The 72,089-nt window shown below is 33.8% G+C and overlaps 1 protein-coding gene across 1 annotated transcript; it reads right to left on the bottom strand.

Moving 5' to 3' along the window:
• Window positions 1-47,803: 47,803 nt before the first annotated feature.
• Window positions 47,804-62,550, bottom strand: LOC128215855 (prolactin-releasing peptide receptor-like). Its single transcript, XM_052922466.1, has 3 exons — window positions 62,190-62,550; window positions 48,166-48,269; window positions 47,804-47,884 (listed from the first exon to the last, which is right to left on the bottom strand). The coding sequence occupies exons 1-3, from the start codon at window positions 62,548-62,550 to the stop codon at window positions 47,804-47,806; spliced, it is 546 nt and encodes a 181-aa protein (XP_052778426.1).
• Between the last annotated feature and the right edge of the window lie 9,539 nt (window positions 62,551-72,089).

Here is a 72,089-nt window from a genome sequence, read left to right as displayed (position 1 = left end):
ATTGGTTTTTTTCTGAATAAGTAGTAATAAGGCAATAGATTGAAGTCACGTGCTCCTTTGACCAAGCCCATTTAAGTGTATATTAAATGACCTGTTTCAGAAAAACATTATGCAGACAAAAGTAGTACATATTTATAATCGAACCATTATTTAACTTTGTGTATATTGTCTCGGTTAAACGCGATCGTGGGATAAATCGCCTTAGGTGTACATCTTGTGCAGATGAAAACGTAAGTAGTGCTACGCGATTAATCACAATATCTAAGTTGATCATTAGATGAACCAACCCAATCACAGAGTAATGCCTGTGTTGAATGCAAAATAGATTTCTTGTGCAGACTTTATCTTAATGCAGTATCAAGTAGTCAATAATGATGAAACTATTTGACATTATGGTTCGTAGAGGTTACAGTATCAATCACAGATATTTGTGTATATAATTATGTTGATAATAAGGTATCAAAGACTGTTTTGATCCTTTGCCTAATACAACTGAAGTAATCAAGGTATAAGACAAAGTCATGGGGCACATACCTGGAAGCTACACGAAGAGCTCGCAAGCACAGTCACGTGTTTTATAAAGCAAGCCAAACTACGCAAAAAAGTATGACATCAGGCATAGGAATGACCGCATTGACGCAGGTGAAGATCTTTGGATTGAAGGGGAAATGCCAGATTGGATGGGGTCAGAATGTTTCTATTGTAGGATTGCAACATAACATTGATTTCCCGTTGTTGTTATTTAAGGTGAGTGAAGCCGGAGAATTTCGAAGGACACTACGTGTTAAATAAGTGTTGTTGTAAGTACCCATGACTTCTTCGGCGTTAGAATTTATAATAGAGTATTTAGAAACTGTGCTTCGTTCAATGTATCATACACAGTCACTTTTGATGATTTTTAGCCAATGTTAGGTGACCGGATAGCAATCCACTAATACCAGGTGATCAATCCCGCAACGACCGAAAACGACAGAAACCAAAATTGAAGACATTAGCAATAAGTTATGACTATATTGTCACTGCAGAAAGTTATTTTTACTTCCGTGTTCCATTTACTCACACAGTTTGTAAACATTTTGATTTTATTACATGTACCTGTATTTTTGAATATTTTGTCAGCAACATAAAATAAGAAAAAAAACAACACAGAACTACTTTGAATCTAAAAATATAAGTTCCGTAATGCATTACTTAATACTGTTTAAACATTTGTGTTGGCTTATTTCGATGTTTTGGGATGAAATGACTATTTTTAAAAATCTTCGTTTGTGTATTGGCTGATCAATTCGACTATGACCTGTCAACCGATTTCATATATCATAGAAACACCGACTCTCGCCGTCAGTATTTTTGCGTATTGTTTTAAGTATTCGTGGAACTTACTTCGGCAGGGTTATTTAATTACGTCGCAAATACATGTACAGCTTATTTTCTTATTTTTTCAGCAAAATTTCACTTCAACGTGCCAACTCTTTAGCAAATGTTCGCAAGAACCAAGCGGTGACAAAACTGATGACTATATTTACTTCGTCGGTGCAAATTGGCATAGCGATCTTGTTTCTAATAACTGAATGATGCGCACGTTTTGCCTGCTTTGCAATATTATTTGCGAACATAAGTAAGACGTGTATGATTATACCTGTTCTTATTTTAGATTGGTGGAAATGTCGGGAAAACGTTGTAACCCTGGAGAGTGGGTATGTCACAGATTAGAATGTTACATGTACGTGCATTAGTTATTCTAAGTGGTACTGTTTTGTATTGCTCTGTTCGTGAGGGTGATCGTAATTGTAAACATTGACTGGGCGTGAGTTTGCCGTTGTTCTTCGTTCATATTAGATACAAAGAACCCTATGCTTTGTGTTGCCTCTATTACCATTAGTCGCTACATTGGTGGCCAAGTGTCTGTTGTTTAGTAAGGGCTTGCACAATGTACATCCCGACGATATGGCTGTTTAAGAAACGTCCCTATATCACGAACTAATTCTTTTCAGTATGACTTCACAACACAGAGAAACGGAAAACGATGAAAATCCATCTGTGGTAGCAATATTGAGTTCCGCATGCAATTTGTCTTGGTTTACATTTTATTTGGATTTTTTGAATAGTTTGATTAACTTTTCATTAGTGTAAATCACTGGATAAAGTATCATCTAGGCTCAGTACATTAAACGTTCAAAATACTCCATTTCTTTAAATTGCCAACTGCACTGGTTATTTGACGTGACTACATTTGGATTGGGCAGCTTTAAGGAAGGTTTCATCATTGAAATTTGTTTGCGGTATCATGAAATTCGCTTACATCGCATTTTTTATTAAAAGCAAAAAAAGAAAGAAAAGAGGAAATTGAGTCACTATAGTTGGTATGTATCGCTTTACGGCAATGTAGTTTGAACATGTAGCTTGCCAGTTATCAGTCACTACTGTAGCATGTAGTAATTGTAGAAATGTTGACATTATTTGGATATGACTTGCTTGTCGTCTTGGCCTGCATATAGTAGACCATACGGTATGTACTTTATGTGTTTGGCCGAAAAACTCGTGTAATGTTTGAATATTTATATGAAAAACTACAGAAACAAGTACAGTAGACAAAAATTGAAACATAAATCCCGTTTAAATGCTCAAAGTCAACACCAAAGACATAGAACACAAAAACAAACAATCACATATCAGATACATGGAACAACAGCACAAAACTCCACAAACAACAAACAGCATATATTATATATGAACAACTAGGGATGTTCATCAAGGATTTTTAGGTACCGCCTTGGAACGGTCAGTCAAGGGTGAATTTACGGGGGATTTAAACTAGTTGGTGTGCACAACTTTACTCTTATCCCAACACTCCCGATTGAAGTGAAAACGTAAATGGTAAATCTTATCAAAGTAACTCATTAACTTGAGGAAACTTAATAATAAAACAAATAATAATAAAACGAATAGGTAAACCCCAAGTACTTCTATGATTAGGGATCCCGACTCTTTCTTCAGACGAAGGAATACAATTCAGAGTACCTAATGCAAAAAAAATAAAATAAAAATAAATGATGCATTTATTGTTGAAACTATAGAAATCCTACACAGTCTGCCTTAGCAAATAAAAGGTTTAAAACTGTGTGATCATAAAGTTTTAAAATAAAAAGAAACATTGTCCTAAATCTGGGAACAAACAAAGAAAATGTTATTAAAAAAAGAATGATATCTATTTGCTAAAATCTTCTTCTCAAGTAAATTTTGGAAAAAGTGACGTCACACGCTGAAACATTCCAGGCGAGCCAAACGAACGAAAAAAAAACGGTTTTAAAGATAACACGAATTTGCATTTTTGTTATTAAATCAAAGGACTGAAAACCTTATTATGGAAGGACACCAATACTGTTAGCAATCAGCGATTCGAGACTACTATTGTTCTTAGATATAAACAGATATAAACTTTAACGGTTCTGTAGTTCTGACAATTTACGCTAAAATGGGGCCATCATATTTAGTAGTCTAGTCAATAAACAGCTAGGAGGTTTTTAAGATGAACTCGGGTGCCTGAAGGCACCCTTAGCATTTGTATATTAAGTATATTTAATGCGCGTGAATGTCATTCTCAAGTATACCTCTGTTTCATGGATGGTCGAAAAGCTTTTGATACGGGCTCGTACGACTGTGAACAAACTGTTCACAGAGTGCAATACAGACCCAACAACACGTCTTGTCTACGTAGAAATGTATAAAAACAAGAACAAGGTGCGTTTATTCCTTGAATAAACTACATGGGAAGCGCTAAGGTTGGCGGAATTCCCCGACTTTATATCGACTATATATCAAAGAGCTAGAAGCCATAAATGTGGTATATATTTTTATCAAATGATTGTCGGCAACATCACTCTAACAGACGGCAAAATTTAAGCTTTTTTAATGTGAACGGTCTGAATGATATGTTTAGGATATGTGACTCTTATTCTAAAACATCGCATTATAAATATAATGCGTCTTAGTGCTCCGTTGTTTTTCAACGAACGTGCACGTGCTAAAATGAATCGGGGCTTAAAACTTGAAAATACTGTAATATCTGAAACAGATAGCTATCAGCACATTGGACTGTTTCACCTCCTGTTAAGTGATGCTTTATTCTCTAGTTCAAAGCTTATTGAAGACACATTTCGAAAACTGCAAGGTACCCTCTAAGAATTTTTTAACAGCGGGCTTAACATATTTTCACTTAATGCGATTACCCTTGAAACTATATACATAAGCATTGGTATACCTAAAGGACTCTTATTTAGTGAGGAATGGACAAATTTATGCTAAAACGATATCGCCGAACTGAAGAGATCACATAAGTCCTTAGTAAAACCTATGTAGTCCTATAAGCAAGCAATTAGCACAGGCTTGTATTGACAAGAGGAAATTAAAATTCCTAACGTACAACTGTTTTCACAAATTTCAATTTGATTCATCGACCCTGATATACATTTTAAGACTTAAGACCTAATGACAAACTATATATGTATGCCATATATGTTTTTACGAAAAGAATAAACAGCAATTTTAGAAATGCATTTACTATATTTGAGTTAGTATCTGGACAGTCAAAAGATCGAATACTTAAATGTAAAAAGAACAAACATGATGAAAATTATATATTTAGATATAACAGAACATGAATTCATTTCAGTTCAATCAACATAATTACATTCAATGAAATAGATCAAAATGATCCATGCTCATTGGAAGGGAATAATACATGTTTATATCATGCATATGATAGATTGTAATGGACACATTAATTTGATTCTAAAGAAAATAAATGCAAATAAGACCTTGACATGTCAATAATTATTACGTTTTCAGAGGACATTCACACAATTGAATACGTCTATAAAGATGCTAAAGCTACAGCGTTAACTGTTTTCTTATTTCAAACGCTTTATATACAAATACAGCGAGGTTATTAACTATTTTAACATTCTTTGACATGAACACTTCAATGGTTTTAAACATGCTTGGGTTTCTACAAATAATATCTGGGCAGGTAACTTTCCATCATGTCGGAATACAAATTACATTAAAAAAAGGAAGTCAAACTCATCTTATAAAATGTTACATGATGGACACGTCCGATCAACAATATCAGTTATTCCATCTCCCAGTTTGATACTAAGCCAATGTGATGATAATCTCAATTTGCTGCAATTTAAACATGCCTTAACATCATACAAATTAATAAAATTACAAATTAAAACAATCACTTATCACAATTCCATTATCAATGAAACTGCTAATCATTAATGTATATTCTTTTTTATATAACCATCCTTTGTATATTCACTCACCCAATGGTCGTGTCTGTAATGCCATTTTTGCAAAACCTTATCTTAAAGGGTGAAGGCAATATATAATTACAACTTTTACGCGAGGCTTAAAAGCCGCTAGAAAAAGTATCTTGAGATTCGTATAATACATTCTCGATTTTGCTTTTCTGGTTTTGTAACCGTCTTTAGTTAAACATATTTGTCAAACCAAATAAACGTTATCTAACTATTGTTTCAAATAATTAACTATCTAACTGTCTGAACAGGGCACATGTTTGTTATTGTTTCGGCCATCATAACCCAAGCGCCATCACGATAACGATCAGTCTAACCCCCTTTAATTAAAATAGCTTTATAAGAATCTTGAAAAACAAGGTCACATACACAAAATTTTAATAATTTAGAACTTCTCCAAAAGCCTGCAAAAGCTACCAATAACGCGCAAATAATACGCTGACTTTTAATGTTTAATGGTTCTTCTGAGTCGATTAGACAAATAATATAGTAATGTTTATTCATGTTTTTTTATGATTTTAGGTTAAGACAGTATGCGTTCACTTCTACTTTTCGGAACTTCATGTAACTATTTTATAGCATAAAGAGCAGCAATTACAGGAATAGGTGTTAAAGCGGTTTAGATAAAAGTTGCTCAATAAAAAGCAACTACAAGACTCTTAGCGGGTAAAGTCTCTTTTCACCCTTACCCATGGCACAATGCCCAGTTACGAAAACACATAAACGCACTTTAGTTTGTGTCCATGGTGAGTGGGCATGATTTGCAAAGCTGGTTTCGTCTCTCCGCCGTTATTTCTTTCTTCATGAGCATAATATTGTATCAACAAAATATAAAATAACATATATTACCTTATATATATAACAGAGCTGGCTTTTACAAACATATAAATGCGAATATGAATGCTTCTGTATGTGTATGCATTGTAAAAATGCCTCTATATATTAATATTTTCCACTAAACATTGATAAGCAATTCACTGCGTCACTCGTGCGAGCCCCTAGTGACAAGAGTAATTATTTCGCCGATACCTTCTCTCAGTAATCAAATCAAATCAAATTTTAAATATTATTTTTAATTTTCATTCGGTATGACATAACAGAAAAAAACATTATTAATTAAAGCAATGGTTAGAACTAGATATGATGGATGCAATAAAGGCTAGGGAAGCACTTAGCATAACTCAACTAAAAATCATGACAAAAGAAACCATGGCAAAAAGAAAAAAAAAGCAATTAGGGCCAAATCAAAATGAGAGATACAGATTTTAAGCTTAACGTCTCCTGACATTTAGTTTTGATTAGCTAACCTTAATATCAATTAGTTAATCTGCTTGACATAACCAAACAGCCTCTCCCTGCCTTAGCATTCACAAGTAATCGATTGTAATCCACGACAGACGGTCCGATTCCTATAGGCCACACATATATTCACTTGTATATCAAATACAGCAAGCCATATAAGTGAAGACCACATAAACAACACGGGTACGACGTACCATACCGCATTGGCGCACAATTTAACGCGGTGGGGTGGCATGCAAATGGTGAAATAGTATTTTCAGATTTTGTTCATATTCCATTCCAGACAGAACAAATTAATATACTATCGACCGTATTTTTGATTGTGAAAATGAAATGGTAACAGGGTCGATGTAAGCAGTATTTGAAGTGATCATTGTTTTGTGTAAATCGTATTAGCCAAAACTGTATTGAATTAAAAAATAATAACTTTCATTCCAATCGCTTTCTATTTCGTCTTTCACTGTTACCAAAGCGTCAGATCTAGAGTCAAATTGTTTTTCACTTGATTGGTGCTTTGACACCGGTCTGATGTTGACTCTTATGCATGCCCACTAATGTCGAAATAGCCGACTTCTCACGGACTGTGTAGACACTGAAGGGAAAACAACTTTTGACAACATAGTAACGTTATCAAAACCAGTCGGTATGCCATCAGCAACAAGGCAAGAGATCAATCATATTCAAAGGTCCCTGTGATGTATAATACATTCGTTGCATATGTATGACCATTGAAGATGCCAGTGTAAATATGCAACGTAATCTGTTATAAAGTCTTCGAAAAATACGACTGGATCTGACAATGATTATTGTAAAAGTATTGCACTATTAACCATTTCTACAAATACGGCGACTTTACTTAATTTTTGAAAATTGTTTCAACATCTCGACTTGGATAATATTATATTGTTAAATCGTCATTCCCATACATTTGTTTCAAATATTGCAATTTTGCAAATCTGCAAAAAATATTTCATTTTTTCTATTAAGCAACAGCAGCCAAACTCCCAGGTGCGGGCGTTTTAACTAAGACTCATGAGGTTACGTTCAGTAAGGTGTATGCCAACTACGCGTTTCGTGATGCTACTTATTGTAAATTTGGAAAACTCAATTAGTTATGTCAAATTTACCTTATTTACTGTGTCGCTTACAATTTATGCACTTATGTTCACAATCGTCTGCCAAGAAATGAGAGAAACATGAAGCATGTTTACAAGTAATGACAAGACAGAAAAATAGCTTTATCTTTCTTCCGTTACCTTATAAATAATAGTTTATGTCGATGGAAGTACTTACTTATATTAAATGCAAATCATGCTGTGAACGGGATTACTGTTTTCGATACAATCTGGCCGCTGGTATTTTGAAAACATAGTTAGATTGGGCACGAGTATATTATAAGCTAAGAACTTGTTCATAATACGTATGTTGCTTGCGAATTTACTATTCATGCATTTAGCACATACAATTTTACATGTTCTGGGACTGTTCTTGCGTTTTTGAAACTTATTTATAAATACTTATGTGGAAAACTACAGAAACAATCTCAGATGCCAAAATTTTAAACATAAACCCCGTTTAATGGCACATGGTAAAGACCAAAGACATTCAACTTCAACCAAATTGTTTATTGACATTACAGTTGCAATAGACACAGCTACGCTATGTTCTTTAATCGATTTTGGATGGTGAATCGAGCCGACATGTTCAAGGATATAATGAAGCTGGTGCGTTTCAATTCCAGAAGAAAACTGTATTTTAAAACATTAATTATTTTAACACACATGCTTTCCACGAAACACGAATTATCAACACTTTTAAATAGGTATCTTTTTGTTGCTATCAATTGTACCATTATGTTCTGAGAGACGAAAAAAATCGTCATTTGTTCTCGTTTAATTAGTCTATATCGAGAGACCATTTGCGACTTCCAAGATTTAACGACACCATTCTTAAAAAATATGTATCGACCAAAAGGTTTAGTTAACGCACGTTCTACGTAAACAAAACTTTTTGTAAAACAAAAAATGGATATTTGTTTAAAATGCCTTCTTCCTATGATAATGTTTGTAAATGCGAACAAATTCACTTCAATTTCATCTACATTGATTATAGAAAATGTGCGTATTGTATTGAATGCTACATTTAGATGCAAATAGTCATGACGTCGCAGCAACGAATTATTTATATTGATATGTACGTTACAAGGGCCATGCCTTTCTCAACATTTGCGAAACAAATTACTTCGTGACGAATTTGAAAACATTATCTTTACACTAACTTAATAACAAAGTCATTAGTACTCATGATTTCTGAAAAGTTGTCTTTTTATCGGCTGGGAAATATCATCTGGACATATTGTTTTACACAGTGTTGGGTATGATTATAAACTACAGCAGAAACATTACACATAAATGTGGGTTGGCGTTTTATTCTTCATGTGGCATTAAACATTAATGAACAGGTGAACATCACCTAAATATGATGCAATTTTACGTCAGCCTGCCACCATAGTTGCTAGAAACAATTCATGGGTGCGCGATGTTTCGGAAATCACAATTGGACTAGCAAGTGCTGAAAGCGATGTCTTCAAATATGCAGGAAATTATTTCAAGAAGATAATTTATGATACATATTTAATGCCAAACTATGGCACTATCATGCAGAATAAGGTACGCATTCGCATTCGAGAATGAGACCGTATTCATTCACAAGATCGTAACATATCTACGATGTCTTCTGCTTGAACGTTCAGGCGTGACGAACCGTGTTTGTCCAACGTGTAATTAATTGTTTTGATTTAAGAATAATTTCGATAAGCACAATTTATTAACAATATAAATATTACAGGCTGCATGTGGAAGAGATTGGTTCAATGTCACTAAAACAACGCGGCTCAGTAAGGAAATAGCGTGCTCCTTTTTATGAAAGCACAAACATGCACTTATTTGTAACAGCTATATTAAGTAAATTTACATCATATACAGCATATCAAATTAATTGAAGTATTTTCTATATCGTTATTGTGTACTAACGATATTTAAAGATGAGTAACATTTTGATTTCGTCTCGCATAAAAACTACCAAACATGTGTTTCCTTTTTTGATAAAAAATATTGACAGCTTTCATATAAATACTTCAAAACTATACACCTTCTTCATTAAAAATTACACTTTAAGCTTCCAGCAAAAAATAATTTAGTTATAATTTTACTGGCCCTCTAATATGTGTGCACAATATACTTTTCTGCATAAATGTAAATAGAAACTGATGAAATGTGTTTTGGTTGAAATATGTCGCAAAACATTTTAAACGTAACCTAAGAGAAACCTTTTTCATACATATTTACGTGAATAATTGTATCTTTTATTTAATTGAAAACCTGTCTTAATAAAATTATAAAAATAATAATATTAAATCCTTATTCAAGCGCAATAAGGGGTCACAATTTGGGAGTATAACGCACATCCAAACCTCTTAAATTCGTGCTTATTTCAAACGGCTCATACTAGTAACAACATGTTTAAATAAGTACGCAATGACATATAGCAACGTCAACATGTGATGCGTTGAACATATTCAGCACAGTAGGTATAATTTAAAACTATAAAAGGACCGAATTTATGAAAAAAGAATACGGCACAAAAATGCATACGCTTATTTGTTAATGCTGTGGTCAGAACTTGACATTTAAGACAGCCGAGTTTATGAACCGTATAGTCATGTTCTAATTGTCACTAGTAACAAACGTATGTTCTCAGACTGAGGCTTATGACATGGGATTCGGTAAATTGTAATCTGTCAATTCTGAGTGTTAAAAGCTTTTCGAGTTCTAGCAAACATCTTTATCAAGACGACGGTTCTACAATGCTATGCTGAGCATTGATAGCGATGGGAAGGACAAACAGGTAAACACTTTAACACAATCTCTAATTTAAACACAGCTATGACTAATTATAATCCTTAAAGTGTGATAAATTGGCATAGCAAGTAAGGCAATATTTAAAATATCACTCGTTTAGCAGATGCTGTTTTTGATTTACCATTGTCTAATAGGATAGTTTAAATGTCATAATGCGCTTATTTCAAGTTAAAACAAAAACGGAATCATTAAATGGATTTGTGAATGTCCACTTTATGTTATGTAATAGTAAGATGGCATGAACTCAATTCTTCATGATAAAGAATGGGTGGAATGAGCGAAGCCATGTCCTCTAAACGGTCTTTTCGCTTAAATTGACTGATAGCAAAATGTTGTTATCTACGTCCACCTCTAAGAATATACTGGTAACTTGCCTTTCAGGATATAAACCATAATGCTCTGCTTCCACTTCTGGTTGCGAAGTCTGTTGTTGCATGCATGCCGTTGACTGTTTCTTTTCTTTCTCCAACTTTTAAAGGCTTGCATGTATGCTTTCAAGTACTGACTTAAAATCTGGGTTAACTTCTTAAACTATTTTCACTCCTTGTGGCGGCATTACATTTGTGTTTTGTTTTTCTTTGGCGTCACTTTCAAGCTTCCTAATCTATGTATTGAGATCAGGCTAGTTTGCAGTTATCAAATTTGAATGAAGACGCTCACCGCTATTCAGTGTTTAGCTCTTCAAAAAACTCTCTTTTTTTCAATAGAATATGTTGCCATTAATAGCAACCAAATTCACATCTTGTGAAAATAATAGTTTTAGCCTAGATGCATATTTGTTCACATCATCACAGTCGTGTTCTTTTTTATTAATTGACTTTCAGAATTTAAAATATTTCAAAATGTGCTTTGAAACATTTTTAATATATCGTCCATGATGTCGTGCTCTCCATGTCTCATGACCATGTCTGCTGCCTCTACCCGAAATGAACGGCGTATGCAAATAAAATATATCTTCTTTGGTGTAACCCTTTTCCCGAATCAAACTATTCACCTTATATCTCCATGTACGGTTAGAAATTATATTTTCATTTTCATTATAAAAGAGGCTGATACGAAGAAATTTCGATGTCTCGTTTACATCCAATTTCTAAGTGGGTTTTTGTTGTTTTGGTTTTGCGGCGACCAATGCTTCCAAAACTGCCAAATCTTTTGCTGTATTGGTTTTCTACTTCACCATAAGGTAAACCATTCGGTTATTTTATCCGTCAAACATTTTCTCAAGTAATAAAAAATCAGAATTAGTTCACTATGTCACGTAATAAATATTTTAATCACAATTAAAAAGCTTTTCTGTCTTAAATGTTCACTATTGCTTCAATTCAGCTCAACTTAGTATTATTAATATAATGAAAATTACAATAAGTATCATGTCACTATGAAACCTTTCACTTCCAATTTCACAAGTGTTCATAAAACGACGCATAAACAGACAGAAACACTGATCAAAACATGATAGTTTTAATTTAGTGATATGACCAAAAAGCTAGTATAATGAAAAGGATAGAAATGACTGTTTAATCAATGATTAAAAGGGAGAAAGTAAAACCCGTTAAACATACATGATTGTATTAACAGAACGTTGACCAATGCATCTAAATTGCGAATATGCCGGGCTTATTCTCTATCCAACTTACATTTCTTTTAAATTAACATACATGCAGTTTATGAAAGTTTTAACGAGATAGTCAGACTATGGAGTATATGGTGCTCAAATGAGGCCAGCGTTACCAAAAACATAACGTTACATGAATTCCTTTTATCAGAATTTGTGCATATTTTCAATGTTGTGTTACTCACCATCTTGACCAAAGGAAAATGAACACTGTGTAACTGTATACTGTCAGTTCTCTGTCAATATGCCTACGTACACAAGGGATTGTTCCATCGTTATATCTAGTAGAAGATGGCGAAATGTCTTTTGAATACCGCTGTGTTACCGCTGACGTCCACAGAAAGAAGGCGTTAATCCACTCAGACACACCGCAGGTGCATGGTAATTGAACGGCATACGAGACGATGGTACCCCTGAATCCGGAGACGCTGCTCGTTGGCAATAACAATCATCACTGGTGGCAGCATTGCTACTTTACGCTCTACTATCATTTAAAATGAATGTAGACATGCAGATCAAGTTGTTCGATTTATTTTGTCATCTGCACAAGCAAAATACGACTGTTAACGTTAGAGGAATTGTGAAACGTCCTGCACTTACATAAATAACATCGTATTTCAATAATGTAGACACTGCTAAATGACCTGTTGAGTGACCAGTTGAGTGACTATTCTTATTTAAATAGCCTATATTCGATACAATAATATATCTAACAAGGTAAACAACATGACTGAAGTATTTCTTATTGTTTTCCTAGTCAACTCTCAAATTAACCCTGTGTCATATACCCCCCCCCCCTCTTCGAAAAAGTCGTTTTGACTTGTCTGAAAGTTAATCTCATAAAATAATAAAAAGTTTCAAACCTAATATAAAACGTTCAAGTATACATTTAATTAGCTAATCGCAACACGTAATACAAATTTGCAATTTTATTGATACCTGAACAGAAATATTAAAAACACAAATATTTTGTGTAATCCTGAATAAATAGTCCTTGACATAAGATTATACAGTCAAGACTAGCATTTAATCTACACACACAGCCTGGGGAAACAATAATTTTATTTATTTTATAATTAAACTAAAAACACATGAAAGTAAAAGTAATCATGCATGTATTGTCCAGAACATCAAAATTATCCTCCTATAAATCATACAAATGCCTTCAGGTGTCTGAAATAAACATAGGAAAAAGATAATGTCTCATAAAAACTGCACATCGTTTATAAAGCAAGTGACAAAGACTTTTACACAACCAAGTGTTGCCACAATTGCAATAAATACAACAACAGAATCTCATTTGAAATAAGATACTTTATTACGGGTTTCAACAAATCTAGTGCATCTTATATTCTCCACATGTCAATGCATGAACTCACTAATAGCCTGCAGTTTTCCTTCGACTGTAATCATACCACGCCGGCTTCTTTTTTATCTTAAAGACTACCTTCATTATGCCGGTTTTTCTTCACTTTCCGGTTTCCTTCCTTCATGTTCACCATGTTCATCATGATAGGTCACCATGATAAATTGCTGGTATCTGTGAAGAAGGAAAGATAAATACTTTGTTACCATTATCAAACTTACAACTAATACAGTTACTTTTTAATCCAAGGCAGGCGGAACTACATCCTGTTGCGATGGATGTTGAATTACTTGAAGATCAACAAGTCAGTAGCAAGAAGTTAATTGTATTAAACAAGGAACAGACAGTTCTTAAGAACAACATGACAGTCATTAAATGTTCTTTACAAACATGATGTTTTTTGATAAGCCGATACAGATATTGGTAAGAGTACACAAAGATAACAAACTATTTAGTTAGAAAAAAAGCAACAATACAATTTAATGAAGGATACAGACGCATATCACCAGAAATGTTTGAAGAGGGTAACAAACACATTGCAGATAATTTAACAAGCCTGGTAATACGCAGATCAAAGTTTCCATGAGCCTCAACCATAGTATTTTAAACAAACGGAAAACGTTGACCGTGTTTTGATGGCAGGAAATTAAATAAAAAACGATCTAAGATTCCCACGCGTACAAAGACCAAAAGAAATAGTTGACTGTAAACATTACGCAAAATTTCTCACAGGCGCAGACATGAACTGTAGATGTCATCAAATCGACGTAATAATGTTATACCATTTTAGTTTCAACAAACTATGAATTTGTACTATGCTCTACATTGGACATTTCAGATGTAATTGAGACACCAGTCAATAATGTAGCGGAGATTGAAATGCGGGAACTGAGAGAAAAATAGCGATGATCGTTCATGTGTTATCCTCTTACATAGTTTATTCAAATAACAGACACAACTAAACTATGTTAATTCATTTTGAACATTTAAGAGTATGAAGGGGGTTACTTTACATGTTACTTTACAGAGAAATGACAAAAGATAGTGAAACGATCCAACAACAAGTAAGCTTAATATATTCTAACTCTCTAAAATTTGTCAGCACATATTACTTGAAAGTAGATGAATTTAGTGGAGGAATTGGCATTTTTTATATATCGTCCATGATGTCGTGCTCTCCATGTCTCATGACCATGTCTGCTGCCTCTACCCGAAATGAACGGCGTATGCAAATAAAATATATCTTCTTTGGTGTAACCCTTTTCCCGAATCAAACTATTCACCTTATATCTCCATGTACGGTTAGAAATTATATTTTCATTTTCATTATAAAAGAGGCTGATACGAAGAAATTTCGATGTCTCGTTTACATCCAATTTCTAAGTGGGTTTTTGTTGTTTTGGTTTTGCGGCGACCAATGCTTCCAAAACTGCCAAATCTTTTGCTGTATTGGTTTTCTACTTCACCATAAGGTAAACCATTCGGTTATTTTATCCGTCAAACATTTTCTCAAGTAATAAAAAATCAGAATTAGTTCACTATGTCACGTAATAAATATTTTAATCACAATTAAAAAGCTTTTCTGTCTTAAATGTTCACTATTGCTTCAATTCAGCTCAACTTAGTATTATTAATATAATGAAAATTACAATAAGTATCATGTCACTATGAAACCTTTCACTTCCAATTTCACAAGTGTTCATAAAACGACGCATAAACAGACAGAAACACTGATCAAAACATGATAGTTTTAATTTAGTGATATGACCAAAAAGCTAGTATAATGAAAAGGATAGAAATGACTGTTTAATCAATGATTAAAAGGGAGAAAGTAAAACCCGTTAAACATACATGATTGTATTAACAGAACGTTGACCAATGCATCTAAATTGCGAATATGCCGGGCTTATTCTCTATCCAACTTACATTTCTTTTAAATTAACATACATGCAGTTTATGAAAGTTTTAACGAGATAGTCAGACTATGGAGTATATGGTGCTCAAATGAGGCCAGCGTTACCAAAAACATAACGTTACATGAATTCCTTTTATCAGAATTTGTGCATATTTTCAATGTTGTGTTACTCACCATCTTGACCAAAGGAAAATGAACACTGTGTAACTGTATACTGTCAGTTCTCTGTCAATATGCCTACGTACACAAGGGATTGTTCCATCGTTATATCTAGTAGAAGATGGCGAAATGTCTTTTGAATACCGCTGTGTTACCGCTGACGTCCACAGAAAGAAGGCGTTAATCCACTCAGACACACCGCAGGTGCATGGTAATTGAACGGCATACGAGACGATGGTACCCCTGAATCCGGAGACGCTGCTCGTTGGCAATAACAATCATCACTGGTGGCAGCATTGCTACTTTACGCTCTACTATCATTTAAAATGAATGTAGACATGCAGATCAAGTTGTTCGATTTATTTTGTCATCTGCACAAGCAAAATACGACTGTTAACGTTAGAGGAATTGTGAAACGTCCTGCACTTACATAAATAACATCGTATTTCAATAATGTAGACACTGCTAAATGACCTGTTGAGTGACCAGTTGAGTGACTATTCTTATTTAAATAGCCTATATTCGATACAATAATATATCTAACAAGGTAAACAACATGACTGAAGTATTTCTTATTGTTTTCCTAGTCAACTCTCAAATTAACCCTGTGTCATATACCCCCCCCCCCCTCTTCGAAAAAGTCGTTTTGACTTGTCTGAAAGTTAATCTCATAAAATAATAAAAAGTTTCAAACCTAATATAAAACGTTCAAGTATACATTTAATTAGCTAATCGCAACACGTAATACAAATTTGCAATTTTATTGATACCTGAACAGAAATATTAAAAACACAAATATTTTGTGTAATCCTGAATAAATAGTCCTTGACATAAGATTATACAGTCAAGACTAGCATTTAATCTACACACACAGCCTGGGGAAACAATAATTTTATTTATTTTATAATTAAACTAAAAACACATGAAAGTAAAAGTAATCATGCATGTATTGTCCAGAACATCAAAATTATCCTCCTATAAATCATACAAATGCCTTCAGGTGTCTGAAATAAACATAGGAAAAAGATAATGTCTCATAAAAACTGCACATCGTTTATAAAGCAAGTGACAAAGACTTTTACACAACCAAGTGTTGCCACAATTGCAATAAATACAACAACAGAATCTCATTTGAAATAAGATACTTTATTACGGGTTTCAACAAATCTAGTGCATCTTATATTCTCCACATGTCAATGCATGAACTCACTAATAGCCTGCAGTTTTCCTTCGACTGTAATCATACCACGCCGGCTTCTTTTTTATCTTAAAGACTACCTTCATTATGCCGGTTTTTCTTCACTTTCCGGTTTCCTTCCTTCATGTTCACCATGTTCATCATGATAGGTCACCATGATAAATTGCTGGTATCTGTGAAGAAGGAAAGATAAATACTTTGTTACCATTATCAAACTTACAACTAATACAGTTACTTTTTAATCCAAGGCAGGCAGAACTACATCCTGTTGCGATAGATGTTGAATTACTTGAAGATCAACAAGTCAGTAGCAAGAAGTTAATTGTATTAAACAAGGAACAGACAGTTCTTAAGAACAACATGACAGTCATTAAATGTTCTTTACAAACATGATGTTTTTTGATAAGCCGATACAGATATTGGTAAGAGTACACAAAGATAACAAACTATTTAGTTAGAAAAAAAGCAACAATACAATTTAATGAAGGATACAGACGCATATCACCAGAAATGTTTGAAGAGGGTAACAAACACATTGCAGATAATTTAACAAGCCTGGTAATACGCAGATCAAAGTTTCCATGAGCCTCAACCATAGTATTTTAAACAAACGGAAAACGTTGACCGTGTTTTGATGGCAGGAAATTAAATAAAAAACGATCTAAGATTCCCACGCGTACAAAGACCAAAAGAAATAGTTGACTGTAAACATTACGCAAAATTTCTCACAGGCGCAGACATGAACTGTAGATGTCATCAAATCGACGTAATAATGTTATACCATTTTAGTTTCAACAAACTATGAATTTGTACTATGCTCTACATTGGACATTTCAGATGTAATTGAGACACCAGTCAATAATGTAGCGGAGATTGAAATGCGGGAACTGAGAGAAAAATAGCGATGATCGTTCATGTGTTATCCTCTTACATAGTTTATTCAAATAACAGACACAACTAAACTATGTTAATTCATTTTGAACATTTAAGAGTATGAAGGGGGTTACTTTACATGTTACTTTACAGAGAAATGACAAAAGATAGTGAAACGATCCAACAACAAGTAAGCTTAATATATTCTAACTCTCTAAAATTTGTCAGCACATATTACTTGAAAGTAGATGAATTTAGTGGAGGAATTGGCATTTTTTATATATCGTCCATGATGTCGTGCTCTCCATGTCTCATGACCATGTCTGCTGCCTCTACCCGAAATGAACGGCGTATGCAAATAAAATATATCTTCTTTGGTGTAACCCTTTTCCCGAATCAAACTATTCACCTTATATCTCCATGTACGGTTAGAAATTATATTTTCATTTTCATTATAAAAGAGGCTGATACGAAGAAATTTCGATGTCTCGTTTACATCCAATTTCTAAGTGGGTTTTTGTTGTTTTGGTTTTGCGGCGACCAATGCTTCCAAAACTGCCAAATCTTTTGCTGTATTGGTTTTCTACTTCACCATAAGGTAAACCATTCGGTTATTTTATCCGTCAAACATTTTCTCAAGTAATAAAAAATCAGAATTAGTTCACTATGTCACGTAATAAATATTTTAATCACAATTAAAAAGCTTTTCTGTCTTAAATGTTCACTATTGCTTCAATTCAGCTCAACTTAGTATTATTAATATAATGAAAATTACAATAAGTATCATGTCACTATGAAACCTTTCACTTCCAATTTCACAAGTGTTCATAAAACGACGCATAAACAGACAGAAACACTGATCAAAACATGATAGTTTTAATTTAGTGATATGACCAAAAAGCTAGTATAATGAAAAGGATAGAAATGACTGTTTAATCAATGATTAAAAGGGAGAAAGTAAAACCCGTTAAACATACATGATTGTATTAACAGAACGTTGACCAATGCATCTAAATTGCGAATATGCCGGGCTTATTCTCTATCCAACTTACATTTCTTTTAAATTAACATACATGCAGTTTATGAAAGTTTTAACGAGATAGTCAGACTATGGAGTATATGGTGCTCAAATGAGGCCAGCGTTACCAAAAACATAACGTTACATGAATTCCTTTTATCAGAATTTGTGCATATTTTCAATGTTGTGTTACTCACCATCTTGACCAAAGGAAAATGAACACTGTGTAACTGTATACTGTCAGTTCTCTGTCAATATGCCTACGTACACAAGGGATTGTTCCATCGTTATATCTAGTAGAAGATGGCGAAATGTCTTTTGAATACCGCTGTGTTACCGCTGACGTCCACAGAAAGAAGGCGTTAATCCACTCAGACACACCGCAGGTGCATGGTAATTGAACGGCATACGAGACGATGGTACCCCTGAATCCGGAGACGCTGCTCGTTGGCAATAACAATCATCACTGGTGGCAGCATTGCTACTTTACGCTCTACTATCATTTAAAATGAATGTAGACATGCAGATCAAGTTGTTCGATTTATTTTGTCATCTGCACAAGCAAAATACGACTGTTAACGTTAGAGGAATTGTGAAACGTCCTGCACTTACATAAATAACATCGTATTTCAATAATGTAGACACTGCTAAATGACCTGTTGAGTGACCAGTTGAGTGACTATTCTTATTTAAATAGCCTATATTCGATACAATAATATATCTAACAAGGTAAACAACATGACTGAAGTATTTCTTATTGTTTTCCTAGTCAACTCTCAAATTAACCCTGTGTCATATACCCCCCCCCCCTCTTCGAAAAAGTCGTTTTGACTTGTCTGAAAGTTAATCTCATAAAATAATAAAAAGTTTCAAACCTAATATAAAACGTTCAAGTATACATTTAATTAGCTAATCGCAACACGTAATACAAATTTGCAATTTTATTGATACCTGAACAGAAATATTAAAAACACAAATATTTTGTGTAATCCTGAATAAATAGTCCTTGACATAAGATTATACAGTCAAGACTAGCATTTAATCTACACACACAGCCTGGGGAAACAATAATTTTATTTATTTTATAATTAAACTAAAAACACATGAAAGTAAAAGTAATCATGCATGTATTGTCCAGAACATCAAAATTATCCTCCTATAAATCATACAAATGCCTTCAGGTGTCTGAAATAAACATAGGAAAAAGATAATGTCTCATAAAAACTGCACATCGTTTATAAAGCAAGTGACAAAGACTTTTACACAACCAAGTGTTGCCACAATTGCAATAAATACAACAACAGAATCTCATTTGAAATAAGATACTTTATTACGGGTTTCAACAAATCTAGTGCATCTTATATTCTCCACATGTCAATGCATGAACTCACTAATAGCCTGCAGTTTTCCTTCGACTGTAATCATACCACGCCGGCTTCTTTTTTATCTTAAAGACTACCTTCATTATGCCGGTTTTTCTTCACTTTCCGGTTTCCTTCCTTCATGTTCACCATGTTCATCATGATAGGTCACCATGATAAATTGCTGGTATCTGTGAAGAAGGAAAGATAAATACTTTGTTACCATTATCAAACTTACAACTAATACAGTTACTTTTTAATCCAAGGCAGGCAGAACTACATCCTGTTGCGATAGATGTTGAATTACTTGAAGATCAACAAGTCAGTAGCAAGAAGTTAATTGTATTAAACAAGGAACAGACAGTTCTTAAGAACAACATGACAGTCATTAAATGTTCTTTACAAACATGATGTTTTTTGATAAGCCGATACAGATATTGGTAAGAGTACACAAAGATAACAAACTATTTAGTTAGAAAAAAAGCAACAATACAATTTAATGAAGGATACAGACGCATATCACCAGAAATGTTTGAAGAGGGTAACAAACACATTGCAGATAATTTAACAAGCCTGGTAATACGCAGATCAAAGTTTCCATGAGCCTCAACCATAGTATTTTAAACAAACGGAAAACGTTGACCGTGTTTTGATGGCAGGAAATTAAATAAAAAACGATCTAAGATTCCCACGCGTACAAAGACCAAAAGAAATAGTTGACTGTAAACATTACGCAAAATTTCTCACAGGCGCAGACATGAACTGTAGATGTCATCAAATCGACGTAATAATGTTATACCATTTTAGTTTCAACAAACTATGAATTTGTACTATGCTCTACATTGGACATTTCAGATGTAATTGAGACACCAGTCAATAATGTAGCGGAGATTGAAATGCGGGAACTGAGAGAAAAATAGCGATGATCGTTCATGTGTTATCCTCTTACATAGTTTATTCAAATAACAGACACAACTAAACTATGTTAATTCATTTTGAACATTTAAGAGTATGAAGGGGGTTACTTTACATGTTACTTTACAGAGAAATGACAAAAGATAGTGAAACGATCCAACAACAAGTAAGCTTAATATATTCTAACTCTCTAAAATTTGTCAGCACATATTACTTGAAAGTAGATGAATTTAGTGGAGGAATTGGCATTTTTTATATATCGTCCATGATGTCGTGCTCTCCATGTCTCATGACCATGTCTGCTGCCTCTACCCGAAATGAACGGCGTATGCAAATAAAATATATCTTCTTTGGTGTAACCCTTTTCCCGAATCAAACTATTCACCTTATATCTCCATGTACGGTTAGAAATTATATTTTCATTTTCATTATAAAAGAGGCTGATACGAAGAAATTTCGATGTCTCGTTTACATCCAATTTCTAAGTGGGTTTTTGTTGTTTTGGTTTTGCGGCGACCAATGCTTCCAAAACTGCCAAATCTTTTGCTGTATTGGTTTTCTACTTCACCATAAGGTAAACCATTCGGTTATTTTATCCGTCAAACATTTTCTCAAGTAATAAAAAATCAGAATTAGTTCACTATGTCACGTAATAAATATTTTAATCACAATTAAAAAGCTTTTCTGTCTTAAATGTTCACTATTGCTTCAATTCAGCTCAACTTAGTATTATTAATATAATGAAAATTACAATAAGTATCATGTCACTATGAAACCTTTCACTTCCAATTTCACAAGTGTTCATAAAACGACGCATAAACAGACAGAAACACTGATCAAAACATGATAGTTTTAATTTAGTGATATGACCAAAAAGCTAGTATAATGAAAAGGATAGAAATGACTGTTTAATCAATGATTAAAAGGGAGAAAGTAAAACCCGTTAAACATACATGATTGTATTAACAGAACGTTGACCAATGCATCTAAATTGCGAATATGCCGGGCTTATTCTCTATCCAACTTACATTTCTTTTAAATTAACATACATGCAGTTTATGAAAGTTTTAACGAGATAGTCAGACTATGGAGTATATGGTGCTCAAATGAGGCCAGCGTTACCAAAAACATAACGTTACATGAATTCCTTTTATCAGAATTTGTGCATATTTTCAATGTTGTGTTACTCACCATCTTGACCAAAGGAAAATGAACACTGTGTAACTGTATACTGTCAGTTCTCTGTCAATATGCCTACGTACACAAGGGATTGTTCCATCGTTATATCTAGTAGAAGATGGCGAAATGTCTTTTGAATACCGCTGTGTTACCGCTGACGTCCACAGAAAGAAGGCGTTAATCCACTCAGACACACCGCAGGTGCATGGTAATTGAACGGCATACGAGACGATGGTACCCCTGAATCCGGAGACGCTGCTCGTTGGCAATAACAATCATCACTGGTGGCAGCATTGCTACTTTACGCTCTACTATCATTTAAAATGAATGTAGACATGCAGATCAAGTTGTTCGATTTATTTTGTCATCTGCACAAGCAAAATACGACTGTTAACGTTAGAGGAATTGTGAAACGTCCTGCACTTACATAAATAACATCGTATTTCAATAATGTAGACACTGCTAAATGACCTGTTGAGTGACCAGTTGAGTGACTATTCTTATTTAAATAGCCTATATTCGATACAATAATATATCTAACAAGGTAAACAACATGACTGAAGTATTTCTTATTGTTTTCCTAGTCAACTCTCAAATTAACCCTGTGTCATATACCCCCCCCCCCTCTTCGAAAAAGTCGTTTTGACTTGTCTGAAAGTTAATCTCATAAAATAATAAAAAGTTTCAAACCTAATATAAAACGTTCAAGTATACATTTAATTAGCTAATCGCAACACGTAATACAAATTTGCAATTTTATTGATACCTGAACAGAAATATTAAAAACACAAATATTTTGTGTAATCCTGAATAAATAGTCCTTGACATAAGATTATACAGTCAAGACTAGCATTTAATCTACACACACAGCCTGGGGAAACAATAATTTTATTTATTTTATAATTAAACTAAAAACACATGAAAGTAAAAGTAATCATGCATGTATTGTCCAGAACATCAAAATTATCCTCCTATAAATCATACAAATGCCTTCAGGTGTCTGAAATAAACATAGGAAAAAGATAATGTCTCATAAAAACTGCACATCGTTTATAAAGCAAGTGACAAAGACTTTTACACAACCAAGTGTTGCCACAATTGCAATAAATACAACAACAGAATCTCATTTGAAATAAGATACTTTATTACGGGTTTCAACAAATCTAGTGCATCTTATATTCTCCACATGTCAATGCATGAACTCACTAATAGCCTGCAGTTTTCCTTCGACTGTAATCATACCACGCCGGCTTCTTTTTTATCTTAAAGACTACCTTCATTATGCCGGTTTTTCTTCACTTTCCGGTTTCCTTCCTTCATGTTCACCATGTTCATCATGATAGGTCACCATGATAAATTGCTGGTATCTGTGAAGAAGGAAAGATAAATACTTTGTTACCATTATCAAACTTACAACTAATACAGTTACTTTTTAATCCAAGGCAGGCAGAACTACATCCTGTTGCGATAGATGTTGAATTACTTGAAGATCAACAAGTCAGTAGCAAGAAGTTAATTGTATTAAACAAGGAACAGACAGTTCTTAAGAACAACATGACAGTCATTAAATGTTCTTTACAAACATGATGTTTTTTGATAAGCCGATACAGATATTGGTAAGAGTACACAAAGATAACAAACTATTTAGTTAGAAAAAAAGCAACAATACAATTTAATGAAGGATACAGACGCATATCACCAGAAATGTTTGAAGAGGGTAACAAACACATTGCAGATAATTTAACAAGCCTGGTAATACGCAGATCAAAGTTTCCATGAGCCTCAACCATAGTATTTTAAACAAACGGAAAACGTTGACCGTGTTTTGATGGCAGGAAATTAAATAAAAAACGATCTAAGATTCCCACGCGTACAAAGACCAAAAGAAATAGTTGACTGTAAACATTACGCAAAATTTCTCACAGGCGCAGACATGAACTGTAGATGTCATCAAATCGACGTAATAATGTTATACCATTTTAGTTTCAACAAACTATGAATTTGTACTATGCTCTACATTGGACATTTCAGATGTAATTGAGACACCAGTCAATAATGTAGCGGAGATTGAAATGCGGGAACTGAGAGAAAAATAGCGATGATCGTTCATGTGTTATCCTCTTACATAGTTTATTCAAATAACAGACACAACTAAACTATGTTAATTCATTTTGAACATTTAAGAGTATGAAGGGGGTTACTTTACATGTTACTTTACAGAGAAATGACAAAAGATAGTGAAACGATCCAACAACAAGTAAGCTTAATATATTCTAACTCTCTAAAATTTGTCAGCACATATTACTTGAAAGTAGATGAATTTAGTGGAGGAATTGGCATTATGTTAATGCAAAGAGTCTATTTTACTAACTCAATTTCGCTTGTACTAGCGACCGCATTAAGCATTGTTAAGCTATACTCATATTGGTTTTGACCTATCTTTAGAAGATGGTTCCGCGTAATCGAACGTATGATGAATCTTTCAGCAATCACAAACAACGAAACCCTCTCATATGTTAACATGTTTGATGGCAAAACGATCAATTAATTGGCAAATGAGCCGTTGGGAAAAAAGGATGCAGATGTGCGGGGAATTGTAAAAGTAATCCAGATTGTGCACCATACTTCTTAGAAGTGTTTACTGAAACAAGTCGAATCGTGGACGCAAATGTGACGAAATAACTTTATCAAGTATTACTTTATTGTTTTATAATCCTTTCAAGATACATTGGTAATGTGGCTACTTAAAAAAACACAAAAAATGGAATTAGCAAAATATAAATTACAATACAGAAAGATCCAAGCCTTTCAAACTCTCTTCAAAGTGAAATAGTTTCAAATTGTGCATTTAAGATGACCAGCGTTAGATTTCTTTTAACACATTGTTTTCCAGTAGACGATAGCAAAAAAGTCCAATCGTTTAAATCGTTTTATTTCTCTCTATAAGTAAAATGCATATTATGATATCCAGTAAGAATAACAACTAGAACACTATAATTGTTTGTTATTTGTTTTGTTTTAAAGTCGTGAGATCGAACCCGGTAGGATGACGTCATAATACGACATAATTTCCTGTTAAAAACATTAAGTACCAAACGTCTTTGTAAATTGTACTACGTCATCATGAATACTTAATGAGACATAATTGCAAAACATGTCAATTGAACAATAATTTTTGCAAATTAATTTATTTACAAAGATGTGGAAATATCTACTAAGCATTAGAAAATACGTTATTGCTGTAATAATCCGGAAACATGAAGAACATGTGATAAATGTGTCTATGTGAATTATGTCAATGTTTTGTTTTGGTGTACTTAATCATTTTCATCGACATTTGGTAAAGTCTTGGTCGAAAATATCTTCGAAGAATTTCTGCGTCATGGATGTTGCAATTCAGGGAAATAAACAAGCACTTTAGCTCGCAATATATCATGAGGTCAGACACGTAAACAGTAAGTTAAACCCCATTTCGAACATTTCAAGCAGTGCCCAACCATATTACTACTGTAATGTAGCAATGCCTCAGGTTGAATTCCATCATTATTCGTATATACTGATTACTTTCAGAAGCATACACATCAAAACAAAAATGACACAGCATCGTGCCAATGATTTCAATGATGCAAATGATGCCAATGATGCAAATGATGCAAATGATGCCAATGATGCCAATGATGCAAATGATGCAAATGATGTCAATGATGCCAATGATGCAAATGATGCAAAATACGACCCGGGTCCTGACTGCTTGTTCTAGGATAAATTTAAACAATGAAATAATAGCCAGGAACCCGGTATGAAATAAACAACAATCTTAAGGTTTTTTCATTGACTTCGATTCAGTTCAATTGAAAAATAGAGAACGTTGATTATTGCACGTTCGTTTATATTGATTTTCATAACTAAATTAGATATACTTCATATTAAGTGAAAAAAAACCTAAATAATTTTATACTCCAGGTACAATTTCTTAGCCACAGAAGTAAGAGCGAGTTAATTTAATCTAGGGAGGGTGTACAAGCCAAGTACGGTTCATTAAGAGGAGAGCAACCAGTTCGTTCCCAATACAGTTATAAAATAAACAAAGCAGAGATGTTGCCTTTGAAGTGTCTTACATTAGATAACCAGACTGCATGAGATTTGTCTTACGAATAATTGATACCGGATTTATTTCAGATAAAATCTTTATATGATAATTGAACTCGTTAATAGTCTGCAATGGCATATGCATGAACAAACAACAAAATACTGTTTATTAAGGACTGCCGTGTACATATGCTTTTGCTTGAATAGGGCCTTTCTCGATATATATAATAATTGATTTATAAATATCGAATTTTAAATAAAAAAAACACCTTAATATTCGTATAACAGCCTTTCCGCATTTTTCACAGGTCAACTTTTCTGAGTTGTTGATTTGTTTCATGTGGTCTACAACATATCTCTTACAGAGGAACTGCTATTCACAATAGCACATTGCTTATGATTTTTTATTCCCAAATGAACGTTTTTTATGAATGTTCTGTACTGCCAGACCGTCTAGTGCATACAAAGCAAATCGTTTCCCTTGTCGCCTCTTACAGTACGTTTTATCATGGAAGGCACATCTTGATTTTGTAGTGTACGTCTTCTCGCAATCTGTACATTCAAGCCACTTTCTGAATCCCTGCAATTGATAAATTTTTGTCTGTAAAAGTAGCATTAAATCGTTACAATAAATATTACGAAGTATGACCAGGTTAACAAAAAATGATCCTTGTGATATTTCTAAAATGGATAGATTGTGTATGAACTTTGTGTATTATTATTGGATAAAAAGGTGTTTGTAAGCAAAAATGTCTTCACCATTATCTTTATATAACACAAAAATACATTATTTTTCATGAATGTACTTTTCTGAGCAGTGTCTAAAATCAGAGTTCGATGATAATGATTGTCAAATCGTATTAACGGATTTTATTCAGCAATCAACAATGGCTAGCGTTTTGTCGCCTCTCCTAATAGCTCCGTTGATGCGCAATATTTATCACGAATTACAGCCCGCCGCTGAACTTTGTAGGGCATACGAAGCAGTCCAAACGTATCAACGGACCCCCGATCAAACGTACAATAAGTATTATTAATTTAATAAAAGAAATCCACTTATGAGCCCCCGTATCTCCAATCACAATCAATGGTTAGCCATTATGACGGTTACCATATGTCGCAAATACCGGGCCCACAGAACTCGTTTATTTTAGATTTGTAAAACACGGAATTGTAAACACGACAAATGATCATTATGTCGATACACTATGAATTGACTTAACAATGGAACAGAGCAACGTGGTGTCTTCTGTTATTGCCTTGGGAAATAATTACGCGGCTCTACAAGACGAAGTTAAAGCTGATAGAGACAAGCTTCAAAGAATAAATGAAGAATTGTACTAGTATTTGGTGAAAAATGAAGATCATGCACTTAAGCAAGAAATGAAAAACCTCACTGCCCAAACGAACAATTCTCTTATTCAACACGAAGAAAAAATTAATACAAATTAATGACGCAAATAAAAAAACATGATAAAAACGTCCGCGTTTTTAATTGATTGCACAATTAAGCAGTACAAGTAAAAAAAAATGAAAACCCAAAGGTGATGCTTCAAACGCTCCATCCACAATTTCATTTGTATGCGGAAGTGGTACGAACTGTTTCTAAAATAGTTGAAAGCAGCTTCACTGGTACAGTGAATAACACATTTAAAACAAAGGTAGCCCATAAAAAGAGACTAACCAACACAACAGAGTTGTGCAACAGGAAATGCAGGAACTTAATTTTCCTTACAGCCATTATAAGACATGGGTGCTAAAACAATAGCAATGGTTCCTTTAGTAATCAACGTTTAAAATGACCTAAGCGATATGAGGCAACACCAAATGACGATTGTTTTAACATTACAAACAGTCCTATGGCAGACGCACGCAAGATAAAGCAAAATAATATGTACATGTACTTAATGAAGAGAAGTCGCGCTGGATTCGACAACAGACAGTTAAGCAAATAAATTCTCAGCGAACAAATATCCAAGACATTGTGCAAAAATACTAGATGATGTAATGTTTAATGCTTCTGATTACTTGCATGTTTATGCAATTGACAATGTTCCAGCCATACGGATAATTAACGAAACTGTAAACCGCCATATAGCGTGGCAAAATACAAATAAGGCAAACATATAAGAGTATCAAGCCAAATTAGGAATAAGTTTACAAATTAGAAACAGAATTCACGATGATGAAATACACGAAGCTGTTCTTAAAGCAATATGAATGTGGTCTAATCAATGTATTAAATAATCTTAATTGAATCGTCATGCGAAACCGTACTGGATTCCTGAAGCAAGATGTGTATGGATCCTAGAAGGACAGCCAAGAGGTTGACATCACGGATCATACACGAAATATAAACAATATTTTGTAGCGGCACAATTGAATTGCTATTGAAAACATTGAAAAATACTTTTATTTATTAATCGGCTTGTGTAAGCAGGAGAATGCGATAGCAGTAAAACAAAAATTCTTGCACACACTATTTTACCATTACATCTCTGACAGAGAACCTGGCAATAGTTTGAGGTATTAACAAACATCCGCGATGTGTACTCGCCTCTACAATGTGAACACTTTGATAAAAAGTTTGTAGAGTAAAACGTTGAACAACTAAAAATAACAATAATAAAAAAACGCGAATAGTATTTTAGAAATAAATCCAACAATATTTATATTAAAACGTTGAAAAAGGGCAAGGCCTCATCATACGATGCTTTTTCAATAAATATTTAAGATATGGAGATGATGCACTGCATAATGCCCTGGCAAAGCGATTCAATACAATAATACCCTCAGGCAAAACTCCAAAAATGTGTAATTATTCCAGCCTATAACAAAAACGGTAAACCAAGAAGTGACCCAGGAAACTATAACGTTATTAACAAATACATAAATTATAAACTATTTGAATCAGTCTTACACGACATAATAACAAAGTGGATCAATAAAACCAATATGGAATTTCCAAACCGACTGCAAAACGCATGAAAAACAATACAGGGGAAATAATTGCGTCATTATATTTACAAGGATCTATTTATCACAAATTTGAGTTCCACAACAAGGTAAACGTTGCTATGCTCGGCACAAAATGGCATTTGATATCGATGGCTAGATGCAGTATTTTACAAAATTGCAGGACTTGGGAATCAAGGCAAAATATGGTGTCTTATAGTCGATGCGCACAGTTATATGTATAGTTGTTTTATGGCAAACGGTTTAACCTCCGAGTTCTTTTCTGTGCTACAATGTATACGCCAAGCGTGAATTATTTTTAATTGGATATATAATATTGTCATACATGGATTCTTGAATTGACTGGAGGGAGGTGGACAGGGTACAAATGTTATTGACGTCATAACAAGTAACACTACATTGGCTGATAACATCGCCTTAGCTGCAATTTCCCTAAATAGTCTTCAAAAAATCTTGAACATTACATACGAATAAATATGTAATTATAGATACATTATATACTCGACAAAAAGTGTAATAGTGTTCGGTGAAACTGGCAAAAATAAAACGAACATTGATTTCTATTTTGGGCCAAACAAAATTAAACGTACAAATCAAATAAGACATTCCTGTATACAACTGAACGACATGCAATGACAAAATGGGAAGAATAATCTTTCTACTCCATACTTTCAATCAACATCGGAATATTCAATTAATTTTCAATTAAGACGACATACTCTATAGGATTTTGGATTGAACCTAGCATATATGAAAATAAGTTTATTATTGTATTTGTCACGCGTGTGGTGTTATTATAAATATTGCTGTAAACATGTTCTGTTCTCATGAAACTTATTGCCTGATATAAGAACTGATTTTAAAGTGCGCTTTCAGAAAACTTGTCTAACGACACATATCATTAATAGCTTTCCTCAGCATATCTACAAAACAATATAATATGAAACATGTTTGCTAGTTTGGGTAATACATTTTTGCTAACTAACCGATTTAAAGGTTTTAAGAACACTCCAAGTTTTTACTGAACTAGTACATTAATGTTATAGCCTGTAGTTATCCTCATTTATACATAGCTAGATTAAGACTTTTTTAGCACATACATAGATTGCCAAATATATCAGAGATGATCTATTGATTGCCTAGTCGTTTTTGTAAACAGTTTGCACGAAAACTATAAGTTTTCCAAATAGGTCGAGTGTTTTTTTCATTATTATTCAGCATATTAGCTCAGGGTTCAGAATTTTTTTGCAAGCACCCTGGCCTTTGGTTAAGCCCAACCCAGTAAAAGATTACAAACATGCTTATTCCGGTAATCTGGTTGTCATATTCCTTTCCGACAAAAAGAAAAGAAATAGATCAACTGGTGTTCTTAGATGTAAGCTTCTTTAGTGAAATTCAGCTTGAAATTGATGAAATGTTCCACTTTCTTTTGTTAACATGCATGTGTTTGATGAAAGCATCGGATTTACAACTTCACCAAAAAGTTCACAAAATAACCGAAACAAGTGTGAAGATTAAACATATATGGTTCTGCATCCCCCGATTTCTCAAATAAGCCCTCATATTCGTGAGATTAGGTAATTTAACGAGTCATGCTTACGTTTAATGATGTTATCCATTATTTTGTTTCAGCTAGGAAGTGCCATTGGTTCTTTTTATATACCGCTCCTCAAAGATCTGGAACCACTGTTTTGCACTCGTGAAATCATTTAGGAACTTTGCTGTTTGATGAAAATAGACTAGAGGTCTGAACCATTGTATTCCATTCACAGTGGAACTGAATCTCCGAAAGATTCAACAAAAACCTACTGAAAAATATTAAAAACATTAGACCCAAACAAAATGAAAAACTGGAAAATATATATTCACTTGTTTTTCTAACAACTCTACAAACTACGAATCTCCAGGACATTTATCATTTGAATTTTTGTTAAGGCGAAAGCCAAAATTGCCTATTAATGTTTGTGTCTCAGAGAGATATGAATGATGAAAAATCGCCAGTTCCAAAGGAGTTGCAGATGAGAGTGCAAACATCGCAAAAACTTGCCAACATTTAAAAATGTCCAAAACAAGTATAAACAACAGTACGATAAAAAACCACAAGCAACTTTTATCACAATAAAGGTTAAGGTACTAGTGAGTTGTAAGAAACTTTTCTTGTTGTTTTTTTTCATTGTAATTCACATCTGCTTGACTGACATCTACAAGGTTACAGTTAGATTATCTAAATTGGGTCGTTTCGTGGATTAATGCACATTTTTGTATGTCGCTTATTTCATTTTGCAGTGTGACATCTTATACTTATTGAATGGTTTGGTCCAATTGTGACTCTTCCCTGTTCCGCACGTCTAGGAAATGCAAGTTGGTTGTGATATCTATGAATTTCTTAATATCTTAATACTATACAATTACATGCTAAAAACAAACAAAAACATTTAAACTAGAATTTTGTTGAAATGTTTCGCCGTTTTATTCTTATCAGTTATTAAGCAATTCTAAGATGTCATTTGTTCCAAGTAGTATTATGTTTACACAAATATGAAAATAATATATCTAGCTGGTTGAGAAGCGATTGAAAATATTTGTGCGCTATTACTAAGTAGTGGGTCATTGACAAAGAGGAAGAGATTATCTCTTCTAGTAATAGTCCCACGTCACTTTTTAAAGAAGCTCAATACCTTTTACATATATCTTACACACACACATTGACATCGCTATGTATACATGTTTAATAATTTGCCATCAATGCCCTGTATTGTAAGCCTGAACAGCAGTGGTTGACGATTTATCAATACTAATGTGAAAAACTACAGAAACAACTTTAGTAGCCAAAAGTTTAAACATAAATCCCGTTTAATGGCACAGGGTAAACGCCAAAGACATACAATTTATAGTAGTTAATATATGCATCGCACACTCTTTAATGTCCATTTAAGTACATTTCAACAATGTTTGTTAGATTAACACAGCATTCGTATTACCGTGACCGGCTTGAACATTAACAGTGAATCTGTCAAACTCTCGTCCTTAAGCATCGACGTTTATTTACTTATTACGTGAATTTTTCATGTGAGTGTGTATATATTGTTGTTGTAAGTAATGCAGATAGGCATAGTGAAGTGCATTTTGATGACAATTTGTTTCATAAGCTAAGTGCATTTTGTTTTCATACATTTCAGACGGATCTGAATTTGATCACTTACGGTCCCTAATAAAATCCACACAGAAATCAACATACGCTCTAGACACACTCAAGATCGTTCAGTCACAGATATTTTGGCCTTTTTTTGCCTGTCTGAAATGACACGATATATACATTTGCACATATTTGAGGAAACCTTTAAAATGAGTACAAATAATTAGGAATTACGTCCGTGGTGTCTGGCTTTAATATGTCTTTGGCGTTTACCCAGTGCCATTAAATCGGGTTTATGTTTAAACTCTTGGTACTAAGCTTGTTTCTGAAGTTTTTCGCATATTAATTTATCATGTACTACATTGATGGATAATTGTCCAGACAATTTTCAATTTTAGTTGACAATGTGAGTGAGTGAGTGAGTGAGTGAGTGAGTGAGTGAGTGAGTGAGTGAGTGAGTGAGTGAGTGAGTGAGTGAGTGAGTGAGTGAGTGAGTGAGTGAGTGAGTGAGTGAGTGAGTGAGTGAGTGAGTGAGTGAGTGAGTGAGTGAGTGAGTGAGTGAGTGAGTGAGTGAGTGAGTGAGTGAGTGAGTGAGTGAGTGAGTGAGTGAGTGAGTGAGTGAGTGAGTGAGTGAGTGAGTGAGTGAGTGAGTGAGTGAGTGAGTGAGTGAGTGAGTGAGTGAGTGAGTGAGTGAGTGAGTGAGTGAGTGAGTGAGTGAGTGAGTGAGTGAGTGAGTGAGTGAGTGAGTGAGTGAGTGAGTGAGTGAGTGAGTGAGTGAGTGAGTGAGTGAGTGAGTGAGTGAGTGAGTGAGTGAGTGAGTGAGTGAGTGAGTGAGTGAGTGAGTGAGTGAGTGAGTGAGTGAGTGAGTGAGTGAGTGAGTGAGTGAGTGAGTGAGTGAGTGAGTGAGTGAGTGAGTGAGTGAGTGAGTGAGTGAGTGAGTGAGTGAGTGAGTGAGTGAGTGAGTGAGTGAGTGAGTGAGTGAGTGAGTGAGTGAGTGAGTTTGTTGGTGTGTGGGCGAGCGAGGGAGTGAGCGAGTCGTCAGTATAGTGAGTGAATTAGTGCATCAGTAAGGTGAGTGAGTAAGTGAGGGAGGGGGAGATAGGGCGTGAGGGAGGGAATGGGTAAGTAAGTGAGCGAAGGGGCGAGCAAGCGAGAAGGGCAGTTCGTATATATCGAGTATACTTGATCGAGTGATTGAGCAATCGAGAAAGAGAGTAAGCAAGCATTTAATATGTATATGTAATATAGGCAAATAAAAAGAAAATGCCTTATATGAATACATTTTTAATGAAAGAAAACAATTCGTGAACATAACGTGAATATTTAATATGTATATATAAATATGTATATATAAAATAGGCAACTAGAAATACAATGCCTTATATGATTTAACATTTTTATAAAAGAATAAAATGCGTCGCATAAGATATGCTGCTTCAATGAATAGATTTGTTATTTTTCTAGGGTGGTGGAGCAGTAAATTTATCGAAAGCATAATATGTGCGGAATTTCGTATGAACAGGGCAATGGATTTCATTTTCAATTTGTCTTCTATTACATTTAACACACAGTCTTTCTTCCGGATGCTCGCCAATTTATCTACGTGTCGCTATACTCAAGGGGAGTATACCACAACGAGTTTGACCGTTCATATCTCTGTAAATTCAAGTTTTTACTTTCAAATTAAGTAATTTTTACATAAATATTAGTTTGAAATGTCCTGTTTGTACTCAGTTAAGTCATTTGATTGCGAAATGTAGTTCATATTATCCTAATAGATGCGAACTAGCCTTCTAGCTGCATCCACAGAGACTTGAATGTATGATGCAGATCTCAAAAGCCGCCCCTGGCTTATTTTTAATAGTTGCCTGTGGCCTCAGCTGGGTAAAATCAGTCTCAAGTTAATGCATACTTTGATAAGATTTACCTTTTGCGTTTTATCTTTATTAAGAATTGTTGGGATAAGAGTGCGGTTTGTGCACATAAACTGGTTTAAACCCCCAGTAAATTTACATTTTACTGACCGTTCCAAGGCGGTACCTATATAAGTATTTATGCACTGTGCTGTTTGTAGAGTTTTGTGCTGTTCTATGTTTCTTGTTTGTGAATTTGTGTTCTATGTCTTTGGCGTTTGCCCATTGCCACTAAACCGGGTATATGATTAAACTTGTTACTACTGAGCATGTTTCTGTAGCTTTTTGCATATATTTTGATCCTGAGAAATGAAAAAAATCAATATTTTATGGGCTGTTATTTGATTAGCATCTCGTTTTTTGTCATTTCATCTATTAGTTCATAAAATAGATGTTGCACGAAGATTGAAAGTTCTGGAATCCCTATTTAAATAGTTTAAACCCGAAGTCCTTCAGTGACCATAGCTTGGCTATGATGCTTGCCAATGCCAGTGGACTGCTATTCACGTCGCAGTTTGTAAAATGTAAATGTTTACGTTGCTCCCTGTTGCTGCGTAACTGTTATTGTATGTTTTCAGTGGGATAAGGCATCGACATATCAAATTTTGCAATTAGGTGTATCAAAGTTAAACTTGAATATTAAGACATTTGAATTTGAAATATATTTCATGTTATCAGATATGTTTTCAATTACTAGACATTTGAATCACGCATATTTGAATATAAATATTTGAATTTCTTTAAGGGAAGAAATAACGATATTTGTTTAGACTGAATTGAGTGAATTGTTTGTATAGGATAATATTTAACAAGATCTCTTGTCGACAGCTCTTGTCAAAAGATGTAATGTAGACCCATTTCCTCCAATATTTGAAATTGATTCCCACCAGAAAACAGTTTTATCTTATTCGCTGAGATTGTATTCGTGTATTATTCCAGACAGAACTAATAAATAATTTATTGACTGACATTTTGATTGCGACAACGGCATGATAACAGTGGTCGTTGTTAACAGTATTTAAAGTATGTTTATTATTTTGTGTAACTCATATTTGTGTAATCCGTATTGAAACACTTTAATGGTACCAATAATAACTTCAACAATCAATTACGTGCGATATACCCGTTCAGTTAGGAAGATCACGAACGATCAGTCAGAGTCAAAATGATGTTCGTTTGATCAGTGCTTTTACTCGTACACCGAAACGATAATGACTCTTATTCAAGTCCACCAATATGGATATAACCGACTTCTCACAGACTCTGTAGGCATCAAAGGAAAAACAACCTTTTCTAGAACACAGCATAACAAAAGGGCATGCATTGGACCTTTATGTAGTCTTATAGAAAACGCGTGGTCATAAGTGTTACGGTTATAATGCGTGTATAAGGTGTCTTCCATTTAGATTTGTCGTGTTGTTAATTATTGTAAATTCTGCAGGGGAAAAGGGCATTTATTTATGTCAAATCCACTTAATTTACTCCGTCAATTTCAATTAATGCAGTTATGGTTACTATCGTTTGGCAAAATATGGCAGAAAATTGATGCATGTTTATAGGCAGTAATATCTTGAATAGCATAATCATTGTTTCCTTGCTTTATATGGTTAATTGAATGTAGGCGGACGTGGTTATATATCAGAAATTAAAAGTGTTGACGGTGTCCACCCAGGAGAGGATGCTAACACTGCCTAACGGATACACCAACATGTATTATTGACCACCACACGTGTCAGAACTATTTCCCCTGCCCAGGGCCATCATTTCAGTCATGTGTACTTTTCTGATATAATTTGTTTTAAAAACAGCAGTTATTGCTATCTCATATGATGATAGCTTGCAAGGTGTCTAAAACTGTGTAGCTGTTTTGTCAATTTATCAATTGAACCGTATCCCAACTTTCTATGCTCAAATGTGCTAGAAATGTTAGCATGAAACTCGAACTATTATTCTTAATGATTTCTACATAATAAATGTGTTGATAGGATACCAAATTCTCAAGAGTTGAATGGAACAGTCGTATCCATCAACCATCGTACACACGTTCCACATTCATTATGCAACGTTAAGTATAAAGGAGTCTTACCTTTAAAACAGGTTCAATGGCAATGCAGTTCTAGAAGTGGTCCATGACCAGTCCAAGCCATTTCGAGAATGAAAATTTCATCAGTTCATTCTGCTGGCGTACAAAGGCTTACTATTCCAGATTGTAATTTTTTTTTTCAATAACACGAGGTCAGATTGTCAAGGAAGGGACCTGGGTTTTTCTTTTAAATTGCTTTGGACATGTCAAATCACTTTATAAGTCTTAAAGTCGATAGCCGTTGACAGACAAAGAAAGGTTTATTGATGGTTGATCAAAACTATAAATTAAAAGCTTTATTTTAACAGGGATGAAGTTTACGCATTACTAAGGATACTAACAAATGCGAATGAAAACGGTGACTGTGTTAAGCAGCTGGTCATAACGGAACACATGCATAAAAAAGGCAAAACGTAAATGATGAAACTACGGTTAATACAATACCCTGGCGTTTTACCTTGTTAAATATATCAGTCGATATAGCAAACGAAATCATTATTAGAAAAGATAGCGATTGCCAAATCAGCAGTACAATGATAAAAATAACATAAGCACTTTCATTTGCTTCATCAAAACTTAATTTCGATGCAAAATGAAATGTATTTTTTATCGGAATTGATAAGTTTAATTACGGTAGAGCGTTTATATTTGATAAGGTTCTATTGGTTGGATAAGTCAAGTCAAGTCAAACACCGTTTATTCACGCATACCATAAACATGGAAAATGTGGTCAAATACAAAGCATATATACATAGCGGCAGATACATTGTCAAATTCAAACTACAATTCATATGATACCCAATACGAGTATCAGAGAGTCATTCACATGAAATCAAAAACATAATTGGTAGATCACAATGAATAAGGTTGTATCAATAGAATACATGTTACCTTTGAATCATTTGTACATAATAAAAAGATTCTCAAATAATTATGTGGCTAATTTGAACATGTGTTTCGAAAAATGATATATTCAATCAAATTTGGCGATAAATTAATGAGTAGAACATAATTGGCAGATCACAAAAATAAGGTTGTATCAATAGTATAAATATTACCTTTGAATCATTTGTACATAATCAAAAGATTCTCTAATAATTGTGTGGCTAATTTGAACATGTGTTTTGAAAAATGATATATTCAATCAAATTTGGCGATCAATTAATGGAAAGAGGAAGAAAGTCATACGAAAACCCTTTAACATATGAGAAAACCTATCCGAAATAAATTGATAGGAAGTCAAAGGGTTTTCATATCAATATTTTTTCTGACATGAGACATGTTAATAATACACCACAGCTTGTTTCTAACTAACATCGTATTACGACAATATGACAATATATATGTTCTACATAATTATAATTATTTAAACTACAGCACATGTCATACATAGATGTTTGTGAAAAATCTACAAATCGACAATGATTAATATATATTACAGTAAGTGTAACTAGGTTTTTACATATGTAATACATACATTCAAAAATTGATGAAAATTTACAAGCACTTCACTATACATAACATTCAATTCACTATATTGCATATAGTTACCTAATTTGAAAAAGAATGATATTAAAAAAATCTATATAGCGTGCTTATTGCTAGTATTCATTAGTTTTTCAAATTTAAATGTGTTGTAAGGTTTTAGAAACTGTTTTCTTTCGTCGTCTATGTCACAAATCTTGTATTTGAATCAGCATTTTTGTGTTTTTTGTTTTGTTTTTAGTGTATTTATGAGGGATCCGTTTATTTTATCATAATTTAAAGTGATTTAAATCACTAGCTTTTATTGTTTAGGTAGGGAGGTTTATCTACCGATTTAATGATTTGCTTGGCTGACCACTATACTTGAATATCACTGTACTACCAACTAGACAGGACTGTTTGGTTGGTCAGTTTGACCACTTCACAGTAGATCATATAAAATTGACGGAGAAGAGGATTAAGATGGAGAACTACACTTTCAGTTGAACGGACAAGTTGTTCGGCGTGTAAAGCGCATGCCTTTCTGAAGTGGGATGGGCTGGGAAGTAGTGATTTGAAAGGTTTTAAAACACCGGACATCAGGGTCACTTTGGGGTACTTATGGGTAGACGGCTAGTTGGGACGTAACAAACAATCGTGGGAGTTCGTGCTTCCGGTATGTGTGGGCAGGACGTCAGCGTAGGGCATAACCTTGACGTTGGAGGTTTTGTTTTATCACGGTAGAATAAGTGGCAGGTGAGGCTGTGTGGGTGTCGGTCATGCCAGTTTCTGCCGATTTACGTCGGAGGACGTGAACTGTGGAGCCCGTGACAATGTGTGATCGTCTATGTGATCGGTTGGGACTCCGTGAGCGTCGACATTCGTGTGACATCGGAGGATTGGAATAGTGGACGCTGTGTGATCGTCCTTGGTTTGTTTGTTGACGTCGGAGTGTTAGTAATCTATAGTATGCTGCTGGTTAACTGCACCAGGATTAACATATTAAGTACTAAAGAACTGACTGAAATCACATCCAAACACTAAAGAAAAAATATTATAAAAGAAAGCATAATTATTGTATTGACATTCAAACAAATAATGAAATTCTTCTCCTAGTTTGTCATTGCATGAGTACATAATCGTTCGTTTAGTGGTATTCTACGCAAATTGCCTATTTCAATTGGCACTTTATGATTTCTTGTTCTAAATTTGATGAATGAAAATAACTGTTTATTTGGAAATCTAGTGAGATACTTTCAAAACCAAATTCATTTTTAAAAATTCTATAAAATATACTGTTGCTTGCATTTTCTATATTCGACAACCATTCATTTAAATATAAATCGATTAGCTTTTGCTTTACATTGTATTTTAACCACTTGCAATTTATTACTTCTTGGTTAAGCCATAGTTTATTTAGGCCAGATTTGATGAAAATCGTTTTTATGAAATATATCCAGGGATATTTTTTATTTGTTATTCTGTCATCTAATGGAAGTGCTTAGTTAGTTATAACTTCATATATCAGTGATGATAGTTTTTCTTGTGAATTATTGTATGTTATGTTCCCCCAAAAAACTAAACTATATTTCTTTTTCTATATTGATTGATAAAGGTTTCGTGTATGTTTCGCCATAGACCATGTAGTTTGGTGTTGATCGTTTCAATTTGAGAACATATTTCAAGTATTTAAGTTGAACCCTTTTCAGTATGCTATTTTTACCAAATCCCCCAATTTCTGCACCATATAACAAAAAAAGTTTAATTGTTTTATCAAATAGTTCTATTCGTAGGTCAACAGGTAATCATAGGCGATTTGTGTTTCTTATTAGACTATACATTGCACGTGTTGCCTGAGAAGCTAAACGTTTTTGCAGCTAGCAAATTAACCGGTTCTACTAAAATAAATCCCGAGATACTTGTATTCGTTTTCTACCTCTAAGTTGTTATTTTTTTATTTTAAAATCATAGGGCCATTGTCGGAATTTACCAAAAACAACTATATTTGACTTTGTGGTATTGACTGTTGATTTCCATAGATCGAAATAATTGGAATATGTGTTCATAGCATTTTGTAGTCCTTGTTCTGTCTCTGACATGATAATTGTGTAATCAGCATATAATAATACACCAACAAAATAATGAACGTATGCATATTGTCATTATGTGCAAGATCTTGAATATCATGACCGTCATTCATTATATTTTGGGTAAAATAGAAGAGCAAGTCATTTTAAAACAGTGAAAAAAGGATCGGGGGTAAATTTCATATTGGCGGGCGCCAATATTACTTGGAAAAAAGTTTTAGTATTCTGAATCTTTAGTAACACACGATTTTATGTTGTTAAATATGTTCTGTATAAGTTGCAGACATTTGCATTGATGTTTGTATTAATTAGTTTTTGCCATAAGCCTGATCGTTATACAGTGTCAAATGCTTGCGTTAAGTCTATAAATGCACAAAAAAGTTTCTTTTTTTCTGTTATTCAAATACTGTGTTAAATGGTTAAGTATCAACATGTTGTCCGTCGTTGAATATCATTTTCTGAAACTAGCTTGACTGCTATCAACAAAGTTATTAGATTCAACGTATTTATAGAGGCGATTATTTATTATACCAGTAAACAATTTACCAAGGCAACTTAATAATGTAATCGGTCTATTATTTTCCGGACGCCTAGGATCACCTTCATTTTTTATATATAGGGTTAAAATCCGCGGTTGTCCAACACTGTGAAACAACTTCTTTGTCTAAGATTAAATTGAATAAAATTACATAAACGAGAATATCAAACGTACTTTTTATATGGTCATTATTAACATGATCGATACCACACGTCTAATTGTTTTGAGCGTTTTACTGCTTTTTAAATCTCTTCGACGGTTATTATTGCATTAATTTCTTCGTTGATGTCATTATTGTGTTTTTTCTATATCAGGTATGTCTACATCTGGAGGAAAAAAACCTCTTTAAGGAAATTGTGCGAATCGTCTAAGCTAGCTTCATTTTATCTTATCTTTTTATTACTTAAAGACTTCCAGTATTTACGCGGGTCTTTGATTTTTAAGTTTCGTAAGTAATTAATATTTTTTTTTTATTTTAGTTATGAATTTATTCATCGTTCATTTATATAATTTGCTTTTAGTTGTTAGATTTTCCTTATCATGTATATTATTACGAACTTTGTACATATTTTTAGCCCGGTGAAAGTCTGTGCGTGCTTGTTTTCATTTTGTTCCAAACCATTTTGGCACGATATTATGTTCATCTTTTTTCAACTATTGGAATTTGTAAGACCCCATGCACTTTCGCACGAATTTTTGAATACATAATTTAATGAATCGACAATGTTATTGCTATTTTTTCAAAAATATTTATTTGATTCGGAGCATGTTTTGAAAGGTGCGTGGATAGACGATACTTTTTGTTGATCAATACTTTCAATAAATCTATTACTCTTTACAGTATTCCATAAAATCAGCTTACCTCCCTTGTTGAAAATGTTATACATGTTATGCTGTATTTCGAAGTTGTATGTCAAACTAAAAGAGTTGTGTGCATGAAATTGGGCAAAACTCATTGACTCTAGATATTTTATATACTTAAATAAGTTTGATGTTCATATAAAGTAGTCAACTGTACTTACGCCTTTACAGGTGGGGTTTCCTGGTATATCACAATTTGTTCGTCCTAAATATAAAAATAACTTAGCTGAAGGAATTCGATAAGCGTACTTCCATAATAACTACTGGATTTGTCTCTTTTATTGCGTTTAATAAATACATTTTCCGAGTTTTCAAACATACTAAGTTCACCTAGATAAAAGTTTACATTTTCCTCGGAGAAAATTAATTCGTTATATGCTGTTTAGGTTGTAAATCGTTCGACTAGCAAGTAATTCACATTTTGAAATATTATTATATTATCATAACTATTATTGCAAAATAGGATGAAGTTGTTTGTTGATAATCACACACGATTATTTTTTCTGTTTCTGTTAACTATGTTAAGAGCGCGGAATTTATTCTTTTCGAGGGCTGTTAGGGGCATTGATTCCGGATATTACCAAAATGCAGAAGCATATCTAAAACGCATATCAAATACCGTAGCACTCAATATAAGTAGTCACCACATTCATAGCAACGTTACGACGTACCATACCTCATAGGCAAACTAGTACACGAAAGGGAGGGCATGCAAATGGTGAAGATGAGCAACTCGGCAACGCACAACTTCACCTGGAACACGCTCACTGCGAGATTTACAGTATAGGGATGCACAGTTACGATGATATATAGGAGTGGCGATGCGACCTAGCCAGTGAATCTGCTGATCACGTCGGTCAAGTTTGTGCACTATCCGTCGTTATTTGTAAAATGTATATAGTTACGATGATCACTATTGCTGTTGAACTTAAATGGATCAAGGAAACGTTTTATCGAACTAACATATTTGAAATAAAATGTATAATGGTGACACTTAATAATCAGTAAAGGAAACCAAATATTGTTACATGCATTTAATTTGGCTTTTTCATTGCATTTTATACATACAAATGTACTAAAATACAAATGAAAATTAATACTAGGATCAAATTCGAGCGTCTAGATGATAAAGACTACATTCAATAAAAACCAACATTCAGAATAACAATGAACGAAAATTGTTTATAAATTTGTTTAGTTGTTTACTCTATGAAATAACATTTAAACTGACCGTTTTCCATACTGAAATATTGTTGTTCACCTCATTAATATGCACAATTCAGGAGGTATGAAATCCACCAATCAATCGTGATAATCCTTGCAAACAATACGCCCATTTAGGAATCATTGCTAGTAACGGTCGTTACTTATTCACTCGTCAACGCCCATTGTTAGGTGAAAACTCTTTAATTAGTAAACAATACAATTGTTTAGGCAATGAACCGCTATCAAAACTTCGCTAATTAACACCAGTGCTACTTGCAAGTTAGGGACATTTGTTGGAAGTTTGCAACCCTCACAACAATTGTTAACTAATTTATTGTGGTCAATTGTGTACACAGCGGGGATTAGAGTGTTAGCCAATTGTCTTCTTGGAAACGCGCCAGATCTGATACTTACGTTTCTAAATAGTATTGTAGTTGCCATCCCTATTAAATATATATAAAGTTGTTAAAAATGGCATCTTGTGGACAGCTCTTGTCACAAGATGTTGAATAGAGGTATTTACCCCTATATAGTCTCGGAATTATTTGATTGCCATCTTGGAAATAACGTTTTCAGATTTTGTTAGTATATTATTCCAGAGAAAACTAGTTAATAAACTATCGACCGATTTTTCATTAAACTGTGAAATGACATTAAACCAGTATCGATGTAAGCAGTGTTTCAAGTATGTTCATTATTTGGTGTGAACCGTATTTGACAAACCTGTATTGAAATACGAAAAAGGTACCAATAAGGCCTTATGCTTTCAATTCATTGATTCAGTGTTAAAGTGATACTCGTATTTAAAATCAATACTTATACATGATTATCAAACATAAATTTGCGTGATCAACCTTAAACTTATTACTAAATAAAGTATTTATGGAAAATATTAAAAACTGAAACTAAGATTTTAACCGTATATTTAATAACTGCAAACGCACAAATATTGAATTACTGGTAGGTCCTTAAAGATTTAAAGCGCCCAGCTATTGTCTCACAAGGTAGAAGGGAAAAAACAATTTTCAGGATCACAGGCTCGTAATTAAAACCAGTCAGTATACTATAAGCTAAATCATTTTCATATTTGGTCCCTGTAGGCCAACTTGAAAAGATATTCGTTGTCTATGAGAAAAGACAGTGTCTATACGCTGGGCAATTTGTCAAAACGTCCTGGGAAATATTATCTAATCTGACAAGGTTTACAGTTCAGATATTGTATTATTAAACTGTCTACAAATACGCCTACTTCACTTAACTGTAGGAAATTGTTCCAACACCTTGAAACGGATAATATTTAACTGTAAATTCGTCATTTCCATCCATTTGTCTCCTAATGTGTGATGTCGAAAGTCAGCACATATCTATATTTTTTCTATTTGGCAACAGCAGCAACAGAAGTTTTTTAAATGACTTTAGTGTCCTTCAATGTACGCGGGGATGCTAAGCGTACGTGAAAATCTTGTTATAAACACGTGCGTTTATCTATGTTTTTAAACGGCTAGTTCGCATCTATTAGGATAATATGAACTACATTTCGCAATCAAATGACTTAGCTGAGTACAAACAGGACATTTCAAACTAAAATTTATGTAAAAATTATTTAATTTGAAAGTAAAAACTTGAATTTACAGAGATATGAACGGTCAAACTCGTTGTGGTATACTCCCCTTGAGTATAGCGACATGTAGATAAATTGGCGAGCATCCGGAAGAAAGACTGTGTGTTAAATGTAATAGAAGAAAAGCAAGCATCGCAAACAGACCTCACATGCATCAAAATAGCTTTTTCCGGTCAATGATGAGATTACCCCTTTGAACTGGAGCACGAGCCATCACCTCATATGTGTTTAAGTATTAATTAATGACTACGAACAAGTAAAAAAATATTGTAGTGACGAATTATGGTGCGTTCCGTAAAACAGGTTTTATATTCTTAACATAACTTTTTAAAACCATTTAGAAATACAAGTATCACAAGGCCTTTAAACTTTCAGTATGATTTGCAAATATACTAGTCCTCTTCATAACGGCATCCTAATTATGGCTTTGCAATCTCAGATGCATACCTCGATCGCAATTTATTGGGAATTTAATGCTTAGATAATTCCATTTTCCGGAATACTATTATGTTCTCATGTCACAGGCCTCAGCATTCTTTTAAAAAATGAAAGCAATCGCAGGAAATGTCTTCCATTAAACTTCCTGAACTTAAATGTTAAAAGATGGATATTATGTACGTAAAAGACATCCAGAAAACCCGCAAAAGTATCTTTTACGCGACTTAAGCTTGAACAATTAAAATTAAATAAAATACAAAAAAACCGACTTTGTATTTACACTTAAAATATACATCACAAACAAACCATATATATTCCATGTAGTCATTATGATACACATGTGCACGTTAATTTCTTATTCAGTGGCGTTATTCGTATTATACTATCAATTAAAACATAATGATAACATTGTCTTCTTCACAGGCGGTAACCACGAATCTTTCTTTGCTACTTTTTTAATATTCAACATAAAGTTATAATTGAGATTGCATTTGATGAGCAGTGGTGGCCGTCCGAGCTGTATACCTGTACGAACCACGGTTGTCGACAAAACGGTCACGCCTACACATGCGACATAGTCTCACCTTGATCCAAACCTCCCGCGATGACTCCCGAAACTTACTGGACACAAAATTGTACACAAGAGGATTTATCGCGTGGTTCAAATAAAAGAGCACACGTGATGAGTAAATAATAAGTAATATCTTCTCCAAACCCAGCCTCCTTATTTCCCGAGTAGGAGCAAATGTAAACCACAATCCTGACACTCTAAACGGTAGATGACACAGGAAAAAGATTACCACAATGGAAGCAACGTTGTTTGCAACTTGCTTCTGTCTTCTTTTATACTCGCGTTTGTTACCAGCAGTAATGAATTGATGACAACTACGTCTTAGCAAGCAGTATATGTGACAGTTGATCACCAAAAGACCGACAGCTGGTAAAATGAAGAAACATGATGACATCAATAGTATGTAGAATCTCTTCCAGTCTTCATTTATTGGACTGCGACATACCTGAAATGCAACAACAGACCTAAAGGTTGTTTGTCATGTAAACTGCTTGAGATTATCATATTATAATTAAAGTTAAAGGAAAAACTACTTTATGTTCAAGTATTAGACATTTCAAATTTTTAATTTAATATTAATGATATTAAACAAAACTAACCTTGCTAAAGGATTATAATTTCAAGCACCTCCTTTAAATGAAATAAGGTGTTCGCTCTAGATTTGTTTTTTTATGATTTCTAACTAAGACCGGAGGCATTTGTGTAAACTGTGTCAGTCATGGAATAATCGTTCGCATTTTATACGGAAACTACGAGCCTGTATGTGTCCTTACTTGTACTACAGTATATTTTTATACAAATTTTCAAGTACCAGGCGCGTAGATGATAATACTCAGTTGCGTAAATAAATATTGAAAGGTCGAACTTTTTGTCATACTAAAACCCCCGATTAAGAAATAAAAACGGAAGTGGGTAGGGGTGATAGGGGTTAATATGCTGTCCGTCATTCGAGCTGCGTCCAAGATTGGCCCTGGCTACGCGGTCAATACTATACGAATCTGTCATGCACGCTGTTCTCTCGGTTAATACATGTTTAGTCTTAGCCTTGTGCTCTAGGGCCTTCCTTATAGTTATGGCTATTTGGCTTATCCCTGCAGTTTCCATTGTAGTTTATAACGTATTATCGTCAGTATAGATATCCTTTATACAAACGTTATAACAGAACGTATACATTAATGTAATATTTCAACACCTGAATACGTCCTCTGTCACGCGTGGAGTACTCTCTGAAGTCGACTACGTATATCCAGGGGATACAGAAAGCGAGACAAACCAGCCACATGAGAGTGTTTGTTTGCCAAACATTTGTGGATTCCTCATTTATGCTCTGAAAAAGATATTCCAAAATAAAATTTGTACCCTGTCATGATATCTCCAAACATCTTAAGACCCTTATAACCAAATTAAGTACGCGATTTTTATTTCGAATAATTTGTGTAATATTAACATTCCTAAGACCTGTGGACTTTTAAAGGGAATTTATTTATCCTGAATACGATATACACATTTTTCAGGAAAGTCACGATTACTTAATATAAGATGGTTGCCCTTTGAAACGTTAAAAATGGGACCAGGACTAAGCCATGTAATGTACTTTTCCGTGGTTTGGTACACCTTGCCAATGGTAATAACATCTTCAAATTGTTTAAATAAACGTTAACGGGATCGCACATACAGTTAGTTCTAATGCCACTACGAAGTGTTGGCGCCATGTTTATACTGCAGCTTAGCATTGTGTGTATGTGTGTGTGTTGGGGGGGGGGGCTACAGTAATTAATATAAGCACCAGAATTAGATACTTTTGGTCGATAAAAACTACATTTGCAAGAATTTACTTAGAAGGGATACAGGCATTTAAATGAGATAATGCAGGGTTGTTGTAAAGAAATAATTTACCTATAGGCAGTGGGAGTTGGATACAATCCCTTTCCTGGAAATAGTTGTCTGAAACCCCCAGCGCGAAATGTTTGATCTACACATGATTTACACGTATGTTCAATAGTTCTTTGCTTGTCTTATCACTTCCACTAATGCAAACTCGCTTTTATTTTTATCACCTTTTTCTGATGGGAATACCCCAAGTTGATGTGCCGAGATACCATTTTTAATACCTTTTTAGACATGAATGAATGAACAGACGTACAGTAATTTTCTTCCAAATTATCCCCGTGATGTAGATACAGATAACTTAACGAACCATCGTTCCTGTACAAAACAGCACTTTTGCCAAACTTTCGTAATAAACCGACATTTTCAGCTCATTTAGAAAGACAGCGATTGTGATCTAACTGATGACGTTTTATCGATCGAGGAGACTAGGTGGTGTTATATCAGTGACTCTTAATATCTCTACTCACGTAATCTAAACATCCAGAAGCTTCATTTTCTTTAACAGGGTCATCTAATTCTAGACATCGAAGGTCATGTTATCTCTGGATCATAAATGCAATTGTGGTTTTCATTTAACCGCGCGATGCAAATTGCCCGCAGATTTGCAGCCACATGTGTCAAAATGTTTCAAATATTGATTACATTGTACTCTAATCCTAACCTTAATCATACCCTAACCTTAACACCATGCGAGCTTTTGCCATTTCTGTCACTGCCTGTTTGAGTAGAAAAAGAGTTCGAATACTCTTGACAACATGTTAGTTCTCGCGTTTCTGTTCATTCATTTATGATCGATTGACGGGCACCTCAATGAATAAGTTGAAGCTAGCAGCATCTCCCAACGTAGCCCAGCGATCCACTGAACGCTGGATTTATATTTTTATCTTTATATTGGAATATAAAAAAGTTTCAATTTTATTCCATTAGCAACTTTGATTTTGCAAAACCAATACGTTTTTGAAACAAGAAGTGAATCAATATTCGGACATGCTATTACGTTTGCGTTTTTGTTCTGATATATATTGCCGAGTCCTTCACACAGGATTTGGCCGAATATGTCATACGTGAAAATAAAAGCTCAACAGGGCCAGGACCACCTGTGATGGTTGTGTAATTTACAACAGTCAATGACAATATTTATGTATACCTGTAGAGGATGCCTGATCACTTTGTATCGCTCGATGGATATGACAACAATCGTGAGGATGGAAACGTTGGCCACTGTGTTCTCAAGGAACGGCACCAGTTTACCTGAAATAGTGCAAGGTAATAATTCAACTTTTCGCTTTTTGAATGCTTTTTGAAGCATTGTCTTCGGACATTTGCATTATTAGATGCCCACTGGTCTGTGCTTAAGTAGTATACAAGGGATGACGTCGACATGGCATTAATGGGCTAGTTTCATCTGTGTTAATATTATCATCGTTATAGAACAATGTATTAATTCATTTGTATACACATACAAAATAACTTAATTGATACAGCACAAACGTACATAACTATGAATAGTATATACTTTTTTCTCATTTAATGTTCACATATAGTATATACCAGGACACAGTTTTAAATTCTCAACCTGTACAAGTTTATGCATTTTGATAGGATACACCTACATACCAAAACAATCATGCTCACAAATACACAAACACACACAAACACACACATACTATACATTCGCACACCGAAGCGCACGCATAAAAACAAACAAACACAAATCACAAAACCAAACACGTATGCATACATACACGCACTCTTGCACATGTATACACACCCGTTCGTATGGTGTTTATACTATGGACATCCCCTATAATAGCTTATATATTTAAGGAGTGTATGTTTTATTTAAGTCCTAGGATTTTGTTTTGTTATATGGCTATTTGTGTTTTTTATAACTTACGTTAAGTTATGTTTTTAAGTTTAAGTATATCCCATTTTTTATTGTAGGCTTCAAAGGGCAACTGTTGTAAGAAACGCCTGGAAATTTGATGATGTTTAACCATTTACGTAATAACTTTATTCGGGATTGTTTGAATAAGAGTGAGGTTGTGCACATAAACTAGTTTAAACCACCAGTAAATTTACATCTTACTGACCGTTCCAAGGCTGTACGTAACAATCCTTGATAAACATACCCAGTTTTGTATATATAGTATGAATGCACTGAGCTGTTTGTGGAGTAGTGTGCTGTTCTTCCATGGTTCTTGTCTGTGATTTTTTGTTTTTATTTTTTATGTCTTTGGCGTTTTGCTGCTGAGCTTGTATCTGTAGTTTTTCGCATAAATATTCAAATTTGTTCAACGTTATTTGTTTTTGTTTTTTTTTAATTCTTATCTTCAAATAGATCAAATATGCATCAAAGGATGGTGTTCTGTTATTACAGTGGTTCTTAGTTCAATTTTATGTAAAATTTCATTAAAATGAGAAGAAAATTGCAGATGTTGTTGCATTTGTTTTTGTCACTATTCCCAATAAGGCTTAACATTTACCTAATATTACATAAATTGTTGTCGAATGTATAAAAATGTTTAAATTATTCCATAATTGTTGTGTTTCGTAACACTCCCAGAAAACATGTTCAATAAATTCAATACCTGAATTACAGAATGTACATAAGCTACAACCGACAATTTCCAACTTGAAAAGCATTTTGTTGGTTGCAATTATTCTTAAAAGATAATTGGAGAAAAAGTTACGTAAAACGGTATCTTTGTAGATCTGTATATATTAAAGTATATTTTTTTCCATTTCAACATTTTCTTCCAGGGTTTAAGTCATTTTTGATTTTGAAGCTTGCGATGGTAATGTCGTATAGTTTAATATTGCGTATAGGATATTTCTTTTGCCTAGATTCCACCATTTTTTTCTAAGAGACGTACTGTTAATGTGATTTATTCTGTCTTATTCAATTGTAGTTTCTTTCCTGTATAAACATATTTTTCGAGAGTCTGATATCCTATGAAATCGGTGCTCATTGTGTTGTATATATATATATATATATATATATATATATATATATATATATATATATATTATATTTGATTAAAAACATAAAAATTATTAGTTCTATAATCGAAAATGTGTTCAAAATGTTTGATACCTTTTTCATACCAATGTTTGTACAATAGCGTGTTCCCTAAATCATGAACGTTTTTCAAGAACATTTCACACTCATGTTTCAAGCAGCTTATTGGGCAGATAGACTCAATGAATTTCTAGGTTCTTATTTAAACCGTCAATATGATGGCAATACTTTGCAGAGTACTTGCTTTGGATGAAGATTTTATCAAATAAATGTTGTGTTTTTATTTTTACTAATGTATTCTTTGTTTGTTCCCAGTTTTAGTACAATGATGCTTTTCATTATTATAATCGCATAGTTTTGAACCTTTTATTTACAAAGGAAGACGGTATGGGATTTTTATAGTTTCAAACTGCATCATATCTTTAAAAAACTTTTTTTGCATTAGATACTCTGAATATTATTCCTTCGTCTGCAGATAGAGTCGGGATTCCTAACAGGGGTTTACCTATTAGTTTATTATCTTTGTATTATAATTGAGTTATCTCAAGTTAATGCATACTTTGATTTACCATTTACATTTTTACTTTATTCGTGATTGTTGGGATAAGAGTGAGGTTGTGTACACAAACTAGTTTTTTAACCCCCAGTAAATTTACATTTAACTGACCGTTCCAAGGCGAAACCTAACAATCCTTTATAAACATCCATTATGTTTTATATAGTATATATGAACTGTGTCGTTTATGAAGTTTTGTGCTGTTGTTCCATGTTTCCGGTTAGTGATTATTTATTTTTGTGTTATATGTATTTGGCCTTTACCCTGTGCGATTACAGAATAAAAAATAATTATATATAAATAATCAATAATATATCAGCCTGCAAAAAATGATTATGATTATGATGATGATATTGATGATGATGATGATGATGGTGGTGGTGATGATGATGATGATGATGATGATGATGATGATGATGATGATGATGATGATGATGATGATGATGATGATGATGATGATGGTAACAATAATAATAATAATAATAATAATAATAATAATAAGAAGAAGAAGAAGAAGAAGAAGAAGAAGAAGAAGAAGAAGAAGAAGAAGAAGAAGAAGAAGAATTGTTATAACAAAAAGTTAATATAACATGCCGCGTTTCGTACATCATATAGTGGGATTTGACATATTTAATACGTTGCGCGAAAGAACATTCACCTTTCACTATTGGCACAACGACCTCATCTCATTTCCTATCGCGCTAGAGCAGAGACAGAGTTATTATACACCGGAAAGAATTCCGAACTTGGTTCGTATAATGCGCGTAATATATATGAGTTTTATGAGTATATCCAAATCATATATGAAACCATAACAATGAATTCCATTGAATAAATCAAAGTTTGAACTACAGTTTTGCAAAAAAATGCGCACAATGTCCAAAAGCAATATTAAATACAATATATTTACGTTTGAATCTTCTGTATTTTGTCGATTTTGTTTTTACGAAAATACTCTGCTGTGTGATACGCGTTTATCAAGATGGAAACATATTTATGTGATGTAAAATTAATATGAATTGAAAGCTGTTTATCTTGTAATTGTTTGAATTGCGTCAGCAGGCCACGAAATTCATTAATCAACTTGTTGGAAAGTGTTAATTTATAATATAGTTCATACATTGTTGTCATTAGCGTTTCAATTGTACGTATCATTTATGAAGTGATCAGCTTTTCCCGCGTTAGTGTGACGTTATATGATAAATTGTTACCGGTGACGGTCGCGTCGGTCTTTTTACAGAATGGATGAGAAAAAATAACTGTATTTTTTTAATTGAACTATTTTTTTACATTCTGGAAAGAAATAATGAATTATGGTAGTAAATATAATTACACACTGACTCCACACACTTCACCAGCCTCACTGCGTTCATACCCCAATAATGCCATCAATCACGCAATTCAGTCCTTATATAGGGACTATTAGTTTTGTTATGATCACGGTACTACAGGAATTAAATTGACATGAGAGGAAATTTCATCGCCGGAGAACTATAGGATGGTCGTCCAATTAAATAGTCAGACAACCGTAACTACGCACGCAATATGCGGATTGCGACTGTAAGTGGTTTATTGGTACTACGGTTAGGTTCGGAGGCTGTATTCGAATTGTTTTTGGCAAATTCGGATTTTACAGACACCTTTAATATATACATTACTGGTTAATATAACTCAAAACCCACATAATTGCGTAATAAACGTAAATTTAATGACGACCTGTTTCGTCTTTTGACGTCATTTTATAATCCCATAATGGTACTTGTTATGACGTGACGTAGAAAAATATAACGCGGCCGTATAACAATTGACTGGAATACGGTGTGCGGTATTTTGCGAAATGTATTGCGTGTGGATTTCTGATGGGTATACAATAAAAAAACTATGACGATGACAGATGAATATTTGAACACCATCACAAAAAACAATTCTTCTTTTGACTGATGCTAAAGAATGATATGAAAAGGTCATCGTTAAGTTTGGCTCTCACTGTCACGATTTCAGGTCCGATTTTCTAAGACATATTGAGCCGTTTATCGTGATGAATCTAAGAAACCCAGAAATGTAATTTAAGTACTAATGTTGTCGATTACCATTAAGTGTTAACAGGAATATGAGATTGGACCGCGACTGTGGTACCAATTAAAACGTTTTGCTTTCGAATTAGGAAGATTCCAAACGATTGCTAAAACACACTCGAAAACGATCATCAACGATTTTCCCTAGAAAGGCCAATCATGTATAACTAATACACATCAAATTAATGTCCGATTGAGTAACAATTGCACTATAATTGCACTTCGTTCTGAAAAAGTCGTAGTAGCAGCATGACAGCTGTGAACTGTCGTAGCTCTTCCCGATTCACCGGGTTCTTCAAGCACTACCAACGATTCACGCAGATGCCGTCACAAATGTATTAACGATATGTCAGGTATCATCACACTTTTCTAAATCTTGGGCAAACGTAACCCAAGTCGTGAACGTGAGTGTCAGTTAAAAGGAAAGTTCTTTACGATTGCTGAGTTAACTGTTTTGATACACAACTGCGTAGGAAATTGTATTAAATTGTATAGCAGTCATGTCCTCGTTATAAAATTGACTTAAAAAAAAAGACTATGATGGATTAACGATTGCGCTACGATTGAGCTACGTTTCGAAAACAGCCATCGTGGCAAATCGTAACAGCACCACTGCACTATGTTACAAAGATCACCAAACATTAACGCACAGTTTACCGTTACGAATGTTTTCACGATCAATTATGTATAGCCCATATCAGGACAATGAGAGCCATTCGCGAAAAGGTTTTAAAACGGTTACTACATGTATATTTTGTATCGGCAGGATTCCTTTAATTTGTATTCTAAGTTGAGGATTTGCATCAACACATACGTATCATTACTGGTTTGGTGTTTTTATAGATATGACACAAAAATTAATATTGTGACTAGGTAGCTAACATTAGTGCAAAATTATACAATTACCACAGCTAGGTGTCACATTCTTTATCAATCTTTTCAACGTACTGGTTACAATATGTGACAAGAACAATATAGTTTGTAAAATCGATAAGTATCTAGGTATCGTTTTGAACAAATAATTTGTTACTGTTAAAACATTTGCCCAAAGTATCCTTGCGCTTTGGCTTCTCATTGCTAAATGTAAACTTGACGGTAACATGCCTTATGACAAATTCACAGTATGTTTGCCCGATTCTATGCGGAGCGTACAATCGTTTTCATGCATTTATGTTTCATTTGTGTGTTTGCCTCGGGGAAAACACTCGTCATGAAGCTGTGTCAGGGAAATGGGCATGGGTATCCACGATCATCCGTAACCAATCGCATGATTCTTGTCTAGATTTTGTAACACATCTGTATCTCGTGTAAATAAAGAGCGAATTGCACTCTTGGGTAACAGCAAATCGAGTAGAACCTATAAATCGTGGTTTCATTATGTAAAGAAAGTTTTTTAAGCTTTGATTTAGACTTTATTCACGGTTGTAAGCTAGATATGTCACGTATGTGATTGTGATTGGTGGAAGGGGTAGAATTAAGGTAAGAAAAAAATGCCAATATATAACGAGCAATTCTGTTGAAAATCACAGTAAACATATAATTTCATTTCTTCAATCGTGATATTCATTATTAACAAAGTGAATATCATCAATCCATTATTTCCTAACGTAAATGGAGAGCTTTAAAACCTTTAACATTCTTAGAAGATAATATAGTGTATAAGCAGCAAAGCTTCATTACTGTCGTGAGTGTTTTTGTTTTGTGCATATATCACTTATCTGTACTTTACCTATCTATCCTTACCGCAGTAAATCCTATGATTGTAAGTGCACGTTGTATGTCTAGAAAAAAATAAACTAAAGATGGTTCCAACCAACCTTTAATAGCTTAGCTTTTCTACGTTAAGCTAGAAATGTGTGTTTTTAGTTCATCCCAAGTGTGACCGCGATGATAATCGATCTTAAACTTCATTTTTTTCAAAGATGTATGATAGTGGGTGCTATTTATATTTTGATGCTCCTATTATATTTTATTTTGTAAACAAGATAATAATTCTTTTAATTTCTAGTTTCTTATTGTTTAAATATATTTTATCAATTCTTATCGGGGAAATATCGAGTTTATGAGTGAAAAAACAACAGTTATAATTATTTTTTCACTTCAAACTTAGGCGTGAAAATATCAACTTACTTTTTAAATCGAATATATTAACTTCCCTCTGATCAAATCTGAACACATCATTTTAGAACCAGTAAGTTAAGTCAAAATGATAATTATATTTTAATCATATTTTGTCATATGTTTCAATAGCGATTTTTCGAAAATAAACACAACTTTAAGAAAAATGGGATTCTCAAATTTACCAAAAAATGTTTTGTAAATATATTCGCTAAAAGCTCGTATGCAACTTCCATACAAAAAAGAAGCCGCAAACAAATGCTCGCACATATATTCGACGATACAGCGTGTATTTAATAACTTTTCAAACTGATTGTTTTTGTTATAAGAACTTCACGGAAAATTCACACAACAACTAACTAACTAACAAAATAACCAAACCACACGTCATGGATCAACAACGAATCGTGGTTTTCACCCCATCCTTGAAATTGCCCATCTAAGAGCGAAAACGACTGAAGTCTTACAGTGAGGGTGTTTAAATTGCCATGTACCATGAGCAATGTATTAACCACTTTCAAATAGTTATTTGATAAAAGGTAATCGCAGTAATTTGGTCAATATATTCAGGCCCTGTTCAAACAAAAGCGTAATCAAACTTTTCTTCATACATCAATAAAGTTGTTTTAAGGAGTGTTTATAATATGTCATCACTGCAACATGAGAAAATAATAGACTTTAATATGTAAATAAATGTTTTAACATTAACCCCGTTCAACGACACAGGGTCAACAACATTGAAACAGAGTCAACGCCAATGAAACAGGGTCAATGCCAATAACACAGTGACAACTCCAATAACACAGGGTCAAAAACAATGACATGGGGTCCATGCCAATGACACTGGGTCAACGCCAATGGCATAGGGTCAACGTCATTGACACAGAGTCAACTCCAAAAATACGGGGTCAACGCAAATGATAAAGGGTCCTTACCAATGTCATCCATGCAAATGACATTTGGTCAACGCCAATGACAAAAGGTCAACGCAAATGATAAAGATCAACGCAAATGACCAGTGTCAACACCAAAGACCTAGAGTAAAGGCCAATGATACGAGGTCAACGGTAACGACATAGGGTCAACGCCAATGCCATAGGGTCAACGCCAATGACCTAGGGTCAACACCAATGACTTATAGTTAACGCCAACGGCCAGGGTCAACGCCAATGACATTAGGTCAACACTAATGACATAGCTTCATCGCCATTGACAAAGGGTCAACGCCAATGACATAGAAGAACAGAAACAGAAAAACAAACATTCCCAAACCAGAAACAAGGACTACAACAACACACAATACACCAAATAAATCAGAAACTAAGCATCAAAGAAACAGAACATCTGTTGTTTTAGTGAGGATTATATGTCTTTCACTCGTAGTCATAAAAGAACAATTTTTAATCTTGTAGCTTCGCCACTCATGAAAATATGTTGTTCTTTAACTATCGTGAAATAAAATACGATCTTACAACACTGAATTCAACAAATATCCTTTTTTAACGGGATCACAATATAAATTCAGTTACTAATGTTACATGTATAGTTCTTAAAGTTGTATGTGTGTTGTTTAAGTATTGTTTTGAAGCCTAAATCGCATATAACATATACTTTGAGTTGTAATACCATTTGTTTTTATTGAAGATGAACTATTTATATATGGTATTTTATAATGAATTTAACTCTAAAACTTTTCAGAATTTTAAAGGTGTAGAGTTTATTTTTACTTTTGGTATAAGTATTTAAATCAAAATCCAGTAAACTCCGATAGTAAAAAAATGAAGATATTTTGAATACAATGTCATGATGCTATGATTCTGGTTCTTGTATTAACTGCCTCTGTAGGTAATTTGATGTAGTAACTCAGAGCCAGATTTTTATTATTAGTATTTAAACGGCTGTTGTTTCAGTTTTACCGTAGTCTTAACAGTCACACAGTTGAATTATTCCAAACATTGTTCGGACACAAAAACCTTCACACTTTAGTATGCGATGGCACGATAGGTGTTAAAAGTCAAAAGGTAGCATGAAACACATTAACCTCTTCATAATCCGTCTTTTTATCGTGCGCTCTGGAAGATTTTAAAATCAGTGGAGTGTGTGTGTGTGGGGGGGGGGGAATATATAGATTTAATTAATTTTCTTAGACGATGAGACAAAATTCAGTATATCAAATTATATTTGCCATAAGCACAGGCACATTTACCTTAAAACCATGCAAGTTTGCACTTTTAAAAAAAAATCAATCTCGCTTAAACTTCACTATCGAAAAGTTTCCATTTGTCAATAATTAAAAAAAAAGTATTTCAAAAGCTATGACAAAAGCCTATTCACTATTGGGGCCTTTCTACGGCTTTTCGCATATTGATGCGTAATTCTTTCACTGTTCAAAAACGAATGATATGCTCAAAACAAAGAAAATACAAACAATAATGTAAACATAATGACTGATCTAGAGCACAAAAAACGAACCTGAAAATTTTGATAACAATTTAAGAGGGATGTCGTATGCTTAAGAAGACGGTTGTTTGTGGAGATATCCGAATTAATTGCGTCAATAGTGCGGCGAGGACTGCTTAATTAATGTTTCTTAATTTAAATAATACATGCTGTTCTTTATTATAAGCAATTGATGTAGGACATTGCCAAGCATGCCAAATGTATTGGTCATGTACACAATACAGTGAATAATTGTATTGATAAACTCAGACAGGCTTCTCCTTCAGTTATTGACATTCGTTTAATAACTATTTTAACAAAGCATTAAGGGTAGAATGAAAGAATCGGCTAATGTCGAACATTGAATAAAAAGAAATGCGCATAACTCTCTACTGCATTACAACAAATACAATGACATTCTTTTATTATCTAAGTGAATGAATTCAAATAAGTGCAAACAATAATTTGTAAAATTTCATATTTCATCTGTTTAAAGCTTTGTTGTTTAAAATTGATAATGCAAAAATATACTTCCACGGTTTCAATTCAATATGTCTAGTAAACTTCGACGCCAATAACAATAGCTAGGTTTTACGAAGACAAGCTTGAAAAAACATGAAACATGAAACTTTCTTTCTCTGTTATTTCTACCAAAGTTTGTTTTGAAAATTTACGTTGACGTTGGTATTAGTGGACATGCATGATTTCACAATATCCTTCCATGTGACTAGGATAGCTTTGTTACCCTATTTATTTCAGCGATCAATTTTTGTTTTGTTGTTTTAAAACCAAATTTGTATCGATGTTGCTAGTTTAAAATAAATCGGAGTTGTTCATTGTTGTTTTACCTAATGTATTTATTGTTATGCTTTATAAATGCATTACTCTAAATAATTTCTTTCCAACAATTGTAAAAATTTTAATGATTTGATTTGGTTAACATTTATTCATGTAAAATGAATCCATATTGAAAGTAATTATTTTTAGAATTGGGGTTCATTACAAAGTATCAAATGCATTTTTTTAAATCCAAAAACAGAATATCTTCTTCTTAATTGAAAAGATCAGTATTATCGATGACACTTTCTAGTAATTTGATTTCAAAACATTCCTATGCTAAATAACACTTTGTTGATCGAGAATTTTAATAACTATTTGCAAGCGTTTTGGGGTTATTATTGAAGGTGGTATATAATCGATATTTAGAAGAGATGTAGGACGCTTATTTTCCACGGTCTCTCTCTTGTTGGGTTAAAGACAATTCACATTTCGTGTAATTTTCAATTTATCATGTAAACCGTCTTAGCCAATGATTGCTTCTGTAGTTTTGCTCGCCTCTCCAATGGCGTTTACCATAACATTGGTTGGAAAAATGGGGCTTATATAATGCAAATTTGTCTACGTTTGCACGTTCACCGCATGGAGTGTTTTGGCTACTTGACATATAGTTGTACCTTATACTTCAATTGCCATATTTGGAAGTCCCTGACGTCTGCACTGTAAATACATTATTTCTCTTAACCCGATCAAACACAACTCAACTCGAAATACGTTTAATTTTACGTGGAGTTTGCATAAAATTACAAATACGAGAATGAGGGAAAGACATAAAACATGGCAAATTATACTCATCAAGGAAATAAATACATTTATAAAACGATAAAAAATGACCTGGTATGTACATACAGATACTTCAAGTTGTAAAGGAAATAAAAGATGGAGCTTTAGTTGTTTTATATTGAATTTTTAACATGGAGAATAAATTTGCTTTCATTGTAATGCCATTGTGAAAGAATGTATCAAGAAAGTGTATCAGGTGTTTTCTAAGTAAGGTATTCAGGTGAGAGACCAACCAGTAGCTCATTGAAAAGGTTATAATTGTTCCATTTGATTGAAATGGAATTACTTCCGTGTCATATTAGTGTAAAATGTCTCATTAATATTTCCCTGACAAGTTATTCCATAAGAACTGATACTTTTGCCTTTTTGAGGGACTTTTTCAAGCATTGCTTCCAAGCAAATTGTATAAAGTTTGTTTGAGTTTAAGTATCTCGAAAAAAATGAATCTTTTCTGCTGTTATAACAGGGATTGACAGCGTGCAATGTGTTCAAAGGATTTTTTTAATGTGTTTTTTTATCTAGGATGTCATTTTGTATTATTTCTGTTTGATCAAGACAATGGTATCCCCATAATTATAACCCATAGGTAAGAATTGCTAACACTAAATAGTTATTAAGTTAAAGATTTAAATTAGTTGGTAAATTTAAACTTCCAACACGGATTAGATAGAGACGTGATGCTTTATTTGCTTGTTTAAAGACCTGTTTTCGGGCTTGTTTGTGGCTAACGTTCATGGGGGAACACGTACCTTTGTTTTTAAAACTACTGCCTATTTCCAATGTTTCATTTTATATTTAAAATGAATACTTGCCTATATTTCTACCTCACAAACACCCTTACTTTGTTTAAAGTTCTCACATTTGACGGTATTCTTCAAATGCATTTAATCTTTCTTGGAAAGTTGCTTGTCTTTTGCAAAGATTAGTTTTGTGTCGGGATACAAAAGCATAAATAGGATAAATAGAATCGTAAAATTACCATCATTGTATTTTCTTTTATTTGGTGTTGTAGAAAATTATGACAGAGCCCTTTACGCTTATTGGAATCATATGCGGAAGAAACATCTCTAATGGCTTGAAATAGTCTATACTTTAATATGTGTTCAAAAGGAAAGTTAAGATCTAACATATAGTCTAGTGGGCGCTTGTTGTTCTTTTAACATATTTTGGAAGTTCAAATAATGACTAAATACTGGTGAAAACAATTTGCCTGAATACCTTGATATGCATATTAGTCTATAGATAATTGAAGGGGTCGTCATTTTAACATTTATTCTTGTAGATGGATTTTATTTCTCCTTCATGCAACGAATCACTCCGTAGAAACACAATATAAAATACAAAAATATTAGCGAAGCACTGTATACTTTGTATTTCTAAGGTATTTATTTTTCATTGTATCTTGCAATGCTGCCTCAGCATTTTCAAATATTGTAATTCAAGAGTATATACTGTCAGCATATTGGTTTAATTCAGCAAACTGGCATGATTTTTACGATTAGCTTAACGTCTCCGGTTTGATCTGAGTTACGTAGATGCGAAATAAATGTTTGCCAGTCAAAATTGTGTCAGTCTTAACTGTACCGTCAATTCCTAGAGAAGCGGGGTAGCATTGCTTTACTTGATAGGGGTCGATATCGCGGTCGGCGTCGATAAAACGTAGTCATAGCTCGCATCTCGCCTCTTCAAGGTCCGGTAGGAAGTTCCTGTAAATGCCGATGTAGATGCACTTTAACTTGCATTCATTTTGCAACACAATCTTGCAACGAATATACCAGTGAAAGACATTAATTTGAACCGGCGGATGGTCCTACCTCTTACCATGCGACGAAAGCGTGTAGTTAGACGTGTCGTCCGGAGGTAATAGAAGAACGTCATTCGAGAGATATAAAACACGAAGGATGGGCACGTCATTGTAACGCTCAACCATCCCCGCGACTTTCAGGTAACACGAGCGTTACATAACCTGCAGAACAACGGACTTATATTTGGTTGCATGTGGGCGCCTGTCAGTGACGCTATGGCGTGCGGATCCATTATATGTCAAAAGCTCAATACCGACAAGCCTCATTTGTATGGGGGGCTAAACTTGAAGAAAATGTCATAAATAGACGAAAACTGTCAATCAACAGTCATTGACTCGCATCCAAGCCATATAATAGAAGTCAACCTTGCTAATTTGTCTGCAAGCGTGGGTGGAGAACTCGTATAGTGAAGTGTCCGTTTTCTCGATGATTTTTCTAGAACGAATTCCAATAATGGGGTGATTTTACCCATAAACTGTGTGGAAACCATCGCTTAGGGTAATAACGCTCGTCGAACGGCTCGGGTAATCCGTGCTAACAACCGCGTGTGGAAAATATGTAAATCAATTTGCTAAACATTTCTGGTGCCTTAAAGATTCGTGTTGTTTAAGTTATGTGTATGTTATAGGCTATTTCATATTTTATATTCTTTCACCTGAAAGTAGTTATAAGGAAACGCATAACATTGCAAGGCCCATATTATTTCTTCAAAAGAGTTCAAAGTCATGTCCAAATGGAGTTGATGGTGCAAATTTCAAGTTTAGAACTGTACTTGCCCATTGGCTTGCCAATATGTTAATATATAATGTATATTTATGGAACTAATATGTTTGGTTCTGTGCTCTGTACAACAACAATATTTATATATATATAATGGAAACCACAGGGACTACTCTAGCAGCCGATAATACCCCACATTAACACATAAACACATTAAAATGATTAGTTTTAAACTAGTTTTAAACTACTATAAACATAATGTATCTAGCTTTTCATATAGTATATATGCACTGTGCTGTTTGTGGAGTTTTATGCTGTTGTTCCATGTTTCTTGTTCATGATTTTTTTGTTCTTGTGATCTATGTCTTTGGCGTTTACCCTGTGCCATTAAACGAGGTTTATGCTTTTAACTACTGAGCTTGTTTCTGTAGTTTTTTGCATAAGTATTTATACTCATTAACTTAACTTAAATATTGCAGATGTACTCCTACCCCCAAGGTTATTCTCTGAGAAGTCGAAGGAAGTTCTTGAAATAAATACTTTTAGCCATGCTACAAAACAATCGAAATGGTTATTGAAAGAGAGCTGGGAAAACATGTAAAAATGTTTATTTACGTAAACTGGGTGTGTTCGATCTTTTTATAAAAAAATCTTACAATTAGAAAATAACATAATGTTCAAATATATACATATTCACTCATTAAAAACTAATATGTTAAAATCAGCTCTCATTCAATTGAATCACATAGTTACAATGGTAATTTAACGTATGAATTTAAACCCATTGCACTCCGAGTATTTCTTATGACCACTTACATAGAACGGGTCCGAAGTACCAGACCTCCTTTGCGAATAGGTCAACGAGGGCGCTGGGCATGCAGATGGTGATAACGAGCAGGTCGGCCACGCACAAGTTCACCAGGTACACGTTTACCGCCGTTTTCATCCGCCGACTGCACGTGATAACAAGCACTACAAGCAGGTTGCCAAGTATACCAACCAGAAAAATCACCGAGTACAGAACTGTCGACGAAATCACAATATACAGGGGAGGCGATGGCGCCTTGCCAATGGCCGTGTTGTTTACATCAGTCACATTTGTGGGCAATCCTTCGTAGTTTGTAAAGTTATCAGTAATGTTTTCAAACGTTCCGTTCATTTCAATAAATATATCCATGGTTCGGGAACTTCATCCGTGCGACGTCGAAGAACTCAGAAAACGAACTGCTAAAGTCTGGTTACAAAAATTCCAATAACGCCTCGGCGATCCCAGCTTCAGAAATATCCTATAATAGGTAATCGAATCGGTAAGGACTGATATTAATTTACGCCAGACATCTTGAACTATTTCATACATTCCATCGCTCAAAATTCATGCAGCGAATATACTGGATATATGTTCAAGCTTTTATGATATCGTTTTTGTCTTAATAATTAATTGTTATTTGACGTTTATAGCAGTGTGATATATTGCAATCTTTGGTTGTGTAAAAAATAGCACTCTGCTCTGAGTAAAAAATATGTTGCAAGGAGGAGATGCCTAATTTAATGGTCATTTTCGTACGAAGTAACTCGTGGGTACATAGTATTGTTATAAAACCTTATATAGCACTTTTCGCAAGGAGTTGTATTTATCATCACGGGTTTCATTCAATTTCATTGATAATATAGAAACGCCGCAATGTGACGAAACAGGTGTATAATTTACTTTGGCAAAAAGCAGGTTTATGCAGGTTTGTTTTTACCCAAGTACACATCGCTATGGGCCTGCTAAATTCAAGTAATGTAATTGATGGCAACTACAAAGATAATCCCAATATCCAGAATATTAACAAGGATTCTATTTAAATTTACAACACTAAACAAAGAAAACTCTGCGTGAAAACAACACAAACAGATCACACACAGTGTGTGTATACCACGTGATCAATTACGGCTATGTGCTATGTCGGAAGGCACTATTCTGCTGTAAATAAACTCTTAAAACAAAGATAAATTGTGTTTTTATACACCATTATGAATGAAACAAGGGGAAATCATTGCGGATTTAAGATACTCGCCTTCGTTTTATCACTGGAGTTTGGTTAGTCGATTAGTTTACTTCAATACTTCGATGAACCTGTATCCAAAGTAATGTTTTGTCAGTGCTCTATCAGGCAGCGGTTCTGCGAAAAGGTTAGTCGAAGTGTTTTAAGAAACTAAACTCTCGATCAAACTCTGGTAAAATATAGAAGACGGGGCTCTGTAAGCGTCGTAGACTTCGCTATGTTTTTATTTGAGTTTACTGGGTTCTTCTGACTTGGTCCAAATATGTATCAATAATTGCAAACTTTAAAATATAAGCCTAATCAGAGACAATTAAGAACTTGGATACATTGAATAATATCGTAAAGCAAGTAGAATAAAACTAACTAGCCGACCTGTTACATAAATCATGCGCCAGCAAATAACTGCAGCCTGAGCCATATTGCCAACTAATGGGTACGATATAAAAATGAGCATACCGCGACTTAACATAGCTCACCTAAGTCAAGACAATAATTAAAATATGTGATCATACAGTACCATACATGTAAATCAAAACAGCGTTTAATGTTCTTGGCTGAATGTTAAATTGATTTCCCTTTTATATTGCGGATGTTGGTTGAAGTACATGATATGTTGAACGACACCACTTGCATCAAATAAATATGTACGTGAAAAACTACAGAAACATATACCATTCCTTCTCAAATTAAAGATAAATAACACTCGACATAGTTCGCTTTATACGATGTTACCGCCAAGAAATATATAGATCAAGATTAGAGTACAAACTTTGATTGAACGTATTTGTGCACTGTACGGACTATTTATGATGTTTCATAATCCAGGTCCAGACACAATAAGGTTATTAGGTCGCGTTGTCCGTTGATGACGATGGGGGATTCAAGACGATGTAATTGAGTTTAAAGGAATAAAAAGGATTATAACCGTTGATTTACCCCTGTGTATATTGGAAGAACCCTAGTTTGGGTCATTATTTAGTGAACACTTTTGAGGATGTACTTTGTAATATATATAGGCGGTTTTCGTCTTGAGGAACACTTAATGTTGCTGATAAGAAGTGAATGGCAGTTTTATTAAAGACAATTCTAGCCCGCATAATGATCAAGAATTGATGATAAACATGAAATATCTTAGAAAAGACAAACGAACTATCAAAGTGCCAAAGATATGTCATAATGTGTAAAATTTGGTACGTTCGATTATTGGAACGGAATGATGATTAGTAAGCGATACAACACAACCAGTAGGTCAGTTTTTAACCGTTTCAAATAATCAAACGGTCGTAACTAAAGATAGATTCCGGCAAATTTCATTTTATGTTCGACGTTTTATTAGATTAAAACGTCATAAATTGTATTAAAGTTGTATTATATTTATACTTGAACAGTCTGTTATTTCTTTAATAAAAAACAAGATAGGTTTACAAATCGTTGAAAACATAAGATTTAATGGAATGACATCAGAATATTAAACAGAAACCGAATTTTGACTTTGATCTCGTAAATTCCAACCTATTAAACCTTTACACTTACAACAGCAATTGATTGGCAATACATGTAATGACACTGATTTCGGACCCCTATTAAGTTATCATAAAAGGTAAAGGAATTATATATTAATATAGCTGGTGAAGTAACAGTAAAGATATGTTACAGTGACTGTTTTCATAAATTGGAAATTACCTGGGTGAAAGCAAGCTCAATACAACATTAATTTATGTTGAAATAACTTTCCGAAAAAAACTTGAGAAAAGTATTTTAGCGCAATATGGTGTGTTTTAATTAATAATAAATTGGGTGTCTTAACTACGTTACAATCCGAGAAGATATGAGAAGATACTACAATACATATTGTCGTCCATATGATTCAATAAACAGACACACTAAGGCAAAAAAAGTATAAACACATCTTTTCAGTTAATCGGTAAAATTCTGACTGCAATATTATACACATTATACACATAAATATATACTATGAATGTAATAATTGTATCTAGCAAGCGATGACAGCATGAGGTGATTCTGTTGAATATTTACACAAATTAACCTAACTTTTAACTCATCTACTCTAGGTAAAGTCTGCGTACATTTACAAGGGAAAAGGGGACGAATGAAAGAGATATAGCATACTTATGTAAAACAAGCATGGACATGAATAAGACTTGTACGTTTCATTCAAAGACAAAAAGTGCGATCACAAAGACACAAAATAATACAAGCATAATATATTCTAACGAAACAAGAGACACTAAATTGTTTTTCAATACCGTTTATTATAAATATTTTACTAATTAAACAAGATCAAAGTTTTATAATTTCGAATAAAGCGCGTGGTGAAAACATAGATATACCTGGGTTTTATAAGAATGGTATTCGGGTATTTACCAGTGGCTGTATGTCTACTTTCACGACAGTAATAAATAAAATACAATGGAATGCAATTGAAACAATCCCGGCAAGCTTGGTATCCATATTTTGTCAAGAATTCCTCTTTTGACAGACAGGGTAAAATATTACTATCGATATTTTTTTCTGAATCCATGACAACGACATATATAGATCCAGTAATTGTGACACAAGGTTTTAGAATAGGTCTGTTGGAAATGTCACGAAATAATATTTTCTAAATGCTAACGTTTTACTCATCGTGCAAACAGGATCATCCTTGGAAACACACCAGAATAAATAGCAGGAGAGAAATTCTTTATTTAGATCATCATTTGCATACAATTGTTAAAACTAGGCCAAAATTGTCAATTATTTAAACATTTCAAGACTTAAAAACACCAAATTAGTATATTATGGACGGACATATACTTATAACAATAGCTGTTTTAAATTAATTGTAATCAACTTCAAAACTGAGAATGCTTGTTACTCGATATGTTAAGGTCATATCCTGGGAACACAGTGTAAACTAGTTGAAATTCCTGTTTTTGAATAATAAATGTTCTTTATTGAAAAACTCTTGTTACTGTAATTGTTAATAATATTTTGAAAAATATAAAGCTTAAAAATAGTTTTTATACAAAGTCATGTTCTTAGTTTTTATTTTTGTTTTGAACAGCACAAAAGAGGCATTTTGTGACTTAGTAGTGAACCCCTTTCATCTATAAATAATTTGTAGGTTATAAACTAGTTTCATAAATGGGAAGAAAACAAAAGTAGTATAAATCTTTGGCCTGATTCACTACCTCTGGATCTGCAGTCGGAGAAAGTATCGATTGCGCCTCTGTGGACATATATGAGTACTTATTAGATTATTTATTTGCGGTTGGTCAATTTGAATAATAATTGTTGTCTATGTATGAACTTTGAGAAAAGCCAGAGCAAGTGCGTATCATTGCAAGTCAAACATTTTGTCGTCTACTTTATAAATAGTTTATATCAGATAGCCATTGTGATATATGGTAAGAAAACCCATATGCACTTTACAATATGCTTAGCAAAAGTTGTTACCAGACAAAACAGGAAACAAATGACACGCACGTCCGAATTGTAAAATTAAAATATGAACGAATCAACCACATATAATTAGATAAACAACTTACAGAAAAAGTTTTGAATAAACTTTGAAATAAGGAGAGTAAATGACTCCATTAAATACTTTAAGGTTAAGACTGAAGAATTTCGTTGTCCCAGCTTTCGTATAGCAGCTTAACAACCATCAGAAGCGTCGTGCAGAGATGAATAATTTGCAACACTTCAAAACACGTTTTTATGAGAGTTTTGCATGAAACTTGGTATACGCGTTACATTGACAAGTTCGTGGGCCTGTTGCTGCACCAGTTAAACATGAAGTGTTTGTGCAAAGGTATTCCAGAAAAGGATTCCGTTTTATAAGAGATATACAATTAAACAAAAACATGCCTTCTTACTCTCACATAAGATTTGCCACAATTATTACTATTGTTTTAATATTTCAAATATATATTTCAAACTTGTTAGTTTTGCCATAAACTAAGTGCCGCAAAAATGCATTAAGTATGAATATATGTCAATGTCACCTTTTAAATCGTCAACGTTAGTGCGCATGCGGACTTTGTAATGTCGTTGACAACCTCCAATTTCATGCTGTTGTCTTTCATTAAACAACTTATTCAACGTGAGTTCTTATAAGCTTTCTATGTAATAAGGCTAAATTATAAGTGTTTGATGTATTTATTCGGCAACGTGTAGTTGAAATCCGGATGACCTAAGTACGCAAGTTGCAACACGTCTTTTATTGTGAAGCTAAACGGTAAATTTCTGCAAGGCTGCCTATGAATATTTGAAGTGTATTTATGGCAACTTTCAGCTATATTTCGGAGTATATACCTTAATTGAAGAACGTCTTTTACTGTGAGGTGGAAAGGTAAAAAACTGGACCTAATCTTGCAGAACACGTACTGAAATGACGTCGATCAAACATTACGCTCACAGTATTAGCAAACTAGGTATTGGTGGTTAAAACACTTGGCACAAACATAATACGTGCTGCATCTTTTAAGGTCCAAACGTTCCCACTTCAATATATAACGATTACAAATGGGAGTTAAGGCGTATTAATACGCTTGGTGTTGAAAAATTAATTAAGACGTTAGATTTTATTCTTGGACAGCTTTGAACGAGCGATACGCAAAAGCACTCTTGTGAAAGTATGATTTTCAACGAACAATACAGAGGTATAGTAGGTCTACTTAATAAAGTGGTCGTGAACTTTAAAGAGCTAAAATCGCCATCTGACTCTAAAGAATGTGTCCCTAATATTCAATTATGAAAAACTTCAGAAACAAGCTCAGTAGCCAAAAGTGTAAACATAACACCGTGGAATGGCACGGGGCCATCGCCAAAGACATATAACACACAAACAAAAAATCACAAAAAAGAAACATGGTACAACAGCACAAAACTCCACAAACAGGAGCTTTAGGGCCTGTGCCCCCCTCCCCAGTTGGCCCGCAAGTAAACTAAAAGGTTAATTTTTTGTCAATATTTCTCAGAAAACTTAATTACGCCATAATGCACCAATTCAGACTAAAAATATTTAAAATATTCTAGGGGGAGTACCCCTAAACCCCACTTCCCACATTTTAAACATATTAATGTCATGCCCACTCGAGGGATCATGTCCAAAAAGTTGTGCCCCTACGTAACGCCCCTCTAACGCAAGTCCCTGTTTAAAACCTGCTAAAGCAAACCCACGAAACTTTTGATGGACATCATAATGATATCCACCTAGTTTTGTCTGATGTTATACATTTACTATCTTAATAAGCATGTATGGTGTAAACGTGTAATTTCAATACATCATTGAAACAAAATATCCATGTGGGTGGAAGAACAGCCCTCCAACCCACTTGTGTCCCCCAGTTATGAATTACGGGATCTGCCACTGTGAACCATAACAATCAAGTGGGGGATTTCAAGAACATGAAAAAATATATATCGTGAGTCTTAGATTAGAAAAACAAACGCGCGATTTTTCCCCTCCAAAAGGGCTAGGGCCGCTTCACCTAAATGTGAAAAAAGCCCTGACTGTTGAGTGTGGGTGGGGTATAAAAGGAAACAGCAAGTAATAATTGTTTATAAGCAATAAATTGACTTCATCATTAAAATACTTTATTAATTACTTATAAAATAATATTCGTTACAGAATAATGTACGAGTTATATGAAGTTGTAATCTTAGTGTATTTTATCCAGACAGTTCCAGCTACCAGGTAATAAACCTCTGGGGCATATTAGTGAATTATTTCAACTTAATGAAAACATAGATTTTTTTCTTCGTAAATTTTAAATTATCTAGTATTACTTGCAATCTTAAACATTGCAAAAAGGCAAGAAAGTGTCCTCTAATGGTAGAATTTAAAATAGTGTTTATAGTAATTTAAAGCTGCACTCTCACAGATTGACAGTTTTGACAACCTTTTCTTGTCCCAGACTCGGCTGATTTTGGCAGCAATGCTTTCTATAAAAATAATAAGATTACTCACAATAAAACAGATCTAAATTGTTTGGAAAACTGCCGACATTTTTCATTTTTCTTAAAACGTTACTGAAGTATCACTTTTAGCCATTAAACATCAATTTGCGAACGTAAAATTGAAAAACTGTATCTGATCTTTTGTCAGCAGTCTTATACCACTGGTATCCTGACATTTACGCAAAAATTGGCTAATTCCAAAACAAAAAATAAAAATAGTTGTCAACACGGTCAATCTGTGAGAGTGCAGCTTTAAAAGAAAAATAGGACAATGGGACTTTTCATTCTTGAAGTATAATTTAATGCTAATGACTTACATTTTGTTGTGTTTGAGTCAAGTATCATTTTGCATACATCTCATTTCATGTCATATGTGCGTATTAATTACTATAATAAAGACAAAAACATGTTGTAATATCATATATTATTTTATTCGACATGAAATAATTTATAATCCATCCTGTTTCCAAATCATAGTCCATAGTCTCATAATATAGATGATTCGTAATGTCCATAATAAGGTTCGCAATGTCCATGGTCCAATGTATCCATAATTGGTTTAAATAGAGCCGAGTGATAGCGGAAATTTCCGAAAGACGTAAGGAGGAGCTAAGACATGGTTAAGGCGGAGCTATCTATAAATTAAATTAAATTCATCTCGCCAACATGTTCAATTGCGAATGAAAAATCACCACCATACAATGTACTTTGTAGAACTACGAACTGAAATCTGTCTTTTATACACCGCAATGTAAAACTCGGCATGTGACTTTCACAGAATGACGTGTGTTTACCATACACAACTTTATAAACACGACTGAATCGTCTGTTGAATAGATGCAACGAGAATAAAACTACAATCGGTACAATGAAAAATTAAAATATGCAGTGTAAAATGTAAACATACAACCGATGAGTTGGCGGTTGTAAAATGTAAATTGGTAAATCATCAATGTTACAAACCTAAAATACACACATACACGTCTGGACTTTTGGCAACGAATGGTCTCCATAAAGGACGAGCTCATTTAGGACCGAATTCAGAACATCCACTTTCACTCACACTCCAACCACATTCCCATAAGGGACACTCAAATGATCTGTTTGTATTCACAGGCCTCGCTAACACTCCATTTCATCAAATGACCAATACAGTACAAATACATGTATGTTTTCATGATCGTATCGGATTATCTGTTTGACATTGGTGATGTTTACAGTAAGCATATGTTTATTTGCGATTTGAGTACCTTTTTGGTAGATATGGCGACAAACAAATGACAATATTTGTTATTCTGAAACTTAACATTTTAAAACATTTGGTTAATAAAAATAAACGTTTTGGAATGTACATAACTGTTGTTAATGAGTTTTAATGCATGTTGTTGTTTTTTGTTGTTGTTGTTGTTGTTTTAAATATGTAGCCGTTTTCCATTGTATCACATGATTTAAATATGTATTGCTATATAATATTGCTTTTGTAGTCTGCATAAAGCGGTCTTGGACGTTTGAAAATAAAATATGAAAGTTGAAAACACTTAATTTAAAATACCACATGGATAAAATTAGCGAATGAATCTACCTCTTATGGGGAAATTACACCTCGGAGTGAAAAACAACTGAAGAAATGTAGGGGAAATTAGATGATAATAATAATGATATTAATTAACCGCAGTGTTTTGTTTAGTGAGTTTGTCAAATTTAAGTTTGTTTTTCTTTTGAAATATATATCATTTGAAAACAGTTTGGCCAATAATTATGACATTTTACAAGCTGCCAATAACATTTACCAGAATTGTTTTAAATGTTTTATATATAATGCACAGCTTTGAACGCCGATCTTGCCCTTTTTGATTTGACAAGTCATCAGGGTTCGTAATAAGTCTTTTGTTACACACATTAGTTGAATAGTTGAGCGCGCTGTCTTAACGCGCAGTGCATGTTTTTTCTAGTTTCTTCGCATGTTGTAAAACGATTTTAGAACCACATGTGTTAACATGTGTTAACGTGAGTATAACTGTCTCTAACATTGTAAGAAAGGTATTGAATACCCGTAACACATGTGAAGATAAACATAACATACAGGACGCGTTCTGGTCGAGCGAGCTGTATTACAGAGAGCTCCGATTTCCTGTTTCTTCGCATGTTGTAAAACGGTTCTAAAACTAAAACGTTTTTGGCTATGTTCAGTAACCCCCTCAGATTTATATTAGTTTTAAGATTAGAAGTCTTTTGATTGGACTGTCAATATAACTGGACAATGGAACGACTAGATTAAGTGAGGCATGCCTAAGGATATATTGAATATGGCTGCTGGTTGCGTCTAAAAATGGAAGTCTTCCAATCATGTCTAACATCAAAGGTGTTTGGTCATGTTTGTATATGCACAAATTGTTTTAATAACTTATTGATGGTTATGTGAGAGAGAGAAATGCTGAATGTGTTTGACAGGTTTATAACTGAAATTATTCCCCTGTTATATGAAGACATCAGTATAGTAAAATACCTAGTACATCAGTGAGAAACACTGACATATTCAAGTTGGTACCTAGTTCTTATATAGTATATATGCAATGTGTTGTTTGTGGAGTTTTGTTGTTGTAGCTGTTGTTCCGTCTTTCTTGTGTGTGATTTTTGTTTTTGTTTTCTATCTGTTGCGTTTACCCTGTGCCACTAAATGGGGTTTATCTTTAAACTTTTGGCT

This window comes from Mya arenaria, chromosome 14, assembly GCF_026914265.1.
Source record: "Mya arenaria isolate MELC-2E11 chromosome 14, ASM2691426v1".
Lineage (NCBI taxonomy): Eukaryota > Metazoa > Mollusca > Bivalvia > Myida > Myidae > Mya > Mya arenaria.
Note: the sequence above shows the minus strand (reverse complement) of the source record. Positions and strands in the feature narration are given on the sequence as shown.

Excerpts from the sequence above, each read along its gene's own strand:
- LOC128215855 (XM_052922466.1), bottom strand. The coding sequence starts at position 62,550 with ATGGATATATTTATTGAAATGAACGGAACGTTTGAAAACATTACTGAT. Across the intron at positions 48,270-62,189 it reads GTACTTCGGACCCGTTCTAT|GTAAACTGGTGCCGTTCCTT; the intron begins GTAAGTGGTCAT and ends GCACTATTTCAG. Across the intron at positions 47,885-48,165 it reads TGATCAGGCATCCTCTACAG|CGTTCAGTGGATCGCTGGGC; the intron begins GTATACATAAAT and ends ATATAAATCCAG.